Consider the following 71,458-nt stretch of genomic DNA (forward strand, 5'->3'; position numbering starts at 1 on the left):
CCTGCACAGGGTCACATGTTTCCCGGTCAGTCTCCAGCCTCTGCTTCCTTGTATGTCTGTGCTGACAAGGGGAATGTTCTGTCCCCTTTTATCATTTCACTGAGGGCAGGAATGAAAGATCCGTGATGACACTGAATTACTGTTCTTTTGCCTCATTTGATACACTAATGAGTCGACGTTTTCCCAATTTTTCAAAGAAATATAAGTGTCAAGCGTAATTTTCAAGCAGGAGATTTTGACAACTTCAAACGCTTACAGAACTATAAGAAAGAACATGTCAATGAAGGAGCTCACATTTGTCCTTCTCTAAACTTCTCTTCCACCCAAAAGATGGTGAGATCAGGATACTGGGTCTAACTGGAGCCATCTTGGCTATGTGGTGGATGATAGAGAATTGGGTTTAACTGGTACCATCTTGCCTTCATGGTGGAGGAAGGTGAAGTCTCGCCTCCCATGTGATGGATATGCCTGAATTCCTAGGGGCAAGGGCAGAGAACTGGACAATAGGTTACTGGACCGGCCAGTCTTGGGTTATGAACTCTCAGGCTCCCTGTGACCTTGCCCCCTGACCTGACCCTAGTTAGGCCCAGACCAGCTCAGGCCCCATTAGGCCATGCCTCATGTCTCCTGGCCCTCCTCCCTTCACCATGCTACCCCACTTCAGCTCCCTGTTGAAGTTGATCTGGCTTGTTGGCATTGTTTTTCTGCTCTTTCTTTCTTCTTTTACTCTTGTGGCTCTGAAGGGGCTGCAAGTCTTTAGGACAGGAATCCACCTGCAGTTCACCAGCTTTCTAATAAAGACTCCCCATTTGACCTCTCAAAATGTGGCTTCTCTCTTTCTCACAACTGGGTTCCCATACAACAATGGAGGATATCTGTTATAGAAAGGGATGCATAGACAGTGTCTCCCCAAAGGACCAAGAAACAAGAAACCCAACTACCATTTGTGGAAGGCTTCTACCTCCTCTCTTCATGTCACTCAATCATTAGTCCAAGCCTATGACACCTATATTTGTTCACATACCTGAGTCTTAGAGGCCAACAAAAGTGGAAGAGGCAGGGCTTAGACCCATGCCTTCCATAGTAGAAGGAAAAGCATTGATTTCCATCAAGAAAGAGCTTATGCTGGGTCTGGGTAATGCCATCTTGTCCTCACCGCCATCTTGGCATCTTAAAAGATGATGGAAACTTTCTGAGAATTCTAGAGGTGATAAGGTCATTCTTTGAATTGCAGGTGTGTCATGGGTTATGTAGCACCAAGAAAGTTTTGCCCTTGTTTGTCCTTGATTGTTCCCCCTAGATAATTGGCTTTGATTTCCTCTGATTGCTCCCCCTAGATAGCTGGCTTTGCTTCTGTAAAACATGCTTTGCTAGTCCCCATACCATGTGGCATCTGCCTCGATGTGGTTTTTGCCTTTATCAGCTTTGTGCTAGCTACATTCAGGACTGCAAATTTTTGGGGACATCAGACTACAATGTTGGCATTGTAATAAAGACTCCCAATTCGATCTCTCATAGTGTCTTCTCTGTATCCCGCGGATTGAACTTCTATATAATAACACCTGGGGAATGGCCCCTACTCACCTTTCCAGAAAAATCCAGCAGGTATTGACACGCTTAGCCCTTTTATAATGTTTTCAGGCCTATCTTATAACTCAATCTGGACAGTCAAGATGAAAGCATACATGTGTGTTCCTCAATGAACTTTCTTGCCCAATTAAGTAAGTCTTGACTGAGAAATACATCCAGGCCAAAGCACAGCATGGACCTTTTTCTGTATAGAAGTAGTTCGTATTAGAGAGGGGAGAGCATGAAGAACCGCCAAAGTGAGAGATTACTTTACATCCAGATGTGAATCATGCATTACTTGTTACTGAAAGAGGAGGAAGAATAGGAAGCTAAACAATAGCATCTTTGTGGTAAAATTCTGGGGAAATTATCTGTGGCCACAACAGTCTCACAGTAATGGAGTAACCTGGGAGGAGGAAATAATTGAAGACAAAAGGCTTGAATAGCTTGTTGGTCGTCTTGATTCCCATCGTAGGTTTGCATTCTCCCCTTCAGCCATCTCTACATTTTGCAATATCGTAAATAAGTTTTATGTTGACCCAGGACAAGATATCTTATCATGTCAGACACGACGTACCTTCTAGTTGTCCTAGCCAACTAGAATTCTAAAACTCCAGAATTACCAATGTTCAGATAAAGTCTTCAACATCCAACACGAGTCTCAGACAAGGGTTTTTGTCTTGCTTGTTTCTGAGAGGCTGTGCTCAAAGACTCTGGGAAGAAGACCCTGTGCTCTGCACCATCTTGTTTCTGTACCAGAAATACCCACGAAAAGAACCTGAGGGGGGCGGGGGTGGGGATGTATCTATTTTGGCTCACTGTTTCAAATGGTTGGCATGCTCCATTGCTTTTAGGCCTGTGTCACGTCAGAAACGGGATAGCAGTAGGGCATGGTGGAGGAAAGTTTCTCATCCTGTAGTGGCCAGAAGCAGAGACAAGAGAGGGAGGTAAACCCTCACCTACTTCCTTCAGCTAGGCCCCACCTCCTACAACCCTTTCAGCAATTAACTCGTTATTCACACTTCTCTGAAGTTAACATGTCATAATCTAATCACTCCTTGGTAGCACCACCAGCTGAGGGCCAAATACTCACTACAAGGACCTTTTGAGAAGACATTTCATGTCCAAACTGTAACAGACTCAGAAGTTTCAACAGGAAACTTGCTGATGGCTAGGGAGGACTTTTGAGCCAAAATATCACCCACCCTCACTTCTTTCCTTCTTTCTCTCTCTTTGTCTTTACTTTAAGCTCTTTCTTTCCCTACTAGCACATTGTGATACAGCCTTTTTTTTTTTTTGTCATGGGGCTTGAACTCAAGGGCCTGGGCACTGTCCCCTGGGCTTTTTTGTTCAAGACTACAACTCTACCATTTTCAGCCACAGCACCACTTCCAGTTTTCTGGTTGTTAACTGGAGATAAGAGTCTCATGGACTTTCCTGCCCAGAAATGATTGTGAACTGTGATCCTCAGAACTCAGCTTCCTGAGTAGCTAGGATTACAGGCGTGAGCCACCAGTGCCCAGCTCTGTTAAACATTCTTATTCCTCATTCTTCACCAAACTGTCCTCAGAGAGAATATTTGTCAGGAATTCATTCTGTTGCAAAAGTCAGAAGCTCAATCAGAAATGCTCTCGAGAAAATGTATTGGCTCCTATAACTTGGAACTAGATCTTCAAGTATGGTTATATCAAGAGGCTCGCACTATGTGGTTAGACCTTGCTTTTCCTTCATTGTTTTATTATGTTTGCCTCTATCCTGGCTTTATTCTCAACTCAACTCTCTTTTTTGGGGGGGGATGGGAGGGGGATCTGGTCATAGGGCCTGAACTCTGGGCCTGGGCACTGTCCCTCAGCTCTTCAGCTCAAGGCAAGCTCTCTACTACTGAGCCACCTTCCCAGCCCCTCAACTCAACTCTCTTGTTAGTGGGTTTTAGAAGCTCCCATTTAACATAGGGCACTATAACTCAGGAGCTGAAAATGATATCCTTTTTCTTCCAATGCCAGTAACAACCACTGTGCCCAAAATAATCTTTGATTTGCCTACTTTGTGTCCTTTCTTGAACCAATCACTGGCGCCAAAGTTATCAGCTACTTGGCCAGTGTAGTCACAATACAATACTCATCCCTGTGATGGAAAAGTGGAGTCTCTTTAATGAGAGTCTCACCAAAAGCCCAGAAAGAAGGGCAAGCAAAAGAGGAAGAAAGCTCACTCGACAAACATAAAAATCCCTCCGTCTGCTCTCCACCCTACCAGAGTTTTGGGTAAGGGATTTCCATTCCAGAATGGCAGTTCTTAAAGAATGCACTGCCTTCACCACCAGTAATATAAAATTTAATGTACTATTCCAGAAGCATAAATAGAGTTATTTGTAGATTTTTTAACTGGTTTCAGGTAGTAAAAAAAAAAAAATCACACATTACTGATTGCTTTTCCAGATTTCTTCCTCCTTTCTGTGTCTCTAGTGAGGACCACCCATTCCCCCTGCTAACAGCACTGGTAAAATACAAAAAGAGATTAAAGAGGAACGGATGGGGTTCACTCTGATGCTGGGTAAGCCAGGTGTAAAAGGAACCTGGCCTCCAGCCCAGCTCTTGAGCAGGATGGCAAATCTAGGCAGAGGGGAAACACTCCTTGCCAGGATTCCAATTGTCAAGTCACTAGTGTGGCATGCCAGCCTCCAGATGTGGTGAGCTGTGGATATACCAGAGGCTTCCCTCTCCCATCAGAACTTACTGGCCTCTAGCAGACACAATCAAGGCAAGGTCATTTTTTTCATGTGTAATGTTTTTTGTATTCTGAGAAACCCCATGTGCCGTTCCAAAAGTGAAATATAATTGAGCCCTTGTTCATACCTTCAGTTATCTGGTCTCTCACAGTTAGAAGCAAGGTTTTCCAAATAAGTAAGTAGTTGATTCAAGATCCTTCCACTTCTCTTTTCCCTCCTCTCAGAGCCTACCTCCCTCCTCAAGGGCTGCTAGATTTTCCTGGAACTGAGAAAAAAAATCATTTGCCTCATCCTCCTGTTAGCTTTTTTTGTTTTATTCCATCTCAGTTCAGCCCTGTCTTTATATTTCCTACGATTAAACCCTAAAATTCTGTGGGAGCCTCCCTGCCAGTGAGCAGGTATGAGCTGCCCCGCCTTGTGACTCTCTGAGCTAGCGCCTCTCCAGCCTCAGGGAAGCTGCGGAGCGGGAGCAGCTCCACTCGTGGCTCTCCACTGTCTTCAGACAACCTTCCTCCCTCTTCTAGGACAGCTCATGTGTCCAGCAGCCTGCGTGCTCTCCAGCACAGTGGGACATGGCTGCAGTTCCAGCTACTTGGGATTCTGAGACAAGAGAGTCACTTGAGCCTGGGAATCCTGAGGCCAGTCGGGACAGCGTCCTGAAAAACTTGGTCTCAAAAGCAGAAATGCACTGTGCCAAGCACAGGTGGCTCACGCTTTTAATGCTAGTTACTCAGGAGGGTGAAATCTGAAAGAAAAAAAAAAACTCAGTTCAAAGCCAAGCTGGGCAAGAAAGTCAGCAAGATTCTTATTCCCCAATAAGCTGGGCATGGAGCTGTGGCCCATGCAGTATAGCTCTAGTCCTGAGCAAGAAAAACCTCAAGGACAATGCCCAGTGAAAGGCTTCCCTCAAAAAAATCACTCGGACATGTGGTCACATACAAAGGAAAAGGAGTTTTTAATGTCAGTGACCTGACAGGCTACCTGGTGGGCAGAGTGGCGGCTGGGTAGGGATATAAACACAGTTTTATAGGTCTGGGTTCCTTGGAACAGGAGAGCAGGACACTGCATTGTGGAAGGGGTTAATAATTACAGTTGTAGCTGAACAAACAAGGGAGAAGGAAATTGCATTTGGGGGAGAGGCTGCCTTTTGAGATTGCAGCTATCTGCCTCACCTTTTTTTGGGAAAAGCCTGTGTCATCTGATTTCCGGGGAGGCAGTTTTGTTTTTGCCAAAGGTCTAAGGTGGCAGACTGGGTAAGAAGATGGAGAAGGAAAGACTAACACCCAGGCCCTGAGTTCAAGTCCCAAGATCCCCGCCGCCCCCACCCCACCCTGTGTGCATTTGCACGTGCACATGTGCACACGCGCATGCACACACACACACACACACACACAAATACATTTTGTTATATGTCGAGAAAATGGAGAAGTCATATTTTGAGAGGTTGACTCTTGGAGTCTTTATTAAAAGACTGGTGACTGCGTGTCAGGCTCCTGTTTCAAAGACCAGCAACCAGCAAATATACTTAACACTGTTAGGAAACTGAACTGTGAAGGCCAGAGAGGAAATAAAGAATAAAAACAATACCAACAAACCAAATCAGCTCCATAGAAGAGCTGAAGTGGGACTCCATGGTGACTGGAGAAGGAGCCCGGAGCCAGGAGAGAGCAAACAAACACAGAGACATATTGCATCGAGTAATAGCATCTGAGCTGGTCCAGACCTAAACAGGGTCGGGACAGGGGGCAGGGTCACGGGAAACTCCCAGTCCCAACACTGGACTGACAGGTTTTAGTAACCTATGGTCCAAGTCCCCGCTCCTGTCTCCAGGGATTCAGGTACACCTATCACCTAGGATGGCGGGAAGGGGGGTTCCCTTCCCCACTAAAAAGGCAAGGTGCCAGACCTTATATGAACATACTCAGGTACAAGCTTAGGTACCAGAAAAGAAATTTCCATCTAGGGAAGATAGGCCTCAACCTTCCACATAGAGAAATCATAGAAGCTATTCAGAGGCGGGTGGTTCAAGCCATTTAGGGTGGTAATCAAGGCAGACTTAGAGCAGTCTCTTATGCAAAGTTTTTCCTAGGTTATGCCACCTGCATTTCTGAAGCAGAGCCCTCCTAGCTCACCTTGAGCGAGGCATCTGCATTTGATGAATGGCCTCTCTCACCTCTAGGCTTTTCAGCACTGGATAGACAATTCCCTCCACCCAGCAAGAGGTACCAGAATGGCTCTAAGATGTTCACTTAGCCTCAGCCTCCTTTCTTCAACTTCATAGCTATCTATAGGAGGTAGTGATTCTTCCGATAGAAAATCTCATAGAAATGATTCACATTCAGAACATTGGTAATTATGGGAGGAGATTCACAGGAGTTTAGAAAAAGTCCATCCCAACCCATGTGGACAACTTGGGGGGCTCAAGGCCTCCTTGGAGGAAGTAACTACAGGTGTGGCAGGAAGAAGAAGAAAACTACAATTAGAAGTGGAGCCTGAAAGGCCAGGTGCTGTTGGCTCATGCCTGTAATCCTAGCTACTCAATAGGTTGAGATCTGAGGATCACGGTTCAAAGCCAGCCCAGGCAGGAAGGTCCATGAGACCCTTATCTCCAATAAACCACTCAAAAACCAGAAGTGGTGCTGTGTCTCAAGCGGTAGAGCCCTCGCCTTGAGCTGAACAGCACCCAAGCCCAGAGTTCAAGCCCCACAACCGAAAAAAAAAAAAAAAAGTGGAGCCTGAAGATGTCACCGAGTGGCTGCAACTGCCTGGCAACACTTTAGTGGGTAGCATGGCTTTTGGTTGAGCGAAGGAAGTAGTTTCTTCACACAGAATCTAGTCCTGGTGAAGATTCTGTGCGTACTTCTCAGATGACAACAAAGGATCTTACAGAAGCTTGGTCAATTAGGCAGCAACACCACTTGACAGGACACAGTGAAGTTTGGAAAGAAGTTCCACTGTGAGAGACATGCTACCAGACAACCTCACACACTGCAGAGAAAATGTTCATGGAAGGAAGCGTCAGGACAGCTGTCTTCCTTTAAGAAATTGCTGCCCACACCTAAGCTCGAGTACTCCCTGCCCCATCAGTTAGCCATGATCAATTGTGGGAAAAAAAAACATTTCAATACCAAAAACATATGATATGCTAAAAGTTCGTTCAAGTGGTCCTTAGCTTTTTGTTAGCAATAAAGTATTTCTAATTAAGATATAAAATACATTAAGATATAATATTTCACATATAGCATTATGTCTCAAAATTAATATATTATAATATTATATATTATATAATGATTATTAAATATCACATACATTCAGCAAATAATATAATTATTATATTTTAGACATAATGCTATTTTATGATTAATAGAATTAATAGTGTGGGGTAAACATAGCTTTTTGGTTGTTATTTGTTTTGTGTTGATCCTTGGGTTAAGCTCAGGGCCTGGGTGCTGACCTTGAACTTTTTTTTTTTTTTGGTCAGTCATGGGGCCTGAACTCTGGGCCTGGGTGCTGATCTTGAGCATTTTTGTTCAAGGCTAGCACATTATCATTTGAGCCACAACTCCATTTCTGGCTTTTATTTATGTATTTATGTATTTATTTTAATTTTTAGTAGCAAATTGGAGGTAAGAATTTCATGGACTTTCCTGCCTTGCATGGCTTTGAACTGCAATCCTCATATCTCAGCCTCCTGAGTAGCTAGGATTACAGGTATGAGCCACCAGTGCCTGGCTTAAACATAATTTTCATATGCTCTGAGAAATTGAAAACTTCCATGGCTTGCTTGAATGTGCTATTTACTTCACTATAGTGGTCAGAACCAGCAATGACTCTTCTGAGGTATGCCTGTATCTGAGATGCGTCTGGTGCATACATAGTAAGTATTCAGTTTTATTTTTTTCCTCTGTGGTGCTTCTTGCTTCCTTCCAGCCTTCTGAACTCTATGTCCAACCAATAATTTCCAAAGTATGAATGGAAGTAAGAAATCATTTTAATGAGATGCTTCCAGTTTCTCTTTAAGATTATAATTTTTCCCACTCCTTCAAGGTCTTCCTCCCTCCAGGCCTTGTTTTCCTAGCTGGACATGCTTAGAGCTCTGGGCATGTCCTGTCCTCGGCCAAACAGTTTTTGTATAATATAATCCAATAAGATGGTAGGGGAAACGGAGGCAAAGCAGACCCATAGGTAAGTCAGCTTCCCCGGAGCATAGAAGGGAGAAGGGTTCTGAGCAGAGATGGCGTGCTGGACGGCCTCTAGTACGGGGGTCAAGTCTGGGCTGGTCTTCATATGCATGAACTTGAGGAAGTTCCTCTGCCTGAGAATGTAGTCCTGACCATAGTCCTCCTGCACTTCTTGGGGGAGGTTTTCCAGAATGTTCTTCTCCATCTTGTCCCACACATCACTTGTTCCTGTGATATCTGGGATACAAGAGGGAAGGAAGGAAGAAAGAGTTAGATGTTGGAAGGAAGAAAGAGTCAGGTAGGCCTCTGCTGGTAAGGATGGGTGTTTGCCTTCAAAACTATGTACAGGAAACAGCACAAATGACTGGACTTTTGTGAGATGAAAGATAACAAGCAACCAGCAGCCACTGTGCTCAGGAAACAAGCAGGTTTCATTTGCCTGGTCTTGAGTACTGTCCACATGCAGTCATGTGGTATACTCTGCAGCATCAACTTCTTAGCCATCACAGTGTCTTAAGGTCTACTCACGTATGTATTGTGTACTCATTCTCTTTGCTGCATAGCATCCCGTGGCATTAATATGCCAGAGACTATTGATCCAATATATTGGTACTGAGATGAGACTTTTACAAATATGAAGCTCTTATGAATATGCTACAGAGACTTGTGGGGGGGGGGGGGTTGGAAATGGGGCTTGGGGCTTGAATTTAGGGCCTGGGCACTGTCCCTGATCTTTTCTGCTCATAGATTGTATTCTACCATTTAAGCCACAGTTCCACTTCCACCTTTTTAGTGGTTAACTAGAGATAAAAATCTCATGGACTTTCCTGCTCAGTGACTTCAAATTGTACTCTTCAGACTTCAGCTTCCTGATTAGCTAGGATTACAGGCATAAGCCACCAACACCAGGCAGCTACAGATGTTTTAGTGCATGTTTTTTTGATGACTGTTACATATATAATACATAATGTAATATCTGTGATTTTATATATAATACATTCTATGTACATACATACTGTATGCATATACATATACAGCATACACATAATTTATTAACTATAGAAATAAATCTATATTGATAGAGAAAATTGAACATATAACTTAAAGTGTCTCATGTAATTTTAATTTAATATTTAAAATATATTTTAAATGTAATTTAATACCATCTTAATACAGATTAAGTTAATGAACATAAGTTAAATTTTATATAAATCATATATGATTAACTATAAATATCTTTCTATAAGAGCATATAACATAAAATTAAACAATATATATTTAGTTTAAAATATCGAGAAATACTGCTTCACTATCTAGATTAGATTGGATGTCTTTCTACCATTCATACTGTTCAAATGTGTGTGTGTATATATATATATATATATATATATATATATATACACAAAAGTTCAGTTCCTTGTATTTTACCAGGAAGGAACAAATGCAAAAAGAACCCAGATGCTGGTGGCTCACACCTGTAAACTTAGCTACTCAAGAGGCTGAGATCTGAGGATCCTAGTTCCAATCCAGCCCAGGGAGACAAATCTGAGAGACTCTTATCTCAATTAATGAGCAGAAACCTGGAAGTAGAGATGTGGCTCAAGTGGTAGAGCACCAGCCTTAAGTGAAAAAGCTAAAGGAAAACATCCAGGCCCTCAGTTCAAGCTCCAGTACTGGCACACACAAAAAAAAAATCAATCAATTAATGTTTAAAATTTTAAAAAGGAATATACATATATATATATATATATAGTTTTCAAAAAATGCTTTTATTTCTTGGTAATAGAACACAGACCTCACTTACTCCTAGTTAATGGCTATACTTTTAAGCCATAGAGCATCAATGGCTATAGATCTAAGCCAGAGGCAATAGAAAAGTTTAATGGACAGCTTTTCCAAACCTTGCTAGCTTTCACCACAGTAAGCGATCCTGCACTGAATAGACCTGCACAATCTACCTGTTTGCGCTTGGTCCTTATTTCTGTAAGCAACATTCGCCAAAGTGCAGCCACCCAGTCAAGAAGCACATACATTTTCCATTTCAGCAGCTACAGCAGGTCACTTTCCAATAAGATCACAGCCACCCACACTCTGTCCTGCCCAGTACAAGACTGCTGAGTCCTCTGCAGGGGGAGCCTTTGTGTGCTAGCTTGGCTGACTCAGAATACTAGGGTTGAGAGGGGACAGGGCTGACCTATAAGATCCTGAACTCCAATTATGGAAATGTAAAAGAGCTTTCAATAGCCCCACTGCTGCACTTAGAGAAACAATTACCCTAACAATTACTTAGTTGGTTCTGAGTCTTAAACATAGCCTTTGCCTGTGTGAACTTCTATCCCTCTCCCGAGTCCCTGCCTTCCAAGCTAAGGGATTCCTTTCCCTCTCTACTTCCTGGACTTTTTGACAACTACTTAAATATCTTACAGCCCTAGAAGCTTACTTTATGGGGCAGAAAGCTGTTCAATATCTGTCAACCACCATCTGTCACTTGGGGCATGTACAACCTGCGCATCCCCTGCCACTTGAGGGGACAATAAATGTGTTAATATGACCCAGATCCAAACCCCATCTCTGCTTCACCTTAGCACTATGGCAAGAAAGCTCCTTAAAACTTCACCATGTTCAGCTTTCTCACTGTATGAGGGGGAGACTGAGGTCTATAGCACAGGTGAGGAGAATTAAGTGAGACAAAGCAGGGGAGATTATATCTGCTAAGCATGCAATGTGTGTGCTATTTTTATTGTGGGGCACTGTTTGAATGTCCCAGAATCTCTTTGTCTGTCACCCCATGGATGACTTTTCTTGCCTCTACCTTTAGTTAAATACAAACATGAGGTGTGTTGCTCCATGCTTGGGTCTCCCATTCTCTACTTTCTGGTCTCTTGCTTCCTAGGAGTTCATCAACCAACTGTGAATACGGTGCCCCTGGCAGGATTGAAGGAAGCCAGGCACCATACATGGGGATCTGGCGTCAAGCCCTCTTGCAACTCTAAATCATTCCCTGAAGGTCCAGAGAGCCATTGCTTTAAAATAGAATCATCCCAAGAAGAAGGTTTTTCTGTCTCCCAGCCTCTGTGGGAGGGTGAGACCCTAACTTCTTCCCATTCATGCTAACCAACCCTTTGCTCTCTGACTTGTCTGGCTCTGTTGAACCCCACTCAAGTCACCTCTGTACCAATCAGAGTGGAATCCGGCTCTGGATGGCTACTACTGTGTTCACTCCTTTAGTGTCTTGCTATGTTCCTCTTGGACAACACGGAAGGGTTCAACTCATGCTCTCTCTTAGACCAAGAAGGCTTTGGGGGTTCCTTCCCAGATGAACTTTGAGGGGCTTTTAGGCTAGGACACCTACTTGTTCGGAAGCCTCCAGGTTGGATAATGATGACTTTTACTCCCCACTTGGAAAGTTCTTGTCTCAGAATAGATGAAAACATAGTCAGGGCAGCCTTCGTTGAATTGTAGGCCGCCATCTTCATCAGTGGGACTGATCCTATGGGAACATGGGAGAGAAAAAGAATCATAGGTGGTATTTTCATCCACCTGTAATCAGGAGAGCAGATATTCTTACCCCTGTCTATGTGGCTTTGTTGGCCTCCATCTTTCTTAGCAACTCCATTGTAGCTGCCATAATCAATAGCCCAGTAGAAAGCTCACTCCCCCCACAACTTCTAAATGGAATGTGACTTAGGTGGTAGGATCACCAGCCTCAACCACTTGTCTTTCCAGGGTAACCAACCTTCATTCTGAGGATTCTGATCATGTATCTTTTGAGGAATCCACTACTCAATCCACCACAGAAATAGTGAATAAACTCAGCTAATACCTACCTGTTGCAATGAGGAAGAGTACGCACATGGGGACCAACTCGGAAAGGTATGAGAAAGATCCCAGTCATCTGACAGATAGCCATTGTCTCACCTTCATCACATTTAACTTAGGGAGTCTGGAATTTGAAAATCTGGTTTGTCATTAGATCCATTGTAAGGAAAGAGGTCTAAAAGATAGCACCAAAGGAATCCAGAAAGTGGGAAGTGATTTGTTTGGAATAAGCGTTCATGAAGATGTAATCAGGATGAGATGATCTTAGTGGAGCATCCTAGCCCAGAGCCAGGGGCTCACACCTGCCATCCTAGCTACTCAGGAGGCTTAGATCTGAGGATCCTGGTTCAAAGCCAACCTGGGCAGGAAAGTCTGTGAGACTCTAATCTCCAGTGAACCACCAGAAACCTGAAATGGAGCACTAGCCTTGAGCAAAAAAGTTCAAGGACAGTGCCCAAGCCCTGAGTTCAAGCCCCAAGACTGACCCCCAAAAAAACCCAAGAGCATCCTAGAGGATGGATTCTAACTCCCAGGATGATCTACAACCACTATGGAAAGCAAATGTCAAGGACAAGTTTTCTGCCAGAGACTTCAGAAAGAAAGCAGCTTTGCTAATACCTTGAGTCAGATTTCTGGCCTTCCTAACTAAAGAAACAAATTTCCATTGGACCCAAAATAGTATAGCTCCATATCTTGCCAAAACTTTCCCTGGTCAACGAAGCATTTACTGGGTGAATGGACAGATGTACAGCTATATAATGGAACACAACTCAGCCATCAAAAGGATTGAATTTGTTGTATATAGCCACATAGATGTCTAAAAGTAATTACTGTTGAAGTAGAAAAGCAAACAAAAATGAATAGTTATTCTATGCCATGCTTATATTTAGGTAAAATTCTATAATAAGCAAACTAATCCCTAGTGAGAGAAACATATCAAAGGTAAGCTGTAATGTGGGAGAACTATTACCTGAATAGCATTCCTCAAAAATCCATACGTGGATAGCCCACCCCTCCATGTGATGGTATTTAGAAATGGGGCCTTCAGGACACAAATAAGTAGTAAAGATGGAGCCCTCCAGACAGATTAGAGTCTTTTTAAGAAGAGACACCAGACGGCTTCCTCCCTCCCTCCACCATGTAAGGACAGAGAAAAGAGGGGCCATATGCAAGGCAGAGCCTGGCCAGGCTAGCACCCTGACCTCTGACTTCCAGTCTCCAGAACTCTTAGAACATAAGTTTCCAGTGTTTAAGCCATTCAGTCTGTGGCGTTTTGTTATAACAACTTGAGACGAATCTACCCAGTCACCAACAGGACATGTTTTAACCAACCATCTGCAGAACTACACGCTCACTCCACCGCTCCTGGACCTAGACAGTAACCTTCTTATTCTGACTTAATGTAGGTACCATGAATACACCCTTCCCCTGCAAGCTTTTCTGCCTCTGTGAACCTCTCCATGGCTTTGTTCTCTACCTGGCCGGCGACAAATCCAGCATTCACTTTTTTTTGGGTGGGGGTAGGGGGGAGGTGGTTCGATCATGGGGCCTGAACTCTGGGCCTGGGCACTGTCCCTCAGCTCTTCAGCTCAAGGCTAGCGCTCTACCACTTGAGACACAGCGCCACTTCCGGCTTTTTTTTTTTTTTTGCTTATGTGGTGCTGAGGAATCAAACCAAGGGCCTCATGCATGCAAGGCAAGCACTCTACCACTGAGCCATCTTCCCAGCCCCTCCAGCATTCACTTTGTGGATCACTTGTCTTTTCCCCCAATGTCTTCATGTCCTCTGAGATGACACAAGTTGTCGGCCATAATTATCAACACCAGAAAATAAGGTCTAGTTATGCAGAAATTACACAGCAGAGGGCAGAAGATTGCAGCCTTTCAGCAAAGGAGGTACCAAGGCCCCATGCCTACTGCAGCTTTGTCTGTAGCTACTAGCTTTGCTCTCAGCCAGCTTCTGCCTACACCAAACTCAGCTGGAGTCAAAATTCACTCCTTTATTCCACTTTCCATGCTAATAAATACAAATCAACCCATGACTCCAGGAAAGACAGGTTTCCATTAGCAGAAGCTTGAAAGAATACCTGATGGCTTCCTTGTAACCTGACAATCTCACAGACTGTGACAAGCTTTTTGTTTATTAGACTCAAAGCATATTACATGTATGTATAGTTATATTACAATGAAACCTTTTTATACAATTAATATACAACAATAAAGGTTTTGTGTGCGGGTCCTAGGACTTGGATTCAGTGCCTAGGTACAATACCTTTATTTTTTTTCCCCTCAAAACTGGCACTTTACCAGTTAAGCCACAGCTCCCCCTTCTGGCTTTTTGCTGGTCAAGTAGAGATAAAAGTCTCATGGACTTTCCCAACTGGGGCTGGCTTTGAGCCACAATCCCCAGCTCTCAGCTTCCTGAGTAGTTAGATTACAGATGTGAGCCATCGGTACTCAACTTAAAGAAACAACATAAGAATAAATTAAGCTTTAAGATGAAATTTTTAAAAAAAGCAAAGCCTGGGACCTTGTTACCAAAGTATGGTACAACAGCCACCCACCAAAGGAATCACCCCTCCCCAAAATGTGGAGGGCAGAGACTGAGAATTGCTAATCTCAGTACCTTTGCACTTAATGCATGCTGTCCTGATTTTTACCCTATCTCCTGCCGTTTGACGTGTCAAAAGGCAAGATTCAAATCGCAATCAACTCCAAGTCCCTGAGGCTTGAGTCATTTCAGAAGGGTTTATTCTCAACTGTTCACATACAAGCACTAGGCATGACTATATATTCGCAATTTACTAGGTGATTTCCTAAGAGAAAAACTGGCCAGAAAAAGTTCTCAGATCTCACAAACAAGAGGATTTTCCACCTGCCCTTTGTGCAAAGAGTTGCCCCTAAATTCTTTAGATCTGTAGTTAAATATTTATGGAACTAGCTTGCTGGAAGTGTCTATAAAGCGCTAACCTGTGTGTGGGAGAGGAGACATGGTAAATTTAGTAGTTTAGGAGACACATCTCACAGAGTGCACATGGAAAAATCTACAGGGAATATTCCATCGTCATTATCTGCCCCCTGCACAAGAGCAACAATGCTGAGAACTTCATATAGATTATTTCACTTGCTCCTCAGGACCTCTCTGTGTGGTCAGCGCCATTACTTCACCCACTTATGGGGAGAAAATGCAGGCTTAGAGTAGCCACTTAAGCCCTAGCCAAGTTGCTAGTTGGACTGTCCCCCATCTAGCAAGTAGGGTGCTCCAACATACTGACTCCCAGAGGAAGTGATTATGAGCTATTCTTGAACCAGGACCCTGGGATAGAAGGAGAGACCCAGGGAGTAGCAAGGAGCTGCAGGAAGGAAAAGATGAAGAGAATGAGTGACAAAGAGAGAAACAGAAGTTAGAGACGTTGATGGCTTCAGTCTGCTTGTGAGAATTCCAGACAGGAAGTGAATACAGACTATAATAATAATCCTCTCCTTACAGTGTGTATTTGCTCACTTTTGTTTGGCTTACTGAGCACCTGAGAGAAGGAAAATGAGAGATGAACCTTCTGGATTTAGCAGAAAAGGAAAGGGAGAAAGACAGTCAAGACTTGGGAACAAGAAAAGGCAGAGAAATGAAGGTAACCTCCAAGATGAGGGGCTAGAAGCTAAAGATGTTTCCAAGCAGAGACGTAACCAAATGGGATGTGCATTACAATATGTTTTGTGGTATGAAATTTAGCCTTCCTCTCAATCTATCCTTGAGGTCTAATAAAAGCTATTTTCTGAATTGCTTTGCCTTTGGGAGATGTAACAAAATGCTAACTGTTAACTCACTATGGTGTAAATTAGAATGAGGAGAAAATGTCCATGGAGACCTGGTTATGTGAAAGTGGGAGGAGCAGAATTGATTGATTGATTAATGGTTATTGAACTTGGAACTTGCTAAATAGGTGCTCTGCCCCCCAGCCTTTCTCTCTCTCTTTTTTCTTTTTCTATGTCTTTTTCTTTTTGCTTTAGTTATTTTTTTTGTCCAGAACAATCTTCAGTCTGCAATCCTCCTATTTCTTCTAAGTAGCTGGGGTTACAGGAATATACCATCAGGCTGAACTGGAACAGACTTTAAATTTGGGGAAAAGGAAAGCATTTAGAATAGACAATTAGAAGCATTGGATATGATGTAAATTACAGATAAATATTGGCCTAAAGAGAGCCAGACTGAGATGACAAAAGGAGCGTTTATTGTTGTTTTAAGAACCCAAGTCTTGTTAAGAATGTTGTTAGACACATTTATAAGATGATTTCTTTGTTGCTTTGTATATCCCTCCCCCACAGTATAACCCCTGCTTTCACTGTATTTGATGTTGTTATAATTTGTGGAGGGGAAGGGGAAAAACAAATCGTTTAAATAGGGATACAGGTGGACCCATTGCAACAAAGAGATGTACAAGTCGTTATGTCGAAAACAAACTTTACAACTTTGGTGGGAGGGGTGAGGGGTGGGAGGAGGATGGGATGGGAAGGGATGGGAAGGGGAAACAAAGGAGGAGGCTGCAATGCTTGATAAGAAATGCACTCATTATCTTGCCCATGTAATTGTAAAAATAATAAAAAAAAAACAATAAAACAAAAACAATTAAAAAATTTTAAAAAAAAAGAATGTTGTTAGACTAAATTAGACTTTGCCAGAAAACCATGCAGACATCCAGGTACAGAGAAAGGTTTATTGCCAGTAAAGAGGCCAGAAGACCCCTTCTCACAGGAGAGAAGGGAAAAGAAGTGCTGGCTATTGTCTGCGGTGATCTATATAACCTGGGAAGGTTAGGAAGGGCAGAAGGGGAGATGGAGATGGAGACCCCCGTATAGACGTGTGAACCAGGGGCTTCATCATGGCGGATGAGGATTTATGGCTGCTGCCCAAGTTGTAGATAAGGGTCCTGCAGCTGCCCTGGCCTGGAGGTCACTTTAAGGGGCTCTTACCACCTCTTAGGGTGGTAGCTGCCCCCCGAGGAGCGCCATCCCAAGGTAAAGGGGATTGGTGGCTGATTATTTACTTCCTTTGTTACAGGGTCCTGGTGTTGTCTAGGAAGGTAGGAAGGTAGCGTGCCAAGCTGTGGAGAGGGGAAGGAGCATGGTAAGCTGTGGGAAGGGAGCTCATTGGGCTAACCAACATCTAAGTTAAAGTTAAAACTACCAAGAAGCTGAGTGAGCTTTGATTGACCAATAAAGGAGAAGTACTCCTTATTTGAAAAGAAACTGAAGTGGGCCTAAACTATCCAGGTCAAACTACTTATAGTACCTCCTTATTGATGTCATAAAAAAAATTGCCAACAACTTAGAAAAGTAACCTTATTATCTTTTCCTGCTAGAGGTCAGTAAGTCCCCATGTACTATCCTTAAGATGTCAGCAAGACAGGTTCTTCCTGAAGGCTCTACGGAAAAATTATTTCCCTCCACTTTTCCCTCTGCTAGAAGCTGTCTGCATGCCATGGCTCGTGGCCACTTCATCCATTTTCAAAGCCAAGCTGGGTAGAATGTGCTGATTACTGTCTGACTCTGACTTTCCTGCTTCCTATGAGGACCTTTGTGACTATGTCAGATTCATCTACATAATCCAGGCTAGTATCTCCATCTCAAAACCCCTCATCTCTATGTAGTATCATGACATAATTTCAGGTATTTGAAAATTCCAGGGATTCAGATGAGAACGCACTTGGAGGGATTTTTCTCTGCCTAACAGACCAGCTACCCATGTAACAGCAGCCTGCAATTGTCTCTATGGGGTTATTTGTGGCTCTGCAGGCTCAAATAATCCAAACAGGGTTAATCATTCCAGCTCATTAGGTGACAGAGAGACCAGATTCAAGCTAATCTGATGGGCCAGGGCAGCAGGGCTCCTTTCAGAGAACAGATATTCATTATCCTGAGTCTCCCTCCATGTTCCCTGCTTCAAACCCAGAAAAAATAGCAGCAGTGAACTCTCGGATCATGTTTCCTCCCAAGCCACTAGCACATCAACCCCAGAACTGTTTGTTCCCCAGAGCTCAAGAAGATATCCAATGCACGGGCATTGTTTACTTGAATTGTTGTCTGACTATTTGTTCTTTTGAAGTAGGGCAACGTAAGTCAGCAAATATTACATCCTGACCTGTGGTACTGAGGTTGCCTATCACAGGGAACGATCCTCCAGGTAACACAACTGAGAAGGACTCATGGGGTTTCCGCAGTGTAAACAGAGGGTGATATTTGCCTGCCTTGCTTAGGGTAAAGAGCAAAGAGCAGGGTTCAGAGAGCTTTGAAAACATGCATTTAGACAGCAGATAAGAGTTTATGTATGAAAAGATTTGTAAGGGCCATAGAGGAGACGCAAGCCAAGAGTGACCCAGCCCTGCCTTTGCATGCCTAGCTTTCCTGTCCAGCCCACCAAGAACGTAAGCACCTAATCTTGTGACTGTCACCCCATGACTCACCAACCAACCATGTGCGACAATGGTGACTCACCTCCCATACTGCTGATAGCCACCAGCCTGCCCTTGGATTTCCTAAGCAGAGGCAAAAATGTCTTCGTGACTTCCACAGATCCAAAGAAGTTCACAGCCATGCATCTTTTGTAATCGTTCATGGGAATGAGCTCGCCGTCTATAGGGAAGCCGATGATTCCAGCATTGTTGATGACAGCCCACAGCCCTAGGGACCAAAAGGAACAGCTCTCAGCCCTCACCTCCATCAGGGAAGTAGGGTCTTTGTGGTCTGTGGGAAAGGATGGTGCAGCACATAGAAGGTAGTAAGAAGTCTGTGTCTGGCATTGAAGTTTCAAATGCTTCCTCCTGTTTTCTCACAAAAGAGTGTGTAAGGACCTTACCCCCATGTTTACAATAATGTGGAATGATCTGGGTCCTCCTTTATCCATAAACTAGAAAAAAGTCCTATTCCTTCTGCTTCACCTAGGTCACTGATCTCTACTCTAGGTCAACCCCCACCAGCCCCCAGTCCCCAAGAACAAGAGCCTCTGGTGGAAACTGTACAGCTTGAGAACATCCTGGGGGTTATCAGAAAAAAAGGTCACCTGATCAATATTTAGCTTTGCAAACTCTGTGAGCTCATAGCATGAGCCAGGACAGCCAGTGAACAGGGCGGGGGAGGGGGGGGCTTCTGGGGAAATCCTGCTTACGTTGGCATTTAAGTGCTATGCAGATTTCACCTGTCAGAACTATTCCTCTTCTGGTTTCTTTTGAACTGTTCAAAAGTGTAAAAAAAGAAAAAACCATTCATGCTCACAGACCACAAGAAAACAGGTGACAGACCCCGATCACATACTTTTCATGTCTTGATATGTGGAACTCTTTTCTTCTCGATTGTTATTCAATATGCAATATGTGGTTGTGAAATATTGCATTCCACTGTACTGTGGAGCAGAACTTATTGCCACTGTGCAATTGTGCTTTGTACAGGCTCACCTGCGAGAGGATTCTTAGCTTGCCAATAAGTCCATTGTACCTATAGGGCTAGATAAAATAGTTTAATAATAATTAATATTGGTTAATAAAAAATATGTGAATAGTATGCTGTGTGGGAGCACAGGCCAGTGGCTGGCCCTGGTACAGGAGCTGTGATTTGTTGGTTTACCTATGGATAAAGGATAAAGAAAGAGGCCTATCCTGGAACTACAGAGAATGATCAGTGAGCTAGGAGGAGAAAACAGGAAATCTGGAGATCCCAAAGCCAACGAGTAGAGTGTGAGTTTACCATGGAAAGGTGAAGTCTTAGTCTTCGGGTGAATGCTGACAACTTTGCCAGGCCAGTTAGGAAGGCATGGCTAGAGCCAGCATCTATTTGACTTATAAAGAGGTAAGACACCGAGGCTGACATGGTCTCAGAAAGCATGGCCACTAGGGAAGGGAAAGAGAAAGGACGGTGGGTAATGGAGGCCCATAATTATAAACCTATTTCATTCCTAATCTGGGAAGGTCTAATGTGTGTGGGTATTGCTGGAGGAAGCCAGCAAGGATGAGATTCATGGGAGAATAATTCATGGGGATGACACCCAGAGAATGGGGCAGGGCACTCTGCAAGGTTCAGAAGCACAGAGCCGCTTTTGTCTGCAGAGCGCTTGCCTGTGCTTGGGGCTCAGCTCTGGTAGCTGCTGGTGCATGGAGACAGGATGGCCGCCAGAGAGCCCAGACTTAGAGTCCAGCACTGGTAAACAGGGAGAAAGGCTCTCGAGGGCACAGGTAACCAAGGCAGTACCTTTGTCCTGAATCTTTTCCACGACTTTGCTGTAAGCATCTTTTATCTGCTCTGGCTTGGTGATGTCCATCTGCAGCACAGAGAGACGCGAAGAGCAGGATTTTTGCAATTCTTTGGCTCCGGCACTCTTCTTATCCAGAACTCCAGCGAATACTGTGAAGCCCAGCTTGTCCAGATGCTTGGCCAAACCATGGCCAAACCCCGTGTCAGAGCCTGCAAAAGGCCAAGAGAAGCCGAGACTGACAACTTTCTCTATGTAAAGAAAGGCGAATGGGATAGAATTGGGTGGGTGATGAGGGTGGTCAGAAGGCATGAGTGAGAAGAGCAGAGCCGAGGGAGATTGCTGATCCAATCCAAGGGTGGGTGGCACCTAGAGAGCGTAGAGAAAAACCATCAACACCACAGCGTAACATTTTCCACCTATGCTCTATGAAACTACTTGTTTGTCTTATACAATTTGTTTTTCTAATAGCCATGCTGAAGCTGGGTAGTGGTTGCTCATGCTTATAATCCTAGCTTCTCAGGAGGCTGAGGTCTGAGGCTCGCAGTTCAAAGGCAGCCTGGGCAGGCAACACCAGTGAGATTTTTCTCTTCAATTAACCATCCAAAAAAGCTGCAAGTGTGGCTCAAGTGGCTGAGTACCAGCCTTGAGTGAAAAAGGTAAGGCCCTTAGTTCAAGCCTCAAGACTGGCGGAAGAAAGAAAGAAAGAAAGAAAGAAAGAAAGAAAGAAAGAAAGAAAGAAAGAAAGAAAGAAAGAAAGAAAGAAAGAAAGAAAGAAAGAAAGAAAGAAAGAAAGAAAGAAAGAAAGGAAGGAAAGAGAGAGAGAGGGAGGGAGGGAGGGAGGGAGGGAGGGAGGAAGGAAGGAAGGAAGGAAGGAAGGAAGGAAGGAAGGAAGGAAGGAAGGAAGGAAGGAAGGAAGGAAGGGAGAGAGAGAGAGAGAAAGAGGGAGGGAGGGAGGGAGAGAGGGAAGGAAGGAAGGAAGACAGGCAGGCAGAGGGAAGAGGGAGGAGGAAAGAAGGAGGAAGGGAGGAGGGAGGGAGAAAGAAAGAGAAAAGAAGGAAGGGAGAAAATAAAAGAAATTAACCAAATGTCCATCAACTGCAGATTATATATACAAAATGTGTTCTAGCCATACAAGATGAATTACTGATCAATAAAGATAAATGAAATAGTGATACTAACAACATGAATGAACCTTCAAAACATGGCGTTATGTGCAGAAAGCCAGGGTGGCAGATAAAGGAACAAGAGCAAGGAAGCAATGTTTCGATCATAACTATAGAACGACCTCACAGACGTTTTGAAAAGCAGCACTTTGAACAGTTTTGTGAAATCTTGGATCTTCCCATCTTAGGAAAGTTCTTGGGAATAGCCCGGCACAATGGAGGCAAGAGAAGGAAACTGAGCAGAGACCACATGAACTCTACAGAAGCCTTGTGATCTTAGAAAGGAGTAAAAGTTAAGAAATCCTCCCACCTTGTCTTGTCTTGTCTTGTAGGTAATGATTTGATGCAAGGAATCCCTGTCCCCATAGGATTTAGATGAGACTCACAGATAGATGCCTTGGGTCCCACCTTACAAGAAGGCTGGACCCAGCGTGTCCAAACCCTTCCTTTACTCTTTACAAATGACTAGTTGAACTTCTTTGTCCTTCTGGTCAATTTCAATAAACATATTTTATTATCCTAACTTTGGTAAGGATTCCCTCCTCCCACCAGATCCTGGCTAGCACACCATCCATATTAAGAAGGTTGTTTTGGAACTGGCAGTGAATTTATAAAGCCAAAGCTTACAAGAAACCATCTGCTTTGTGTTCAATGGTGAGAGGCCTGCGCTTGAGCCTGATTCTGTGTTCCTGCCTGGCCAGCCTGCCTCTCTGCTCAGACTCCAGGTCTGTGGAATGGGCTTATGGAATGGGTTAGTGTCTGTGTGGTGCTTAGTGGAGCTGTTTCAATGCTGACTTGAGGGCTCTTTCTATAACTGACACTATGTGTAGCATAACAATAGACAAAGAGTTTGCCCCTAATGCCAGGCTGCTGGGCATCTTGGTTAAGAATGGGGCTGTTGTGGTTCAGTGGTAGAGTGTTTTCCTAGCATGCATAAAGCCCTGGGTTTGATTCCTCAGTATGGCGAAAAAAGCCGGAAGTGGTGCTGTGACTCAAATGGAAGAGTGCTAGCCTTGAGCAAAAAGGATAGTGCCCAGGCTCTGAGTTCAAGTCCCAGTACTGACAAAAACAAAAAGAATCAGGCTGCTTGCCTGCCTTTTGGCTGCTTACAAGCTCAGGAAAAGCATGCAGAACTGGCTGCAGCCGCCACTTCCTCGTGTGAAAAGTTTAGAGTTCGTTTGTTTTTAGCCTGGTACTTTCTGGGCAGGCACTGTATCACTTGAGCATGTCTTTAGCCCAGAAGTCGGGTTCGGATCCTACTCTCCTCTTATGCTGCTGGGGCCGTTGCCAAGACAGAGTGTTTCACACGAGGCCCTGCAGGTAGTAAGTGACTGCGACAGAGTGCTGGCGCTAACGCTGACACCGACTTGCAAAGATGAGCAGTCGTCCTGGCACTGGCCTCTGTGCAGGGTCAGGGGCCTGGAGAAAGCACAAGGCTTGGGAGCCAACCCCTGTTGGCGTCAGAGAACCTTTGTGTACTCCAGGAACCTAGAGAAAAGGCTGGGGCCTCTTAAGAGGCCAGAGGAGTTCATAGGCATCACTATCAGTGGACGAGCCTCAAATGTGTAAGCACATGATGTCAGCCAGACTCCCTACCCAGCCACTGAAGGGTAGGGAGAGGTGCAGGTAATTTTATTCTATTCAGGTTGCAGGGGAGGAAATGGAGGCACAGAAGGTTCAGTCCCACAGCCAGGGCATTACAGAGTCATCTTGACCTAGACATGGATGTGGTACAAATAGCTGGAGTACAGCCAGGTACCAGGGGTCCACGTCTGTAATCCTAGCTACTCAGGAGGCTGAGATCTGAGGATCTTAGTTTGAAACCAGCTCAGCCAGGAAAGTCTGAGACTCTTATCTCCAATTAACCACCAAACAACCTGGAAGTGTGGCTCAAGTGGTAGAGTGCCAGACTTGAGTGAAAAGCAAAGGGACAGGATCCAGGGCTTGAATTCAAGCCCCGGTACTGGCACTGAAATTGGCAATGAATTTATAAGGTAATACATATATATATATATACATAGATACACACACACACACACACACACACACATATATGAGATGAAATACTACTTTTGAGAACAAGGCCCAGGTACCATGTGTTAAATGAACAGGCATTTAGGAGGGCTCAGGAATATGAGTGCCTTTAGAACAGGGAAGGGCGTTAGAAGATTTAGAGTGCTCCAGATTTAGTGTACAACTGGCTAACAGTGGTTCATGCTGTAATGCTAGCTACTTGGGAGGTTGAGAGCAGAAGGATTACGATTCAAGTCCAGCCCCAGGCAAAAAAGTTCACGAGACTCCATCTCCAACATAACAAGCAAAGCATGGCTCAAGTGGTAAAGCACCAGCCAAGCAGGCTCAGGTCTGTGAGTTCAAACTCCAGTACCAAAACGGACGTTTCACCCGAGGCCAATATCCATGTAGATATAACTGATAGGGATTATATAGAAATGATAGGGATAAAGACAAATGATTTAGACATAGATACATCCCAACATACGCTTGTGGAACTAAATGCCTATCCCAACAGACGTTGGGTAAATACCGAGTTGCTTTAAGCAATGCCCTTTAAGATCATTCTGCTTCTACTGGCCAAGAAACCCACCCATGTAGAGCGAGCACGGGTACTAGTATCCCATTTGTGCAAGTTTGCAGTGAATCTGAAATCGCACTTAATTGTACAAATACAAGTGCAGTCCTGACTGATATGTGAAGTGGAAAGGGAAACTACCATAAATTTTTAAGAGTTAAGAATGATATAGTTTCAGAGTGTATTTATGCTACTGCCACATAGGGACTTTTAAATAATTTAACAAGTTAAATTATTTAACTGCTGAGCAGAAGCATTCCCCATGATTTGTTGGGGCAAGTCTTTAATTAGGCAGGTTGTGAATAATGCAAATTTGGGTGTGCTTTTTTAATTTTTTTGGACCAGGTCTCTTGAATGAAATGCACTCAGCCTGTAGACGTGTGGCTGGGCTGTGGAGGGTACGTGCTGGTAGAAACAAATAGAGTCCCTTGCAAGAAGAAAGAATAATATAAAAACCTGAGTAGCTTCTAGTCATGAAAAAGAAAAATCATACAGGTAATCAAACACTGTCAACACCAGATAGGTGCTCCAGAAGTCATAAGCAGGAACATAATTATCAGAGAGCTTAGGAGGGTATTTCAGACAGAGCAGAATAAATAAAGAAGAGATTAAATAGAGGTAAAGCCGAAGAGTTGGTGCAAGGCCAGTTCACATATGGCTTTCAAGTCATGACATGTCACCAGGAAGTTCTGAACAAAGATTTTTAAAGGGATCATCTGGGCAGCAAATCATAACTTGAGTAATAAAAACTATACTAAAGGCCACCATTTCCTGAGCACTTGTGATATATGAGACATTATCCTCAATGCCTTGTCTAGGATACCTCAGGATTTCTTTCACTGTTGGCCTATGCGTTGCTAAAGTTGCCTCTTCACCAGAATGCAAGTTAGTGAGGGCAAGAATCTTGCTTTAGCTCCTGAATCCTTAGCCCACAGCACAATGCCTGCCATCTACTGGGACAGCCCTGCATTTTGTTGTTGAATGAAGCTCTACGGGTCAGTCCCTACTCCAGACAAGAGAAGTGAGTGAGTCTCATTGTCTGTTGCCCAAACTACCAGTCTGAACAAATCTGTGCTTCATGGCCCATCCCCAGGAGAAGAATTTCCACCTATGGGGACAACGCTCAGAAAGAATAATAGTCTACATGAAGCATTTAAGGACTTGTTGTACACGTTGCCAATCTTCACTCTTGTTTTTAAGTTTCAAGGTTAACTTGATTCTGAGATTAACCTTGAAAAGGTGCTTCTCAAGAGCCTGCTGGGAAGTGTCTCACTTCGCTTAATCGCATTCCATTCCCCACTTCTTTTTTTAGAATTTTTATTGTAATTATAAAGGTGATGAACAGAGGTGTTACCGTCTCCTAAGTCACGTACTGAGTACATTTCATGGTGGACAATGACACCTTTTCTTCCACTCTCTCCAGCTTTTCCCTCCAATCCCTGCTATAGGGTCTAGTGAGTACCACTGCTGCATTTGTTCACCCTTTATCTCTACATTTCTGTGCGCCTCCTTCCCCCCAACCCCATACAACCAAAGATGAACAAACAAGACCAAAAATTCTTATTTCCATTTCCTGGAATCCATTCTCCATTTACATCCCCTGGAGGTTAAGCTCCTTCCATTCAAGCTCCTTCTTGTGTTACTTCTGCACAGAGTTCTTTCTGAGCTGAAAAAGGGGAGGGTACACACACACACACACACACACACACACACACACACTAGGTATATGTACACCTAGTAACCTAGTATTATATTAGCTCCCAGCAACCTGAGACAAAGCTTTCTTCCCAAGGGCTGCTGCACACCAAGTCAAGCTTCCTCTGTGCACGGTCTCACGGTTTGTTTACAACACCTTTAGACCCTAGCCATAGCCACTCATTAGTCATTCAGCTTCTCTCTTCCCCATGGAGCTCCAGGCTGAGGGTAAAAATAACTACTAAGATGGACCAACTTCCCGACCTCAGGGGGTTTACTACCAGTGGGAGCTCCCAGTCCAGTCCTCGCCTACCGATGTTCCCAAATCAAGCTAAATTCATCATGGGTTATGTTGGTATTTCTTGTCTTGATTTTCCATCTCTGTTCTTCATTGAGGGAAAATTGGTAACACTTCACTTATTTCCTCTTTTCTCTAGAGTGCACCTTAGTCTGTTTGGTACATGAGCCTCCTCCAGACCTTCCCGGCTTCAAATACTATGGAGTTTGGTGTTTTTTCTTTGCATTTCAGGTCACTTATCCTTGAACTCAGAGCCTAGGCACTATCCCTAAGCACTTTTGCTCAAGGCAAGTGCTCTACCACTTTGAGCCATGTTTTTTTGAGTAGTTGGAGATAAGAGTCTCACGAGGACTTTTCAGCACAGGTTGACTTCAAACCATGATCCTCAGATTCACTCTAATGAGTAGCTAGGATTACAGGCATGAGCTAGCCGTGCCCGGCTCTGAGAAACCATTTTTAATCAATGAGTTGTGATTAGTCTCAGTACCAATGGAATGCTGAGACCTAGAAATCATGACCATGACCCTGCAAACCAAGCATGAGCAAAATATTTACGTGACCAGGAAATAGCAGTAGAATGAACACTTTCTCCTAGTGTAGTAGACTTGTTGTTTCTGCTGCTGTGTTATTGTTATAAAGAAAATGCAAAGCCCAGAGCTGGTGGCTCATGCCTATAATCCCAGCTACTCAGGAGACTGAGATCTAAAGATCAAAGTAGAAAAACCAACTCTGGGCAGGAAAGTCTCTGAACTTCTATCTCCAATTAACCACCAAAAAGCCAGAAATGCATCTGTAGCTTAAGTGGTAGAGCATTAACCTTCAGCACAAAAGCTCAGGGACAGTGCCCAGGCTCTGAGTTCAAGTTCACCCACACACATACAAATGCAATTAGAATGTTTAATAATGAATGTGGGAGGGATCGAGAGTGGATACCTGCAGGCAGGTTGTCAGGATCTGTTTCCAAGCCCTACAGGGAGAAGAAAAGGAAGAATCCAGAAAGACTGCACTGTAATCTTCGGGGGAGGAAAGTAGGCCTCTTGAAGGCACAAAGGTGACTAAACACGATGACATCAGCTCCTCTGAGTTTCCCTGAAGGGTGAGGAAAGATGTATTACCTGTAGTAGGTAAGGTGCGTACAGGAGTTTTTTCCAGAGCAGCACCTTCTCTACCCAAAGGAGGCATGGGGATTTTATTTGGGAAACCCATGCATAGTTATATAAGAAAGCACCGACATAAATATTGAGGGTCAAGCACATTCCTAAGCATATTTAATTTAAGGATATCATTTGAGAAAATACAGGACAGCAGACACAGGGGCAAGCTTAGACTGAGATGGAGAAGTGTGTGTTGGAAAGGTTAGACTGGCAGCTGGGAATAGTCCAAGCATGCTTAGCTTATATTATAAAGATGGGACATAGGAACGCCTCTAAACAAGCTCAGCTTTCTTCAAACACGTTTAGTTGGGTCTTTTGGTCCTTCTGACTCTTTGCTCTTTGCTCTTAATTGATGAGTCTACGAGTCATACTTTGATGCAGACCTGCAAGATGGACATATCTTCCAATATCCCACAACCAGAAGAAAGATTTCTTCCAATCTCTCCAACTTCCTCTGAGACTTCTCGATGGTTTTTCTACCTAGATATCCTTTCAAGATGGAGACTTTGGCCAGGTACCAGTGGCTGATGCCTGTTATCCTAACAACTCAGGAGGCTGAGCTCTGAGGATCATGGTTCAAAACCAGCCTGGGCAGGAAAGTCCAGGAGACTCTTATCTCCAATGAACTGCCAGAAAACTGGAAGTGGCACTGTGGCTCAAGTGGTAGAGTGTTCATCTTAAGCTGAAGAGCTCAAGGACAGCACCCAGACCCAGAGTTCAAGCCCCACGACTGACTGACAACAACAACAACAAAAAAAAAAGAAGAGCAAAGGGGACCCTAGCCTCCCTGGTCCCATAATCCACCACGGAAGGGCGTGTCGTGGCCTCTTTCCCCAAGGAAAACTGCCCTTGGAGAATTGCTTTATTTGACTTCATGCTATCATATAGTTGAATTATAACTAAACTTGACCCCTGGTCATACTACAGCAAGATCATTTCCTGCAATTTTTTAATGATGTGCTTGGCACTTTCCACTTGAGAATACAATGTGCACCTGTCCTTGGCAGTGACGGAGCCCAGCAGGAGATGAGTGCCAGGAGCCAAGAGCCCACTGGAAGAGCAGCCAAAACCACCCTGGGTCTGGGAGCCGGCAGGAGAGGCTACACAGCAAGTGAAACCCTCCGCGGTTCGTACTGCCACTCGGCATATTGTGGAGTAGAAGCTCTATAAGGTTCCCTCCGCTCTCCCAGGCCACATGGCTCCCGGGCAGCAGGACCGTGACGCTGGAATGCGGTGCCTCCCAACTTCATCTCCTCTCTGCCCAGCTAGTTCCCCACTCTCACCTGGGCAGCCGGCCGCTGCCTGCTGGCCTTCAGGCGTGCACAGCTATAATTATTGAGCACCACCTGGCTCTGAGTATCACCGCCAGCCAGCACAATGACATGGTACTATTGTTCTATTGAATGGCACTATTGTATGCCAGAACTGAGTGAAATAGCCAAGGTAATGAAATCAGAGGAGGGGGTGGTGATAAAAGCCCTGACATTCACCAGATAATTGCATAGGTCATTTCAAGGGGGTGGAGGGGGAGTTCTATGGCTGTAACAAGCAGGATCTGGGGATTGAGAAAACTCGCCGGAGACTTAAACACGTGACGATCAAAGCACTACTTAAGTAGTTTTCACTCACACGTGATGGTGTGGGTGGGGGGAACCTTTGACATTTTTTTGGAGACCTTCCTATCATCCTAACTGGGGAATGATGTCCTCCTGGCATTCTAGAATAGAGGTGAAGGTGACTGCTAAGCACCCTACAATGCCCAGAATACCTTCAACAGTGGAGAATTTCCCAATCCAAATGGCAATAGCACCCAGAGTGAGAAACTCTGATGTAGGTGAAAATTTGAAGGTGAAAAGGTCAGCCCTATGAAAGGATGGGGGCGGGGCATGTTCCAGGTGAAAGAAACAGCCGAGGTCCAGATCTTGCAGGGCCTTCTGGTCTCCAGCAGAAGTTTGGATTTCTATTCTCAAGAGTGAAATGCTCTGAAGGGTCTTAGACACTTGAAGGGACGTAGACACTCAGCATGCTCCCTAGAGAATGGGTTAAATAGCTAAAAGTAGAATCCCAGAGGCCAGCTTGGGGAAGAAGCAAAGGCAAATTTGGCTAGATGAGAGGCAGGAGACAGAGAAAGCAGAAGATGTATTCAGATGCGTTCTGAAAGTAACAGATGAATAGGAAACCGAGACTAAAGGTAATTCTTGGGATTCTAGTCTCTGTCTAGAAGTAAATGGTACAGCCTACCAAGATGGAAGACCCAGAGGGGAAATGGCCCCAACTCAAGAGCTCAGCCCTCTAAGTCAGACCTGCATGCCTAGCACACCATTGCGATTGCAGACACACAGCACTGGAGAAAACAATTGCTTATACAAAGTTTGGAGCAGTGGTTTTATTTGCAGTGTAGGCCTGCATGTTAGCTTCACCTGTATGAGGGCTTTCCAAAGAAACACCAGGTACACGCCTTACATCAAACGAGCAAGTCTGAGCTCTAGCACGGGGTGCCCAGGCCTCTGTGGTAGGTTGAATGAGACTTGAGGAACTACCTCCAAGTGGAGAAAATCCCTGGACACACAGTGTCCACAACCAAGCTTCACCTTCCCGCTTTACCCAATGAGCTCTCTCTATTCTGTGTCTGTGGGAAATTCTATCTCCATTGCTTCAGTGGTTGACTGAATTCTCTGTCAAAACATGAATGGCTCCCAGTCTAGGGAGTTCATGGGATAAGTCCAAGTGCCTCAACTCTGAGCCACTGGCCATTAAAGTCAGGAAATTCTTAAGGTAGGGACTGCCATGTACATGTTCAGAGGTTTAGGCAACAACCTAGCCTCATCAGTAGGTGTAGCCACCCCAACGATGACAACTTAAATTATCTCCAGACATTGCCAGACATTCTCTTAGGAGGACTTATCGCCAGTGAAGAACCATTGTCAAGGGCAAAGATGGCACTAGACCAACCCTTATTCATAGGGAATGTTGATAAAGGTCATGAAAGGGACACAGCTGGCCAGATCTAATTGAACTTGGCAGGGCCTTCAAGATAAGAGTTCAATGTGCAATTACCTCTTCAAGCCACTGATAAGCAAACTGCCTTTCTGTTTTTATTATTTTATTGCTATTGTGGTGAGGGGTTACAGTTACATGAGTCAGAGTACATGTGAGCCATGTCTCCCTCCCCTCCCTCCCCCTCTCTCAGTTTTTCCCTCCCATCCCCTCCCAATGCCTTTGTCCCCTACACCAACTAGAGCAAGAGATGAGATTCTCGTGGCTTCTAGTTTTGCTCTACTTCATTAATTAGCATAATCATTTTCTCACAGTCAACCCCTGCTTTTAATGTCTAAGCCACGCCCAAATTTCTCCCCTCCCCAAAACGGCTTCTTTTGATCTTACTGTTGCCTAGAGATAACTTCCCAGCTTGCTCCTTCCTTTCCGCATAGCATTCTCGAAACTTCAGAGTGTCCTGATAACGTCGCTGACTATGACTTTGCCTTGATGTTCCATCCCATACCCTTCCCTAAAGCACTTCTCTCTGATCAGCACCCCATGGAATGGAATCCACCCATCTCCCCTCATTCCACTCAATCTCTTCTCCAAGTCAGGGGTTGTTTATAAGGCTCTTCCGTGAAACCCTGTACCACCTTCCACCTCCCGACACAGGCCACAGCCCACTTCCTCACCCTGATCTCTGCCTACACTCTCCTCTCAGATGCCTTCTCAACTTCCAGAGCTTTGTCCTCCCTGCCTATGTGGACAAATTGCCTATTTTTCTCTCTAGTCTTAAGCTCTTTCTTGAACGTTAGCCTCTCTTCACTTTACCTGGGCATCTGGATCCAAGGCTGGCCTGTTGGATTCAACACTTCTCAAGCAAAATCTGACTTCTCAAAGTCAGATCCTTCTCAATTTCTTAAGAACTACTGTTTCTCTTAGTAGTAATAGCCATTTTCACATCCTAGGATTCATTCTCCATAGCCTTCGCTACTTTTTTTATTTTGATTGAACTCAGAATCCTGAACATGCTAAGCAAATACATTACCACTTAATTTATGTCTCCAGCTTGTTAATATTATATTATTATTGTTATTATTTATTTTTCTTCTTTACCATCACCATCATTATTATTTTGAGAAACTAAATCGATTCAGGTTGAATTCTAACTCTCAATCCTCCTGTTTTTGTCTCCTAAGTAGCTGGGATTATAAACATGGACCTCTGCACCGAGACAGTATTCCTCGCTTGAAACAGCTGCTGCACACAGGGAGCCCGTGTGGACACCAAGCTTTATACTGGGGACACCCAGCCCCCACTAGCTTCGCAAGCTAGACAGTCAAAATGAGGGGCTCACACGGACGCTGGTAAGAGTTCTGCTCAGGAGGCCCTGGGTGCAGCAGGCTCTGCAGCAAACCAGCAGTTGGGTGCGGTGAGCTGTTCATTGCTGGGTCATTGGTGGAGTCAGGGGAAAAGAAGACAGACATTGCAGCACGAAGACCCTCCCATCACACTCAAATGATCAGAAGTTCATGTGAATCATCCATCAAGACTCTCTTCTAAGTGGTGATTTGCATTTCCAATTCATGACCTGCGCCCAGTCTCCCATGCTCCTCCCTCCTCTCGCTTCTCCCCACTTCTCCCCTCTCAGATCTTGCATTTCCTTGTCATATCCTTGTTTCTTATCTATCTCCCACACTGCATTCTACGTCTATTAGAGGTAATGGACACATGCTATTTGTCTCTGTTTCCAACAGCTGGCACAGAGTGCCCGATCAATATCGGTGAAATCATGAATCTTCTTTCCACACTATCAACTACAGTTCTTTTTTTTTAACCCTTCTGGGCAAGAGCTACCTTCCCCAAATTTCACCACAACCTTATGCCAGGTTCTGAATAATAAGGTAGAGATGCCTGTATGTTATTTGATTCCCTAGCACTATAAGAAATTAAACCATCAACAGCATGGCCTGCCCTCCTCCAACCCTGTAGGGTAAGAGGGGCTCAGGAAGAAAGAAAACATCTGAACAGGCTGGGAATATGGCTCCGTGGTAGAGTGCTTGCCTAGCATGCATGAAGCCCTGGGTTTGATTCCTCAGTACCACATACACAGAAAGAGCTGGAAGTAGCCCTGTGGCTTAAGTGGTAGAGTGTTAGTCTTGAGCAAAAAGAAGCTCAGGGACATTGCCCAGGCCCTGAGTTCAAGCCCCAGGACTGGCAAAAAGGAAAAGAAAACCTCTGAACATTTTACCTAAAGCAAAGGTTCCAAATCCAGTGCCTCCTGGATTGTCTCTCTAGCAGAAAAACTGCAATGACAACTCACAATAAAGGATCAGGACTGAGAAGACACAGGGAGGAAAAATGCAAGCCGCGAGGACAGTCACATGGAGCACTCTTGGGGAAAGAGCCGAGGACAGATACAACATAGAGCCAAAGACATGGACTCCGGACAATGCCTGCCCAGAGATAGGAAAACCCAGAGACGGCAGCTAAGGCCTGGAGTTGCAGGTGACCATCACAAAAAGACAGCAGAGACAAGGATTAAGTAAGTGGGCAGCTGGACAATTTGTTGTATCCAATTACTGGGGGGGGGGGGTGTAGGACATTTCACCAACATCATTCATACATTCATAATTCACTCATTCTCATTGTATTGGGTATAACCTGCTTCAACCTAAGAAAAATGCCAAGCTCACAGAAGTGACCTTGCCTCTGCCCTCAGGCTGCTCATAACACAGCTGGGCAAGTTTCCATTCCAATCAAACGGTGCACCTACAACTCCCAATAAAATCACCATTCACACTTACAGAACTGCCTAGGTTCAACAATACCCTTTCATGCTTTCTTGTGGAGAGTTAAGAGAAAGCATAAGCTTCATGATTAAAAAAAAAAAGGAGTATGTGTTTATTAAAAACAAAATCTGATAAGACTGAGGTGTGGCTAGTATGTTCAAGGCTTGGGATTCAATACCCCAGCACTATCAAACAAACAAACAAACAAAAACCCTGACAGACTGGGTTACAGGCGTGGAAGAAGGGAGAGGGGAGGAGAGAGGAGGGGGCAGGGAGGGGGCGGCCCTGACTCAATGTCACAGCCATCCCACCCCCCCCTTGCAGTATCGAGGACTCTGCTCAGTCATTTTTACTTCCGTATTTCCAACTACAAATGACAGTCTACTTGAATCACCTTCCGTGGCTTTCGAATGCAATTCTGAGGTCAAATCTAGCGTATGGCATCTCTCAAATCATCAACCTCTTCACGAGGCCCTATTCCTGGCCATGATGCCCTCCTTTCATTGCTCCTAGTATGCCTCCCTTATATCCAGCCACTTGCCCAAGGCTGCACCAGACAGATGCCCAGTACATCCTTGCCGACTGAGTAGAGACATGTTATCTTGGGAGACTTTGTGGTCCAGTACTGACTGCAGCTACAACGTTGCTGCTGCTGATGGTTAGAAGGACGGCTTCGGGTGTCAGGGGCATCTCATCTCTGCTACCTAGTAGGTCACATCCATCAGTTCACAAAATGGGAAACTATCAAGGTTGTGAGAACCACATGTGAAATGCATGGAAAGGGGTTGGTGTTTCTCAATGAGAGACCCTGACTTGGTCACCAGCCACACACACACACACACACACACACACACACACACACACACACACACACATGCTAAGCACAGAGAGGTTATTTCTCTTAGTCTACTGTCAATGTCAATTCATTTACTACTCTAATGTTGTAGGCAAAGGAGTTCAAATCTCAAGATGATGCCAGAGGCATCCCAACTCCTAGACCTTGAAAGGACTATGGAATGATTCTCAGGAGTCGCTATCCTCCTTTTACTCCTCATTGAGAGCATAATAAATAAAAGACCTTTACTTAAAGCGTTTTCCATTTCTGCCTGGTGTGGTGGCTCACGCCTGTCATCCTAGATACTCAGGAGGCTGAGATCTGAGGATCATAGTTCAAAGCCAGCCCAGGCAGGAAAGTCCATGCAACTCTTATCTCCAATAAACCACTCCAAAAACCAGAAGTGGTGCTGTGGCTCAAGTAGAGCACATGCCTTGAGCTGAAGAGCTGAAGGGCAGTGCCCAGGCCCAGAGTTCAAGCCCCATGACCAACAACAACAACAAAAAACACTTTGCTTTTCTGTATCAGTTGTATCTTGATGTGAAATTTTCCATTAAAAAGTCCCTGATGTCATGAGCTAGGTGTGGCATGGTAGATGCTTAACTGAAAAGCCTGGAATGCCTTCCTCTTATTTTTTTTTTCTAGAAAACTAATTTTTAAGGAGACCCTTCTCCCAGCACCCCCACTTTGGCTGGAAAGCAGTGAAAGAGTCTCTCCCTCACCCCCAGTGCCTCCTGCGCCCCCCCCCCACAATGCACACACGGCCTGAGTCAGGAGTGTCCTCCCCGCTGAATTTTGAAGTTTCCAGCTTTGTGGCCAACAAATCAGCAGTTATCACACCACAGTTGAGAAAGCCCCGGAGGGCCAGAGTGAGTGGAAAAGTACAGTGGGCTGCGCCCCTCCCAAAATGTTTAGAGGGGGGCGAGAAGGACGGATCCTATGTAATCTCAGATAAAGGAGGTCCAGCCCCAGTGAACATGAGTCCTAGGAAAGCAATAGGAGAGCTTCTGATTCGACCACTTGCTCCTATTGCTTCTAGAAGGTAAGTGGCACATACTGCATCCCCAGTTAGTGTTTACTGCCAATGCCACCTCCAGTGTACAGAGGAGAAAACAAACCTAAAGGCTCCAAGCTTGGAAGTGGCTCTGTGGCTCAAGTGGTAGAGCGCTCGCCTTGAGCTGAAGAGCTGAGGGACAGCGCCCAGGCCCAGAGTTCAAGCCCCACGACCGACAAAAAAAAAAAAAAAAAAAAAAAGCTCCAAGCTGAGTACCAACGACCTGAGTACGGCTAGCGTTAGGTACACAGAGATGGTTCCTGGATCCCTCGACCATCTTTTCTGTGCATTGACCCTTGGAGATCCACCCACTTAATCTCTGAAACCACCACCAGTGATCCCAGAGGGAGGCTGAAGTGTTTATGGAGGCTGAGGGTCCTCTCCTCCCTCCCACCACCAGGGGGCATAGAAAGGGGATGAGGCTGACCTTAACTAATGATTGACAGCTGTGATGCCCTTAACTGATGATTGATGATTGACAGATGCAATGTCCTCAAGATTATACCCCTTACCTCCCAATCAGGGCCACCTCATCTGCCCAGGTGACCCCCCAAAGACTTCCCTGCGGTCCTTACTTGGCCTCCCCGTTCCCTGTCCATTTGGCTGGGAAACCCTCCTAATACATCTCTGTCACCCCAGTCTTGATCTCATTCAGCCTCGGGGGACCCCACACACACCCTAGGCAGGGAACATTTGAGATCCAAACCCACACCTGCCAGACTATCAAGGCTTTTCTCTTGGTATTAAGCTTGAAATGTTTTGTGCGATCATGCCAATTAATTTCGCAGTCTTTTTTTTTTTTTTTTTTTAATGTATCAAACAGCCACTTTAGCCTCCAGAACCTTGGAGACAAACACATGTTCAAACACTCTGCACATGAATACTATAATTATATTGTCTTGGAGGCAAACGAGCTTTGAACACCTTCGCAAAATGAAAAAAAGACTCAAAGGACAAAAGTTGAGTTGGTTTTGTTTTTTTTTACTTATATTTATAAATTGTCCTTCACCTGAGTCCATGGTTAAATAGAAACTAAAACCAACTCAATCCATTAAATTTTAACTCTCTTTTAAGTGTGTGTATGATATAAATTATACAATGACATTGCAGAAAATAGAAATCAAGGGGCAGAAAAACATCCACGTATTCTGCTTCAATTATTCACAAGCTACTTCCTTTATAAACAATTTCCTTCCTTTTGTTTATCTGTTTCCAAACTCTTCCCTTAACCTCCTAGCAATTTGCACAATGGGTATGAGTGTTCCCTGGTCCTGGGGCTTGAACTCACAGCTCGGGCGCTGTCCCTGAGCTTTTTTGCTCAAGGCTAGCACTCTACCACTTGAACTACAGCTTCACTTCTGGCTATCTGGTGGTTAATTGGACATGAGAGTCACACAGACTTTCCAGCCCAGCCTGGCTTTGAATCATGATCCTCAGATCTTAGTCTCCTGAGTAGCTGGGGATTACAGGCATGAACTACCAGCACTTGGCAAGACTCACTTTTTATATGCACGTTCATGTTTATTTGCCTACCCTTGCCCTACCAAAATGTGTACCAATGTATGTAGCACATGCCAAAAGGAAAGGAAGCTTTCCAAATTCCAAGTGGTTTCTTCTCTTTTCTGCTTGTTTCTTGTTTTAAACAAGTTTCTAGTCTCATTGAAGGAGTTTATTCACAAAGGTCTGGAAACTTCAGGAGAACATTGAGCCTTGTTTTCCAGGGTGAAGATGACAGCAAAACCTAGGGGTAACATTCCAGTCACCCTCAACTATTTGTACTTCTTGTCTTCATTCTCAGTGCTTTTAATTGCTAAGCATTTCATTTCAGGATTAGTCACAGGGCTTGAGTTGCCTAACTAAGTCGGTTATCTTAGATTTTAGACACAGTCAAAAGTCACAAAGACTGCGTGGGTTCTCTGAGCTGGATGTATATTTTATAAGTCTAAATACATCGTTCCAGCTTCAAGCACAGAGGGTGAAAAGCACTGAGGAGATAAACAAGCAAGTGTGGATTCCTGCAAACCCCAAGGTTTGCCTGAGTTTATCCTGGGATTAAGTATGCTCATTAATTAGCTATAGAAGTGCTGAGCCCTGGAATTGGTTTTCTAAGAGTAACCAGACCTCCGGGAGACCCCGAGTCTCCATCATGGCATGGCTAATTTTCTTTTTGGAGAAATGCTGAATTGTTCTGTTTTCTTCCATGCTACTGAAAAAGTACAAAAACTGAGTCTGACCTAGAAAGACTCTGAAATTCTTGTGTGGTGCTTGCTACCGGCCACACACATCCATTATATCTGCACTCCAGATGCTCTGGGAGGTCATCAGGATTGTAGGGACCCCGTAAAAGACCCAGCCAAGCTCCCAGAAGCAAGAATCCAGGTGCATGAAACCAGCTATTCATGCAGATAAATGTCCCAGGGATTGAATTGTCTACTTTTTTTTTTTTTTAATTTAAAGGAGCTCATCATCTGCAGCTTTTCAAAACTCCAGCAAGCACCAACTTGTATTTCATTTCATGAAAGAATTTTGTTATTGGATTAGAGCAAAAAGGTCAAAAACATACAAAAATCATCTTTCTCTGTGAATTGTCACGATTCCTGATTTTCTTCCAACCACACCTAATGCCTCCTTCATTCCCCAAGGTCACGGTCAAAAGCGGGAAAACCTCCCAGCAAAAGATTCTGCTGAAGTCTGAAATTCATCATCTCACCAGACCATTCTGGGTTATGACAACTCTGTGTAATTCTCATTAAAGCCCTCTCCAAGTTCAAACTCCTCAACTAAACAAACCTGTTTTACAACTCAAAGGAATTTAATTTGGCTTCACACTTTCCGTGGAATGAAACACAAAAGAAGGGAGAAAAAAAAATTGGCAGCTCAGCTAATGAGCAACTCAATTGCTGGCCACGCTGACAACTTGATCTAATTAAGAGTAATATGTCAGGACAACACTTGGACAGAAAAGGTTCCGACAGGGCACAGGCTCCTTGTGGCCAGCAGGCAAAGGCTGCCGCACAGATGAGACCCAGAGACCCAGAGAGGCACAGAGAGACTGGGTCCTGCGAGCTTTCTTTTAGACCTACAGGAGATGGCCAGATTGAGAATCCGATCAGACATTGAATCTCACATCAAAGCTGCACTTAAACCTAAAGACATGGGTGGAGTGCTCCCAGGTGTAATAAAACACGTGCTATTCATATTTATTCCTAAGAAATTGGCAGCTTACCTTATACTTTGCCTCTTACCCAGACAGTCCTCTCCCTCCACCCAAAAATAAAAATAAAAAGATCACATCAAGGCAATACCCTAAGAAATGCTGTGGCTACATGCTTTCATTTTCTCCATGCTAACTTTTTTTTTTTTTTTTATGTTCAAGGCGAACCTGACAGAGTCGTGCTGAAGCAAAGAGAAGAGCAAATCCCGTCCTGTGGGCTCGCTGTAGCCCTGTCTGCTTACCTGTCACCAGCACGGCCTTTCCATCCGCGGGTAGCAGCTCTTCGTCAGCTGTGCAGGTGTGCAGAAGAAAGCAGGACAAGGAGAAGAGGATCAAACTCCAGAAGAAGGGGAGGCTGAGCAGGCAAGCCCCTCCCCAGACGCCGGCCAGGCACAGCATCCAGCTCTGCAAAGGCCTTGAACACTTGCATTTGCAAAGCACTAAGCAACCCAGCACTGCGGTGCCAGACAGACAGAGACACACAGCTTCAGAGGAAAGCATGCTCATTCTCCACGACTTGTGTACACTCTCTTGCTCGGGGAATGGAGTGGGCAAAGGCTAGTTGGAGGCAGCGGTGTTTGTATGAATGGAGAGGTGGGAGGGGAGGGAACAAAAGCGGCGCTGACACCCTTTGAATGAGCATGGATTAAGGATAATCGCACAGACACCTATTCCCAGTGGGTGATTTAAACAGTGCACACTGCAATATAAACACCAGCGCACTTCCTAGTTGCTCATTCCTCCTCCCACCACCCTGCACACACAGCACGCACTGGGACTCGCCCACAAGTCCAGCTTGCATGTGTGCGTGTTTTCATCACTCATGAGTTGGATAAATGACAGAAAGGAAATTGTAAGAGGACAGTCTTTGCCTTTGGACCCCCTTCAGAGTGTCTGCCTGTTTCCTGATATGTGTGTGAGAGAGACAGTGTGTGTGCGTGCGTGCATGTGTGTGTGTGTGTGGAGAGAGAGGGAGGGAGGGAGGGAGGAAGAGGGTAAATCTGGGCTATCGGTCTAGAATCTACCTACCTAGATCCCCAATCTGGCCGGTGTCCACAGATTGCTGACATCTGCACTCACCGCTCCCGCTCCCCCACCAGACAGGCTAAATTTCTGGGCTTAAGAAGGATCCTGAACCAAGAGAAAGACAATCCTTAGCCACTGGCCCACGCCTGTTATTCTAGCTGCCCAGGAGGTTGAGATCACAGTTCAAAGCCAGCCCATGCAGGGAAGTCCATGGGACTCTTAATCTCCAATTAACCAGCAAAAAGCCAGAATTGAAGATATAGCCCAAGTGGCAGAGTGCTAGCCTTGAGCAAAAAGGCTAAAGGACAGAGTATAGGCACTGAATTTTTTTTTTAACTAAAAGGACGCTGATCTTCCCAGAAGGGAGACAGCCCGGGAGGAGCTGGCAACTATGACATCAGAGCTCTGACTGGCTGACGCCCGCACTTTCTTGAGACGGGAGCTGTGTTCCACTTCTCACTGCTCTCTCTCCATCAAGCTCCGCGTCCAGCTCAGCAGTCCCCCTGCTCAGCCTCTATGAATACCAATTCCTTAAGAGATACAGAAATAAAAGAAACAGTGCATGGGAGAGGAAACCAGAGTTTCACCCAAGGGATGAAAAGACTCACTCCACATTGCACGCCAGTGGGACCAGTCTTTTATTTTGGTGGAGGGCAGCACTGAAGGTTAAACGCGGGGCCTCATCCTTGCTGGGCAGGACCTCTGCTGCTTGAGCCACACTAGTTAGAGGCAGAAAGGGAGGGAAAGAAACCAACCCTGGCAGCCTTTGAATTGAGTGCAGGCCGCCGGGTGCGGCTGGTGATGATAGACACCAGCTCTCGGCCATTGGCTGAGATGCAGTTTCAAAACTTCTTTTTGCCTGGGCTGATCTCCCAACCTCTGCTGCCCAAAAAAGCTGGGATTGCAGGCTAGAGCCACCACACCCAGATTCTGGGATTTACTACCTTAACTACTCTAGTGGCTGCTTAATGTAAACCATGTAAACATAGTCTATTGCATGCTAGCCCTTCCCTACTTTTTTTAAAAATCTCATTTGCACCTTTAGAAATCCTGTGGAGTAGCAATTATCACATAGGAAAACTCCAGCCAGGATCAGCAAAGTTGCACTGACCTATTCATCGCCGGGAATCCAACTCCACCAGAGACCTGCCCTGCTTAGAAGCCATCTTAGCCAGGCACCCATTACAGACATGTCTTTAATCTTAGCTCCTCTGGTAGCTGAGATCTAAGGACCTCCAATTCGAAGCCAGCCCAGGCAGACAAGTCCATGAGACTCTTATCTCCAATTAACCAGCAAAAAAAAAAAAAAAAAAAAAAAGCTAGAAGTGGAGGTATGTCTCAAATGGTAGAATGCCACCTTTGAGTAACAAAGTTAAGGGGTAGTGCCTATGGCCCGAGTCCAAGCCCCAGAACTGGCACACACAAAGAGAGAGAGAGAGACAGGAAGGAAGGAAGGAAGGAAAAAGAAAGGAAGAAAGAAGGGAGGGAGGAAGGGAAGAAGGAAAGAAGGATGGAAGGAAGGAAGGAAGGAAGGAAGGAAGGAAGGAAGGAAGGAAAAAGAAAGGAAGAAAGAAGGGAGGGAGGGAGGGGGGAAGAAGGAAGAAAGGAAGGAAGGAAGGAAAGAAAAGAAAAAGAAAGAAAGGAAGGAAGGAAGGAAGAAAGAAAGAAAGAAAGAAAGGAAGGGAGGGAGGAAGGGAGGGAGGAAGGGAGGGATTGAAGGAAGGAGGAAGCAATATGTGGATCAGCAGCTCCAAAAGCTTAGCAGATCAGCCACTGCCTGCTGCCATCTTCCTGAGAAGAATCCAGAATGCCAATGAAGGCCAGATGTTGGCAAAGCCAAAAGCTCCCTTTGCATGAAGATTCCCATGTAGAAATCCAGTGCTAGCACCACCAGTTGCTTTAAGAGTTGGTCTTGCCTGAATAACTTCACTTCTCTTGATGTGTTTTCTTTTTAGGTATTTAGTGTCTTTTTTAAGCCAGATATGGATGGCTCACACCTAGAATCCTAGCTACTCAGGAAACTGAGCTCTGGAAGATTGCAGTTGAAGGCTAGGCAGAGCAGAAAAATTCACTGGTTTTCATCTTCAAAACAACCAGCAGACAAGCAGGGCTAGAGGCATGGCTCAAGTGGTAAAGCCACTCCTGCCTAAAGTTCAAACACCAGGGTTGCCAAAACAATAAAAGCAGTGTACTCTGTCTAGGACACCAGAAAAGCTGCTGACTTGTGGTTTTGTTTCTGCTTTAAAAAAAAAAAATTAAGAGGAGCACCAGTGGTTCGTGCCTATAATTCTAACAACTCAGGAAGCTGAGATCTGAAGATCAAGGTTTGAAGCCAGCCAGGGTAGAAAAGTTCAAGAGACTCTTATCTCCATTAAGCACCAAAAGGCCAGAAGTGGAGCTGTGACTCAAGTGATAGAGTTTTAGCCTTGAGCAAAACTCAGGGACGGCACCCAGGCCGTGAGTTCAAGCCCCAGGACACACACACACATGAGTGAGTCGGATAGAACAAATATCCCATGGCATATGGACCTCTCTCAACGTCCACGTCAGTACAGGCTGAGGGGCAGGACCACACCGGAGAGCATGGCAGGCGTGGGTAAGAGGGCTGGGACAGGCATCAGGAAAGTTGCTTCTGGCTCAGCAACCTTCTGACTCTGGTCCAACTTCGTAGTTGGAACAGGACCCTCCTAGACTGGGGCTAGCTCAAGACCCGAGCAAGACTGGGTTGAAGCAGCAACTTGTGATGACCCAGCACTGTGGGAGGGGTAGGGTGGGGGAGAATTCGCACAAGGGACTCTCGTGGGGTGACAGCAGGTTAGACCTGCCCCTCCAGCCTCATCCTCCTCTGAGGTATGGAGATGGGGCTGGCCCCAGACCAGGAAGCTTAGGGGTGGAAGCCTCAAACTTTCCCTCTGTCTCCACTGACCAGCCTCAGTCCTTCCTGCTGGCCAGCCATGCACACAGCCACCGGAGGGGTGGGGGCAGGGGGACCTCTTGCCAATCTTGTGGCTCCATCCGCAGTGACCGCTGCGGCCACCCCCAGTGGATAAAGGGCGTCCCTTGCAGGGATGGTTTAGAAGCAGTTAGTTTGTTGTGGGTCTTTGAAGGGGAGTGGAGAGATGGCTTCCACATCGGGGATCCAGATGTGGGCTTCCTGACAAGTGCGTGCTCACCTGAGACCAGGCGAGTCTTCTGTTGGAGGTAACTCGCGAAGCTGCTTCCCAGCTCGGGGGCCTTGCCCCTGGCTCTCAGGGCTCCCAAGCTGAAGGCTCCCAAGCAAGGTCAAAGTCCAGACAGAAGGGTAGACAATAGGAAGGACTTGGTCTTTCCAGTCTCACACGTGTTCAACCGAGTTAGAAGCCTGCTTCTACTGCTTAATCGCCATGAGGCAGTGGCAAGTTACCTGCCTATCCTGAGCCTTAGTTTCCCCCACAGTAAAGAGGGGGGTGGGGGGGGTGTACCCTGGCCCGTGGGTTGTTCGCATGGTGCCTGGCGCTGAGAGGGAAGGGAAGCAGGCCTCGTTGCTGGGGCTCTCGCTGCCTCTGAGTCCTTTTCCCCTGGGCGGCGGGCAGGGCCCCACCAGACTCCTTCCCCTTGGTTTATTCTCCACTTAGCTCTTCCCCCAAGGCTTCCTCCAGCCTTCAGGTGTGAGCTTTAAATGTCATCGCCTTACCCCCCAACCCTGAATATCTTCAGCCACCACACCTAGTGCATTCCTTCATTGTCCTCAGCTCCGTTCACGGATAGAAGTTGTTCTGTTGGAGAACACTTTGTGTCTCCTACTAGACTGTGGAACAGAGGGGCGAATTTCATATCCATTTGCTGTCATCATGGTTGTCCATTTTCTTTCCCTGTTGGCCCCAGACCTTTCCTAACACTCTGAATTCATACTTGGCCAGTGGATTCAGGAAGGAGCGTGTGGCTAAGCAGTGTCTTGTGCCTAGCTCTGCGCCAGACATGGAGAGATTCCATAGGGATGAAGATGGGTCTAGTTTCTGATCTGCTGAGGCGACCACCCAGGAAAAGCAAGGCTATTTTGCCAAGTGAGGAGCACCTAGAATTACAGACTGTCCAGGCAAGGAGATCTTCCACCTCTTCTGAGATCCAAATTCCTCCTATAGGAAGCCTACTTCTGAACGAGGGCTTCCTTCCAGCGACTGATGGAATCATATCTTCTTCTTCTGTGCTAGAGCGGTGGTTGAGAACAGCCTTGCTGGGGTAGGCCTCCGTGTCTGGTGAGCTTTCTCTCAGCCACTCCAGAGGAAAGGGACAATTGGCTCCATTGGAAGTGGGTCAGTGTTATGCCATGTCCTTCTGCCAGGACAGGTGCCTTTCAAAGATTCCTTCTAAAGCCAAGATGTTTTACCAAAAGAGACTTTCCAGTCATTAAAAAAAAGACTCTTCCAAAGAACTTTCTTAGAATCTTGCCAAAGAAGGAATGTCCCCCCTACAACCTGGGGGTTGTCTGGGACTCATCCCCAGGAGTCATCATGACTATTGCCAGAGGGCCTCTGAGAACGGGCCTGTCGCTGGCCCTGACACCTGGCTTTTTGGTCAGCAAAGCTCAGCATTGTCTTCCCCAAGAACGTGGCCTTGGCATTGGTCTTGCTTTCCCAGTTGGAACCACACAGAACATGTCAGCCCCTCCTGCTCTCAGATACATGAGGAATGCTCTCTAATCTGGCCTTCTTTCTCTTGGACATCACTGGCACACAACGGAATGTTTGATCTGGTGCTAAGTTCCTGAATCAGTGACACATTTGGGAGTTAAAACATTACTGAAATCATGCTCTGGTAATAACTGCAAATATTATGTTGAGTGTAACATAGTGACAGAATGATTCAGCAAACGAAGAATTGCCAGGCATGGACGTTCTGATGATCCAAAGTCCAAGGGATGGACAGGTTAGCACAGGTCATGTCATGATTTCAGGAAAGCTGAGGCAGATCGCTTTTTCCTAGGATTGCATGTTATGCTTTTTGAACATTAGAGTGATAATTAATATTTTAAGCATTCAGTGGTAAGGATACAAATATGTATTTTATAACTTTTTTTCTTACAGTGAGGGGCAAAAAAGGAGACGGCAATTCGAATTTGGAGTTAAATCAAGTTTTGTTATTGAAATATTGTGTCAAGCACTGGTGGCTTATGCCAGGAAGAGAAGGGGAGGGGGGGAAGGGGAGGGAAGGGGGACAGTAGGGGAGGGAAGAGGAGGGGAGGGATGAGTGTGTGTATGTGTAAGGATGAGTGTGTGTATGTGTAGGTGTGTGTGTATACACACAAATGTGTAGGTGTCTGTATTTTGTGTACATTTGCACATAAGTGTAGATGTGTATCTATAGGTGTCTGTGGGGTATGAGTAGGGGTAAGGGAGATTATCTCTAGGTACACATGAGTATGCATGCATGTGTATATACATGTAGGCATAGATGTGTAAGGTGTGTATATGTGTGTCTCTGGGTACGTACATGTGTATATGCATATACAGGTAGGGGTAGGCATCGTCCTGTATCTGTGTACAGGGGTGTGTGTGCTGTGTTCATACACACACATGTGGAGTCAATCAGTGGGTCTGTCTCCAGCAAGACCTCCTCTTGCTCACAAGCGGTGGCTGGAGGGGGTCGCGCAGGGCTGGTGTCAGGTCCATTGCTTTGCAACCTTGGAATTTCTCCCTCGTGTTCATGAAGCGTTAGGGGCACCCAAGTATTTAGTATGTGGTCCAGCCCAGGCTTCTCATTGGATAATGTTTAACTTCAGGAACTTTACCCTTCCAGATAAGCCAGGAGCCCATGCAAGACTGTCCTGACTTGTTCCCTCATTGCCTGGCCAGTGACTTTTCCATCTGTGTAGATAATCCACCAGTCAGCCTGGCTTTATGAACTACCTGTGTCCATAAATCCATGAAGTACGCAAAAGGTGGGGGGGGGGGGGTTACAAGGCAATCCGCTGGTGTTAAATTGGCTTCTGGTCCATTGCCTCGCTCATCAAATATTTATTAAGAGCTCGTTACAGGCCAGTAATTCCACGATCACTGGCCTTGCTTTGCTCAAGCGTGTGAGAGGGAGGGTGCATGTTCTTGTATACATTGTTCTTTGCCTCTCGTACCCTGTGAATCAGAACGAAGGTATTTTTTAAGCCAGTTTGAAGGACCTCTGAGCTCTATATTGACTCATCCTCTTAGAGACTGACAGGGCTCTCTATTTAATAGAGTCCTACTTCTCATGAATACACTACAAGAATCACATGCATAAAAATCTTTCCATGTCTCCATCTACATCATTCTCTCCTCCCCCACCCCGCCTCTCAGTTTTCCTGCATTTCACATGTGCTGTCTCCAATTCCTTTCCTCCTCAACTGAAAGGCAATGTAGAGAGGATGGGGATGGCATAGGCATCCTTCTAGCTCCTTCCTGTGGCAGAAGAGAGGCCTTGCAGCTCCCTCTGTGTTGGTCAACCAAGGCAGAGCAAGCATTTTCCTAGAGGATGGTGACAGCATGGCCTCTAGAAGTCAGTCCAGGGATGATGTCCACTTCCTCTGTCGCAGAGAGATGACGAACATCAGTACAGATAACATCAGAGCTCAGAAATCCCCTCTTCTTTTAGGCAAGAAAATAACTTCCAGAGGATGAAATCCAGGTGGGAGAGAGTGCTGGGCAGTGACTGTCGCTGCCCTGACACCTTGGGCTGGCAATCAAAGCTGACACATCTACACCATTCACCAAATTTCAGTTTGGAATACTAGCAAAGCAGAGCTCTGAGAGCTTCCCCTGACACATCACAGTGGGTTTGGTTCGTCCTGGGTTATAATTCTAACTCTGTGACTTAATTGACAGTGTGACCTTCCTTCTTCTAGGCCTGCTCATCGATCATCAAACTAATAGTACGTAACTCTCAGATTTTGTCTGATTGTCTGGGTGAATGGCCCAATACCTCACCATTTTCGATGGGAGCAGAGTCTCTGGGGGGGTCTAATATGCACTCCTGCACTGCACTCCTTTCTAGTTTTCTCCCCCTCCTCCTTGGGCCTTACAAATAGAGAGATGATCATTTTCAGCAAGGAATTACAACTTCAGCATTGTTTTGCTCCCACAGTCATGGCTCGAGGCCAAAGGTTCTCAGAGGGAAACACACTTGCATCTGTATCTCCAGAAGGGAAATTAAACCTGGGATGAGACTATTAGAAAAGAGACATTTCAAAATCAGGGTGTACAGCTGAATATCAAAAGTAAATGACACCATAAGCCAGATGTTCCAAGAACTTCCTTTCCATTTTTTTTAGCCTGAAGGAAAAGTTTTAGTTCATAAAGGAAACAATGAATAGAAAATGCTATCACAAAATAGCAATACATGGCTCATGGTTATTTAAAATGAGCCCATTTGAAAATAATCAAAGATGTGCATAATGATTTATAAAGAGGGTTATTCATTTTGGTGATATTTATCTTATGTAAAGTGTAAAAACATCCCAAAAATGTTTATTAGAAAGGATGTGTTGTATAAATTATGATACTTTCCTTTGATGGACTGCTAGATGGCCTTCAAAAATTGTGTTGTTGTAGACTATTTAATGGCATGGGAAAATGTTCACAATATTTTTAAGCCAGAAAAGTAGGATACAACGTAGTATCATCATATTTTATGTTGTTATGAGCCAGATACCACCTAGAACCAACTAAACTTTGAGATCTAGGCAAGATTAGTTGGCATTCCCCATCTCAGGGCTTTCTCCAAAGTCCCAAACAGCTGTCTTCCCAGCATTTATCTGTCTCTTGGCAACAGCTCCTTTCTCTACCATTCTGACATCAGTGTGAGACGCAGCCTCCCTCACCTGTTTGTCATTCAAGCCTGGCTTGTCACTCCAAGGAGGTAATAAGACAGCAGCGTTCATCAAACTTGCCCAGCGTACCAATTAAATTGGCCTGGGTTGTGCAGGGCTAATGGCCATAGCAACTGGGGACCCCCAGTGTCTCTAGGTCCTCAGTGTCACCAAAGACCTCATTCTCTCTTGGTCCAAATCATTCTCCTCTGTGCCCAACCCCATAGGAATGCTCCCAACAGGCCACCTCACACCTCTTTGGGCTCTACCACTCCATCTCTTCTGCTAAACTCTTTGGTCCTCTTGGACTCCATTTAGATGCCATCTCCAAGAGTTAGCCTACTACTGTCCCCCCACAATTCCCACCAAGGTGGAAGAATCAATGTTTCAATTCTCAGTCCCCACACTGAGGTTCTCTCATTAGAAACACGCTCTATGTACAGTACTGCAGTTCCAGAAACACAAGGTGAAAACAATTCATTTGGGTCATTTGCTATACTTTCTGGCTCCTGGTCTCAATATAGTAGGATGGGGTGCAGGAAATTCATGTGTAAGACACACCCTAAGTGATTGTTGCAAGTGGTATCATGAATAAAACATCTTGAGAAATGTTATTGCTATGCAACTGCTTATTTACTGAGCACTGACTTCTGAACTCTGAAGACATACAATATCACACATCATCATCTTCATCATCTTCTATAGTGCCAAGATGGTGGCCTGGCCCAAACAGGCAGCTTATTGAATATATGAATAGGTGAATTAACTAATGAGCTAATACTCCGATTTTAGTCACCTCCTCTGTTGGAGTCTGCATGAACTCTGGTCAACTAAGCCATTATGTGCCATGGTTGGGGATTATCTGTACTCGTGTAATGAGGTTGCTCAGTTTTACTCTCCATGAATCAGAAGTTTTGTGTATCTCTGCTTGACAGCATAAAATGTAAATCATCCTGGTGCTACAAGACCTTTTGTTAATTGGCAAGAACTCTCAGGATCTCGAGTCCCTTGGGTGCAATATGGGGTTGAAAATTCTACCTCCAAACAGCCTGACATACCCTATCGACTTAGTCATGGGCCGCAGCTTACGGAGCTACCTTCCTTAATTCAACAACAAGAGCAATGAACCAGCCAGACATGGGGGAGAAGGGAATATGGTCTGAGACTTCTATGGAATCCAGATGAATTTATAAAACCTCGATATGGGTGCCATGCAACTAAGTCTTGGCATTTGCAGAGTAAGGGACATTCTAGAAGGCCAGTCCTGAGTGATAACTCAGCTCCTCCCTGCCCTACTCTCCACCGGCCATGGTACCCTTGTGCTCTCCAGCTGCCCCACCAGCCGCACTGCTGCTACACAGGAAGACTTTTCAATGGTGTTTTCCCTGTTCCCTTCTACATTCACAGGGCCCCACGGTCCAGCTTACCCCTTGAGTCCTTATTGCCTCCTGTGCATCCTTTCTTTTCCTACTCTCTTCCCCTAGCTCTCGGCTTCATCTTGTCCCATAGGATGAGGGAGAATGGTGCAGGCACGACAAGTCTCTGGAGCCTGGAAATGGAAGAAGGAAAGGAAGAAGGCAGCGCTGTGGTCCATGCTCTGGACGGGTTTTCTAAGAAGGGCTAAACCCTATGTAGACTGCCAAGAAGAACTTGGTACCACTCTGGGATGCCATTCTAGTTAATATAGAGGTCATGGAAGGAAGAGTGAATTTGAGAGATTTTTGCAGAGCAAAATTAAATAATCTGAGAATTAAAGGGAGAACAGGGTGTCAAAATGGCACAGCCAATGCCAAGTGCTGATGGGGGGAATGCCCCATGTGTGGGCATGAGGTGGAAATCAAGCGGACCATCTCCAAGTACGCGTTCCACAGACGCGCTCACGTACATCTGGCAATCCCCAGCCTAGGGTCACAGTTGACAGAATCCAAGGGAATCGAACGGTTCTTTGAAGGAAAGGGTGCAGATATAGGAGAGGAGAGGGGGGGAAAAGGGATAAGGATTGGGGCTAGGGTGACTCAGTGGTAGAGTGCTTGCCTTGCATGCATGAGGCCCTGGGTTCAATTTCTCAACACCACATAAGCAGAAAAGGCCAGAAGTGACACTGTGGCTCAAGTGGTAGAGCGCTAGCCTACCACTGAAGAGCTGAGGGACAGCATCCAGGCCCAGAGTTCAGGCCCCACGACCGACCAAGAAAAAAAAAAAGGGTAAGGATTGATTCTTGGGTTTTAACAGACTAAGAACCGGCAAAAGAGACAATGCAAGGGAATGGGTAAGAAGAGAGAGAAGATGAGGCAAAGGAGGAAGAGAAGCAGATGACAGAACAGCGTTAAGAGGCAGATTGTGGTTAAAGAAAAAGGATTCCACAGGCAGACTGGTTCCCCGTCCCATCAGTGACCTAGAAACCCAAATACGGGACAGAGGGAAGTTTCTCTACCACACAGAAAATCTAAGCAAATGGTAGGTTTTCATTTGTCTCCCATAACCGAATCCTTAATGAAACATCTGCTCTGGAAACACAGCAAGTTCACATAACGAGGCCTCAGTGCTCACGTGCACTTCTGCAGATACATCTGAATAGTATTCATACTGTTTCCCAAGACTTATCACCTGAACACGCCTTCTGAGCACGGAGGAAGAAACGAGAGGAATTTCATCTCTGCACTACATACTGCCTATTAATATTCTATTGCACTAGCCATGAGCTCCAAGGAAGCAAAAACATTTGGGTAGGCTGCAGGTTAGGTAAACACCCACTAAACACTGATGCATGCATAATTCGAATGACTAAAACAATCCTGGCATAAAATTATCCTCGCAATATGAAGAGCTGCAAAATGAAGTAATTTGATCATGAAAATTAATACCAGTCTACTCTCAATTTTCAATGCGGCTAATTGGAAAGCAGTTATTATTCAAAGCTCGGATTGCCTCCTGCTCTGTACTTTTTCTCCCTCCTTTCTCTGAGAATAAGGACAGTGAGTGGAGATAGCCCGGGAAGATAACCCAGCTTGGTTTTCTTTCCTTTTCTTTTCTTTTTTGCATCAATATATTTTTTTAATTGTGAAAATACGGTACAGAGGGGTTACAATTACATGAGCAAGATAATGAGTACATTTCTTATCAAGCATTGTAGCCTCCTCCTTTGTTTCCCCTTCCCATCCCTTCCCATCCTCCCCCCACCCCCACCCCCCAGCTTGTTTTTCTAAGGTGATGGCTCCTACATTCTTCCCAAGTGACACACTACCACACGTGACACACTTCCATGGATGTGTCCGGGGGATGGGTCATCCTCTCCTCTCCCCATCACAACTTTCCAGTTAGACTGAGAAACTCATTCTTGTAGGCATGACCTTTGGGGACAGCTTTATTGAAATCGAATCCGTACACTATGCAAGTCGTCCTCTCAAAATATTCGCGCCAGTGCTGCCATGTTCAGAGCTGTGCCATCCACACTGCATTCATCACACACACCCAAAGAAACCCCATGTCCGTTAGCAAGGGCTCCCGACGGTCCCTCTCCACGCCTGCTCCAGCCACCACCAATCTGATTTCTATTGCAATGGATTTGCTTGCAGTGGACATTTCCTGTCAATGAGCTCATGCGCTTTGTGGCCTTTGTGTCTGGCTTCTGTAGTCGATTAATAAATCGTGGGTTTTTATGGTTCATCCATATGACAAACACTGCTATTTCATTACTATTTTATGGCTGAATCATATTCCATTGTATGGATCTATTTCTTCACCAGTCAGTAGACCTTTGGCTTGTTCTCCCTTTGGAACTGTTGCCAATAATGCTCCTATGGGTGTTCCTTGCAAACGTTATGAATGTGAAATTGCACCTGGTCTGCAAGATGTGCCACTCACACTGCACCGGTGTGTCCCGCGGGGCCCAGACCCCATCTCACAGCCTGCTTCAGGATTCCAGTGTCCGGGGACCAGATGCCAACCACACACACACACACACACACACACACACACACACACACACACACACACTGCTGATTCCAAAGTCTGTGCTTAGAATTTTTTTTTTTTTTAGTTACTCCACATTTAGAGGCTAAAATGGTAGTCATTTGTTACTTCAAATGAATTACTATACTGTAAGTAGCCTGATAGTAGATTTCCAATGCAGCCTGGCCATCATTAATAAATAGATTCTTTGCAGCTCAAAGAATCTTCTGACTTTGGATACATTCTTCTTTTTGGAACATGCTGCTTTACTATTTGTATGAGTGTAAAGATCAAACTGAGCTAGGAAGGAAGGAAGGAAAAAAGGAAGGAGGGAAGGAGGGAGGAAGGGAAGAAGGCAGGAAGTGAGGTTGGGGGTAAAAAGTAGAGGAGGGGAAGGAAGAAGAGAGGAGAAGAGAGGAGGAGGAGAAGGAGGAAGAGGAGGAAGAGGAAGCGGAGGAGGAGGAGGGGAGGGAAAGAAGGGAAAGGAAGGAACTCTTTTATTTCTTAGATCCTTTGGACAGTTTTTTCTACTAGTTCAGGAAAAAAAGTCTTAAGGTAGAACCCGATTGGATAGTAATGGCCATGTGACCATCTCTTAGTCAATCATTAGAGCTAGAAGATAAGATGGCTTTTGTGGTCAGGACACTCAGAATGAGATTTTGTTTATTTGTTCGATTTTTTTTCTTTCTGTGATCTTGGGAATCAGAGCCTTGCACACACTAGGCAAGTGTTCTACCACTGAACTACAACCTTAGCCCTAACATAGAGTTTTAATAACACTGTTTAGACTCTTAATTTAATCAGTACTAAGAAAGACATAGGTACTAATAATGAGACATTTCAAAAAAATTGAGGAAAAGAAACAACCACTGACCCAAATAGGATGCTTGATAATTCTTAATAAGTGCTGTAAATGCTTCTAAAAGAACATTAGGATGCTTAATTGCTAAATAAATGAAATATAAACATTCATTATGTTGCTTAGAGAGTTCTTTAATACATAATGGAAAAAACATTTTATCAAATGCACTGTAAGTAATAAATGCTTGTTTCCTTTTCCAAAACAAATCAATTCTTGAAATCATTAACCACCATTTAAATGTAGCTTGAAATTTTCTATTTATTCCTCCTTCTTAATTGTTTTTATCCGGGAGGCAGAGCAGCAGAGAGCAAATGGTGATGAGGGATTTGCAGGCAGAAGTCTGGCGTTCAACCTGAGCCCTGTTCTTTTTTAGTTCTGTGGTGTTTGCCAAGCACCTTACCCTTACTTGGTGTCCAAGAGTCATGGGAGATGGTCGAAAATTCCTGCTTTCCTCAGAAATCTGAGGTACTTCTACTGGATCATTACACGCCCAGGAAAATGCATCTAGGCCTTTATGTGTGTAGGAATTATGTGTGGATTGTGTTAAACGTACAGATGTGGTCAATTTACTGGATAGGTCTAATCTCAGTCAGATTTTGATGTCAGTGGTCCACGTTTTGGGCTAGGACTGCTTTTTGGAATGTCTCCCAAGTTCACGAGTGCTTTAGAAACCATCCTGGTTTGTAGCAGTGATGCACTAATGGCTGCTCTCGCACCCCTTGTGGAGCTGATGATGATAGAGGTGACTTTGGATCCAAGGTGATCCAAAACAACATCTCACCTGCTGGGAGCATGGCTCAGGTGGTAGAGTACTAGCCTAGCAAATATGAGGCCCTGAGTTCAAACCTCAGTACTGTCACACACACACACACACACACACACACACACACACACACACGAGGGTGTGTGTGTGTGTGTGTGTGTGTGTACACATCAACCTGCAGTTTTGAACAGGGACCATTTATTCACATGCTTGATCATACAGCAATTTGAACACATCTATTTCTATGCCAGACACTTCATTACAGTGGAGACACTATCAAACAGAAAGAGGCTCTCCTCTCGTAGAGATTTGATTCAGGGAATGTAATAAGGCAAGCTAATTTCAGACAGGCTAACTGCCGGGAATGAATGGATGGAAGAGTTTCAAGACTTCTAATAGGAGTTGGAAGGGTCTTCAAATAAGCTCTTCCCTGCTGAAGAGACCACAGGGGTTGAAGATGATGCTTAGAAAGTAAGAGAGCCTGGGTCTTTGAGTTAGTGTGTAGAGCAGAGCTCTGCCTCCTTCCTGTAGGCTGAATTACACTGTAATGAAAGTAGGAAATTTACTTTAGTGGCTGAAAAATCACTGAGATTGCAGGGCTATTGTAAAAAGCTAGCAATGCTCAGTGTACATTTTGGAGATTCTAAAAATTATCAGTTTAAGTTAATGCTGGCTGGACATTCTTTTTCTACTCAAAACCCTGGTGTTGATGAGAATTTGCTGAATTAATAAGCGTGAAAGTGCTTCATAACGTGTTTAAAAGTGTGATGCACCTATGAAGAAGTCTGACCATGAATTAATCTTCCTGAAATGTACCCTCTGCCTGGATTTACTATTGAGGAAAAATCCGAACAAAATAAACACTGATGTATAAATTCCTACTGTGATCAATTTTGTTCTCTGGTCATTTCTCTCTCTGATTTCTTGTTTAGACTATTTTTTAATCAACTCACTAAATTGCAGTGGAAACTGAGGAAGCAATTATAAAAGTTTGCAATTTTCCTTGAAGACATGTGTTTCCATTTGGAATGAGTCCTCAGTGGCAGAAGAATAGGAACATTTAAATTAACCACATCTCATGCTTATCAGCACACACGCCATCCAGCTATTTCTCAGAGGATCCTGGAATCGTCAAGGGAAATCTGTCTCGACACATATCCACAGCGGGCTGCTGGTCTCAGAAGTGTAGAGCTGGCCTTCCAGCCCCTGGGGGCCTTCCTCTTCTCTTCTACGTTTTATGTATCATGAGCAGCCACCGCAAATCTGTCCATTAGCAGAACTTGCCCCGTTCTCTCTCAGGCAGGAAAACCAGGGTCCTCTCCGAGACAGGTCAATGCCAGGGACTTGGCTATCCTCACCTAGCAGTCATTCATGTTTGTCTCACACAGTTTGAGTTCTTAGTGAAAGAAGAGACTATCATAATTCATATGAGCCGCTTTGAACCTCAGTTCTGTTGGCATGAATAGCACATAAAGCCAAAACCTCCCTTCCAGTTACCAAATGGGGTCTTTCCTTGCCAAGGGTCCATTCTAAGGCATGTGTGCATCTAGGTATGTGCACACAAGTGTCCAGCTTTTCATGGAGCTTTCCTTAAGGAGAAGGATGAAAAGAATGAGTCTATCCTGGAGACCTTTGAATGAGATTGTCAGCCTTTCTTTCTTTTTTGGTCAGTCATGGGGCTTGAACTCTGGGCCTGGGCTCTGTCCCTCAGCTCTGCTGCTCAAGGCTAGCCCTCTACCACTTCAGCCACAGCGTCACTTCCGGTTTTCTGGTGGTTTATTGGAGATAGGAGTCGCAAGGGGACTTTCTTGCCCGGGCTGGCTTTGAACTGTGATCCTCAGATCTCAGCCTCCTGAGTAGCTAGGATTACAGGCGTGAGCCACCAGCGCCCAGCTTTCTTTCTATGCAGCTTTTAAGTCCTTGGTCCCTTCACCAACTGTCTGTTCAGTGACCAGAATACATGGAGTCAGGAATCAGAGTGGTAGGAAAATTTGGTCACACAGATACAGAAACTCAGATACTAGATTAAAAAAAAAAAAAAAGATACGTAGAGTGAAAACTCAGTCATCTGAGGACCCTCATGCATCACCCATCCACCCATCCACTCATCCATCCTTCCATTCCCCATCTACCACCCAGTCATCTGCCCATCCATCCAACCATCTGTCCGTCCGTCCATGCAAGCCACAGGTGGGACTGAGCACTCTCTTACATCAGTCTCAGTGTGCTCAGTTACACCAAGGGGGGGGAGGGGCAGACGTGTGGACAGAGGCAGCGAAGGTGACCCTGAAAGGGCTCCTGCCCGTGGGGGAGCGGGGGAGGAGGGCGGAAGATTCTAGAGCCTGATGCCCAAGCAGAGATGAAGGTGAAGCAGCCGCCTATGCACCATAGAGATGCCAGAACTCCCAGCTTCCTAGAGAGGCCGGGGGGGGGGGGGGGGAGTGGCACCCGGCGGAGCCGGTCCGACGGCTGCGGCTCCGGAGCGGGGCAGTGGGTACTGAGGAAGGACCTGGCCGGGCCGCGAGCGCGCGTGGCTTCCTGTCGCTGTGAGTGCACTGGGCCTGGGAGGGCTGTGGCCGGGAGGGCGCAGGGGAAGGACTGAGGATGACAGGTCACCGTGCCCAGCAGGGACTGGAGCGGGGCGCGCCTGGCTGGGGACCGCGCCCCTGCCCCTGCGCCCGGGGTGGGGGGGCGCCTGGCTGGGGACCGCGCCCCTGCCCCTGCGCCCGGGGTGGGGGGGGCGCCTGGCTGGGGACCGCGCCCCTGCCCCTGCGCCCGGGCGCAGCTCAGCCCGGCTCTAGACGGCGCCCGGGGTGGGGGGGCGCCTGGCTGGGGACCGCGCCTCTGCCCCTGCGCCCGGGGTGGGGGGGAGCGGGGCGCGCCTGGCTGGGGACCGCGCCCCTGCCCCTGCGCCCGGGGTGGGGGCGCGCCTGGCTGGGGACCGCGCCCCTCCCCCTGCGCCCGGGGTGGGGGGGGCGCCTGGCTGGGGACCGCGCCCCTGCCCCTGCGCCCGGGCGCAGCTCAGCCCGGCTCTAGAGGGCGCCCGGGGTGGGGGCGCGCCTGGCTGGGGACCGCGCCTCTGCCCCTGCGCCCGGGGTGGGGGGGGCGCCTGGCTGGGGACCGCGCCCCTGTCCCTGCGCCCGGGCGCAGCTCAGCCCGGCTCTAGACGGCGCGGGGGTAGGGGGGCGCCTGGCTGGGGACCGCGCCTCTGCCCCTGCGCCCGGCGGGGGGGGGGGGGGGGGGGGGGGGGGGAGCGGGGCGCGCCTGGCTGGGGACCGCGCCTCTGCCCCTGTGCCCGGGCGCAGCTCAGCCGACTCTAGACGACAAGGCGAGGCGCCTTTCCACACTCCTCTTGCTTTCTATTTAAGGGTCTTTTTTTTTTTTTTTTTTTTGTCGGTCGTGGGGCCTGAACTCTGGGTCTGGGCGCTGTCCCTCAGCTCTGCTGCTCAAGGTGAGCACTCTACCACTTGAGCCACAGCACCACTTACAGCTTTTTCTGTTTATGTGGTGCTGAGGAATCGAACCCAGGGCCTCATGCATGCAAGGCAAGCGCTCTACCACTGAGCTACCTTCTATTTAAGGGTCTTTTACTGCCAACAAACCCGAGCCGAGCTTCCCACAGCCCTGCCTAGCCAGGCGTGTGCTCTCACAGCCTTCTTTTTCCAGGGCATTTTGGAGAAAAGGTTGTCTTCCCTCTGCGACAGTGCTTGGGACACTCGTTTGGAGAAGTCATGTGAAGTTCCCATTGAGCATGAACTCATGATGGTAAAATGGTCATCATTGGGATTAAGTTGAAAAATAAAGACCTAGCGGCTGAGTCCTTGGAATCAGGGGCCAGGAATGACATTCGTTGTGAAAATCTGATGATAAACCATCCAAGGGCTTAGGACTCTGTGCCTTCCCCGCTGGAGGCTGGGGAGGCGGTGGAAGGAGGAAGACGACTCAGCTCTGAGTTCTAGATCCAGCTCAGCCACTGAAGACCTCTGTGATTGGCAAGCCAGGTTCTTAGTGTCTGAGCCGTTGTCTTTATCTCTAGGAAGCTAACCATTCTAGAAACTGTCTCAATTGTCCCACGGTGTAAACAAGAAACCTCTTAAGCACCTCACCCACAATCGCCTCCATTGCTGTTATTTTGATTTTAGGGAGGAAGAGGCAGGATCAGAGGGATTTTGTAAGTTGCCCTAGGTCACACCAGAAACTGGTACAAGATCCAAGTCTGTGACCTAGGATTTTTATTTATTTTTTGGGGTCAGTCATGGGGCTTGAACTTTAGACCTGGGCACGGTGCCTGAGCTCTTCAGCTCAAGGCAAGCGCTCTAACTGCTTCAGCCACAGCTCTACTTCCAGTTTTCTGGTGTTTAATTGGAGATAAGAGTCTCATAGACTTTCCTGCCCAGGCTGGCTTTGAACTGTGATCCTCAGATCTCAACATCTTTAGCAGCTAGGGTTACAGGCGTGAGCCACCAGCGCCTAGCTAGTTGTTTTGTTTTGTTTGTTTTTTAATTTCAAATCTGAGTACATACTGTGAAAAGATCAGGTGCAAGCAATTAGTAGATAAATAGATTAAGGGAGATGAAAATTAGGCAACCACTTGGAAAAAATCCATATGTACTCTTTCTCTTTCTGGCTTATCATTCATGTCTTCTATGTTTGCTGAGATTTTTGTTTTAATGTGATTGTTGCTGTCGGAGACCAGGCTCTTTAATGGCTGATTGTTTTTAAAGGTTTTACCAACCTTCTTTCATGGCTGTTTGTCTTGCTAAATTAAAGTTTTCCTTAGCTTTCTCTTCTGACTTTCCCGGTGAAGTCAGTTACGCCAGTTCTTACCTCTGGTCATACTTGGAAGGTAATGGGGAAGAGCATCAGTAGGACTGGTAAGTTTTGATTGCCTCTTATTGCACATTCCTGGCTCAGCTAATGCATACACAGTCCTAACTAATCTTTGGTCTTGTGGAATAAATAATCTAAAAGATAAACAACAAAAGATATCAAAATGAACTTAAAAAAGAAGAAAAATGGAGAAGAATTAGAAATATTTGTTATTTTTTTTCTTTTTTTTAAGTCATGGGGCTTGAACTCTGGGCCTGGGCACTATCCCTCAGCTCTTTGGCTCAAGGTAAACAATCTACCACTTGAGCCACAGCGCCACTTCTTGTTTTCTGGTGGTTAGTTGGAGATGAGAGTCTCACGGACTTTCCTGCCTGGGCTGGCTTTGAACTGCGATCCTCAGATCTCAGCCTCCTGAGTAGCTAGGATTACAGGCATAAGCTACCAGCATCCAGCTTATTGTATTTCTTTACCTGGACTCTTGGCGCACCGCAGTGAGTTGTTCTTCATAAACATCCCTGTAAGCACGGTGGTCTGCAGCCCTCCATGCTGTTTTGCTCAGTTCCCTTTGTGTCCTCACTCCAGAAGCCACTGAACCCTGTCTCCAGATGTCATACCTACTGAATTCTTCACCAATGATCTGATTAACCTCCCAGTCCATCTGTGCACCCTCTAACCCAGCGCCTTTGCAAAGTCTAATCCTAGCTTTTGGAAACGTAACAGAATAACAAATCCCCAGACCTTAGTGCCTGAAAGAAAGGAGACCAGAGAAGCGGGGTCTATGGAGTGCCTATCCATCATCTTCGTAAGTCTGCCAGCTATTTGTTGGCTTGCTGCTGTAGGCTCACAACTTAGAAAAGTGAGTTCTAAAGAAGTGAACTATCAGCCAGGCACTAGTGGCTCACGCCTGAAATCCCAGCTACTCAGGAGGTTGAGATCTGAGGATCACAGTTCTAAGCCAGCCCAGGCAGGAAAGTCTGTGAGACTTTTATCTCCAGTTAAACACCAGAAAATCGGAAGTGGCGCTGTGGCTCAAGTGGTAAAACACCAGCCTTGAGCCAAAAAAAAAGCTTAGGGACAGCATCCAGACCCCAAGTTCAAGCCCCACAACACACACACACACACACACACACACAGAAGTTAAAAGTGTTGGCCAAAAACCCACAGTAATATCCTGTATTTGAAAGTATGGCGTGATGGGCTGGGAAGGTGGCTCAGTGGTAGAGCGCTTGCCTTGCATGCCTGAGGCCCTGGGTTCGATTCCTCAGCACCACATAAGAAAAAAGAAAAAAGCCGGAAGTGGCGCTGTGGCTCAAGTGGTAGAGCGCTAGCCTTGAGCTGAAGAGCTGAGGGACAGCGCCCAGGCCCAGAGTTCAGGACCCACAACCGGAACCCCCCCCCCCAAAAAAAAAAAAAAAGAAAATACGGCGTGAGCAGTAGAGAGGGTTAATCCAACTAAAATCTAACTAAGGTGCATATAGGAAATACCATGATGAAACCCCTCTGTACAACTAATATGGGCTTTAAAAAAAAAAGTGACAGAAAAGTAAGAGAGGCTCCATGGGGCAGGGGAGTGTGAACAGAAAGAGCAAAGTACCTTATGTATGAACATAGAACAAGGAAACCTGTTGAAATGGTTTTAAGAAGGGCATGGATGAGGGAGAGGATGAAGGGTGAGGGTGATAGTGTACATTCTGTGCATGGATGGGAATATAATATAATATATTATGTAATATATAATGTATCATACAGTATATATTATATAATGTATAATATACATTATATAATATATATGCAATTTGTGCATGCTTTATTTCAAAAAAGACAAGAAAAGAATAAAATACCCCCTGGTTTCCAGGTGCCCGCAAACACATGATTTTATTGACCCTTCTTGTTGATCTTGTCAAGCAAGTAAGTATTCTAACCCTCATATAACATATGAGGACATTTGAAGGTCAAAGGGTGATCAAGGAGCTAATGTCACACTGCTCTGACTAGAACCCAGGTCTGAGCATGTGTGCTATTAGAGAATATTGAATTCTTGCTCTCTTCCAGTCTTGTTTATTTTTTTGTTCAGTGTTGGGGACTGAACCCAAGGACTTGTGCATGCCAGGCAAGCATTCCATCTTCGCGGTACATCTTCGGCCCTCTTTTCATTCTTGGGATGAGCACATTTGCATTTAGATGATAATATTGCTGCATTTTTTTATTTTTTCTTCAAGGTCCAGTTACTCCTTGTCTATGGCATGGATTCCCCAAGATTTCCCAAGGAAACTGTCCTCATTACTGGAGGAAGTGGCTACTTTGGTTTCCGGTCTGTACCTCCACAAAAATAAGCCCCTGGGATTCTTTACTAGTTTGGCAAAAGGGTACCTTCCAGTTTTGACAGTTGTGCAGTGTGATTTTACTGGCTTGTATGTTGTTAAACCAAAAATAAACAGTGTTGTCCATGACCCTGATGCTGAAATTGAGAAGCACAGAAACATTTTGCTTTAAGAAAAATTCCTGATAAACACTTGTAAGTGGGGGGGGGGGGGGGTGATTATTCATGCATCCAAAGATCATTTACAAATAAGAACTATTCATTCACAAGTGATTTCATGTCTACTTAAGTAGAAGAGAGTGTTCTTGTTTCTCAAATTGGAATAGATAATGCTGGTAGCAATGGATATGTACAGATGGAGGATTCAGGATGAGTCAAGGAGGCTTGGATCTGCCCCAGTTATTTTTCCCGCTTTTCCTGGTACCGCCCAAGAGTGACATAATGGCACGTTCCATCTTTCTCATTTCAGCCTCGGCTGTGCGCTGCACCAAAAGGGAGTCCGTGTGATTCTGTTTGACATCTGCAACCCTGCGCAAGCCATTCCGGAAGGGATCAAGTTCGTCCAGGGAGACATCCGGCGCTTCTGCGAGGTGGAGGCCGCCTTCCAGGATGCCGAGGTGGCCTGCGTGTTCCATGTGGCCTCCTATGGGATGTCCGGGCGGGAGCAGCTCAAGCCAAAGCTCATCAAGGAGGTAAACGTGGACGGCACAGACAATATCATCCAGGCCTGCCAGCAGAGAGGGGTGCCCAGGCTCGTGTACACCAGCACCTTCAACGTCATCTTCGGAGGCCAGGTCATCAAGAACGGGGATGAGTCTCTGCCTTACCTGCCTCTGCACCTGTACCCAGACCACTACTCTCGGACCAAGACGATGGCTGAGAAGAACGTGCTGGAGGCCAATGGCTCAGCCCTGGAACAAGGCAAGGGCATCTTAAGAACTTGTGCCCTGAGGCCAGCCGGCATCTACGGGCCGGGGGAACAAAGGCACTTTCCCCGGATAGTGAGCTACCTGGAGAAGGGCCTGTTCAAGTTCGTGTTTGGTGACCCTGAGAGCCTGGTTGAGTTCATCCACGTGGACAACTTGGTACACGCTCACATTCTGGCCGCCGCGGCTCTGAAAGCTGACAAAGGCTATGTGGCCTCTGGGCAGCCCTACTTCGTCTCCGATGGCAAGCCGGTGAACAACTTTGAGTTCTTCCGGCCCCTGGTTGAGGGCCTGGGCTACACGTTCCCATCCATCCGCCTCCCGCTGGCCCTCATCTTTTACTTCGCTATCCTGACAGAGTTAACCCACTTCATTCTGGGCAGACTGTACAACTTCCAGCCCTTCCTCACTCGCACTGAGGTTTATAAAACAGGTGTCACGCACTACTTCAGCTTAGAAAAAGCCAAGAGAGAGCTAGGCTATGAGGCTCAGCCATATGATCTGCAGGAAATGGTAGAATGGTTCAGAGCCCACGGCCACGGCAAGAACTCTGAGCATGAAGGCCTGCGGTACCTTCTTTGGGATGGGCTGCTGGTCCTCCTCTTGGTCATGTCGCTTCTCACCTGGCTGTCTTCTGCGGGTCTGTCAGTGTGAAGGCCAACTTAGGAACAGAAATGGATCACACTCACTCCAGTTTAACAGCCCTAAGTAACCACTTAAGAATAGATTCTTCTGAGGGCATAACAAAGCTCATGGGAGCTTGTTGAATAATAGGGGAAAGACAGAGCATTAGAAAGGGTTGCTTTGATTAAAGGACAGCAGTATGAAATACGCGTGGAACGATAAACCTCCTTGAACAATTGAATGGCAGAGCTAAGCACCGGTGGCTCACACCTCTAATCCACCTACTCAGGAGGCTGAGATCTGAGGATCTGTACAATTTGAAGCCTGCCTGGGCAGATAATTCTCAAGACTCTTATGTCAAAGTAGTCAGCAAAAAGCTGGAAGTAGAAGCATAGCTCAAGTGGTAGAGGGCAAAAGTGTGAGGCCCTGAGTTCATGCCCCAAAACTGGTGCTCACATGCGTGTACGTGCACACATGCGCACACACACACACACGACAGGAATAATATACATGCTATTTAGAGATGGTTCCTAGTGGGAGAATAAAGTGGGTGAGGTGCTTTATATACATACCTTAAAACAGCAATGAAACCTGCTGAAATGGTTTAAAGAAGGAGGGCAGATTAGTAAGAATAAAAAATGTCACTCGCAGGGAAATGAATGGAATTAGAACCAATTGTGTTAAGTGAGGTAAGCCAAGATCAGAGACAAACGGCCCATATTCTCCCTGATATACGACAGTCAGATCCAAAACACGCTGAGATATCACAAGTTACAGAGGATTCTAGAAGCTTACATACAGTGAGACCAGAAGAGGATAGTCTTAGGAGAGAATCACAAAGGTGCGATACCCAGGCGCCCTTCATATGTGTAGAAAATAATACACATACCGAAACAAATTCCAAGATATGGACACAAAGGACTTTTAGTTTTTTTTTTCCTGATGATTCTGTATTCTTTACCTTCTATACAGTGTATACACGTGCATATCTGTGGGAGGGTAGGGAGAGGACAACGAATCTGAGGGAAAAGGGGTGCAAAGTTCCGCAGTGGGGTACGCTGGACACGGGCGGAAGCTATGCCACTCACGGGTGGAGATGGGAGGGGGAGCAGGAGAGAATGAGGCGCAGGTGACACCCTGCGAAAGACATGCACTTGTTACCTGACGTGCAAATGGAAGCCTGCTGTGTGTCACCTTTAAAACAACAATGAAGCAGATTGGGAAGAGGAAATAAAGATGGCAGATGAGGGAGAGGGATGGGGATGCGTTTGACTGATGCGTGTCTGGAAACAGGTTGCAATGAACCCCTCGTGCAACAAATACCTGCTTCTAAATAAAAATTAAACATAAAAAACAGTTTCATTGGTCTGAAGGGATGGCTCAAGTGGTAAGCCCTCAATTCTAACCCAGTACCAACAAGAGAGCGAGAAAAACGACATAGGTTCTTTCTCTCCTTTTCTTTCTTTCCTCCTAAACGCCTCCCTGTTGAGAGAAAAGAAGAGACAAAGGAAAGTTCCAGACTTCACGTCGGTGTCCTCGTGTCTTCCATGGTAGAAAGTCATTCTGGAGCTCTGAAGGGGCCTAGTTCTTTTGTATAAATATCTCAGAAACCGGTACAAAAATCGGACTGAGACTCAGAGTGACCAGGAAATGGCCACCACAGACAGGCTTGAAGATACAGAAACCACTACGCCAGCCCGTGCCGCGCCCGGCCTGTCAATCACAGCACTCGCTGGCCCGGTGCATGTTTGGGGAACGAGCTTTATCCCCTGTGTGCTACTTAAGCAAACACACCTTACCCTGCCTCACGGGGTTCTTTTGGTAACTAAATTAGGCAAGACGCCTAAAAGCCTGCTGAACACACATGTCACCATTGTCAGTGCTGTCTTTCTGCATTTCTCTTGGAGGGCTCTCCTGCTCAGTTCTCCCCTGAGAGGGGCTGCTAGTATTGAAACTTTGGGGAATGTGTCCACGCCCCATGTCTCTGGTGTTTGCTCAGTGGTAGAAAACACTCAATCTGATGATTAAGGAAAGTAGTGACCCAAGCAGTGATTTTTTTTTTTTTTTAACATTTAAAAATGTCACAGAGCTCGTAATACAGTGACTTGCTTACCGGGGGGGAATTTGGGCTCTGAAGAGCACTTACAATGAGTCACAATGGCAGGCTTGTCCAGCCACCCCTGAGGACAGCTCGGGGGGACGTTCATTCAAGTGACACAGTTGCCTAGAAACCAGCGTGGCAAGAAGACAGGGTCTTTGTCATGCCACTGGCAGGATTTCATGCACAGGAAGGACGGTACAGAAACAAGACAGGATAGAGGGCTGTGGCAGTGATTGCTATTGGAGAATGCAAACAGATGAACAGAACCTGTTGCCCGCTGCCCAGATGTCTTGGAATGCAGCTCTGAACTTGGTGTCAGAAAACCTATAGCACAAATGCTTTGTGTGGCTTTAGCCAAGTACCCAGAGGCTCTCTAGAACCTGACTTCCTCATCTGGGAGAGATGCCTGTAGACTCACCTCACTCTGGTGTTGTGTCAAGCATAAAACAAGATATGTTAAAAAAAAAAAAAAAAAAGTACTCAGGCTGGGAAGGTGGCTTAGTGGTAGAGTGCTTGCTTAGCATGCGTGAAGCCCTGGGTTCGATTCCTCAGTACCCCCATATACCGAAAAAGCTGAAAGTGGCACTGTGGCTCAAGTGATAGAGTGCTCGCCTTGAGCTGAAGAGCTGAGGAACAGCACCCAAGCCCAGAGTTCAAGCCCCACGACCAACAGAAAAAAAAAAGCTCAGGGGCAATGTGCAAAGTTCAAGCCCCAGGACTGACAAAAAAAAAAGTACTTTTAATATATAAACTGCAAAAGAAATATGAGGTAGTGGCGATAGTGGTGTTGATATTTTTTATTTTGACTTCTGAGTTACCGCACATTTGCCTGGATTTTCTTTCAGAGTGAAGTTCATTTGAATTGTGTTTATACAGTGTGTATGTTTGTGTATGCATGTATGTATGTATGTATTTGGGCTCAACAGCTCTTTAAATAGTCTAGTTCAAACGCTTGCTCTACAAGAAAATTGGCCAAGTGATTTCTTTCCCAGACATAGCCACCACATTGGGGCAGGAGCCATGTCTATTTGTCTACTTTTATTTCTAGGGAGCACAGATCCATTTCTTTGTGTGGCCAAAAAGGCTTAGTGGATTCATCTCTCCACCAGGTGGTCTGACAGCCAATTTCCTAATTATTCCTTCCCATAAGTCCAAGACCTCTCAATTTCACCTAATAAAAACACTCACAGTCCAGGTTAAAAATGCAACTCCAAGTGCTATCACACAAAACAGAACGGGAAGCTCTGGACATGAAACAACCAGGAAACTGAGGACATTTGGGAAGCAGCAGGGACCAACCAAAACCAATGCTTTCAGAATGCTTTCTACTATGTGTACTTCACTATTAAAGAAAAGAAAAGAAAAAAAAAGAAAAAGGGGAAAAGGAAATACGCAATCCCTAAACTCTTCTTCCCCTGGCAGCTCTGACTCAGAAACCCTGTGCTGGATGGGAATCTACACAGGTGTGTTTTATCTTCCAATAGCAAGGCAGAAAATGTAGCCAGACACCAAACACGTGCTCCTTTGCAAGTACTGAGAGGCTCCTGTATTCTCCATGCTTGTTTTCTTCCAGTGTCTGGCTACCGCACATGCTCAGTACATTGCTGAGTGTGAGACCTAGAAGAGGAGGTGCGTTCAAGGGCCTTAGATCCCAGCGACCTGCCGCCTCCTCTGCGCACAGGCTGCTTGCACCATGTTGCCTGCAAACATGCCACATTCCACGGTTGACTTCTGACTTCTCTGGCCATCTTACAGACTCCTTGCCTTGGCCTAAAGGCTTCTTCTGCAAATCCATCTTGTTGGGCCTTGTGACCTCATCTTAGAACAAGCAGCTGTGCACTAATTAACATCTAACCGACATGGCTTCAACTATGGTGTCTCTAGGCTGTGCAGATTCATACAACATCACCTGCTATATTTTAGAGCCCATAGATGCCAGGAAAAAAATAACTTTGTCCTGGGCTCCAAATACTTCACAGCTAAGACCAATCTAACCTCCCAAAGAGAAATTACATCCAGCAAGATCTGGGAAAAGGATCATTGAAGGATCTGTTTGTGGAAATTGACATGTTAGATCTGTGTGGAAATTGACATGTTGGATATTTTTTCAACAAAGCTGGTGGAAACATGCCAGTGACAAAAACATTTTCCATTACTAATACATTGGGTTTTAATACTGACAAATAGTCTAGGTATCATTTTCTTCCATTTTTCAATGAGACCTTGTGATAGGTCTAAAAGTAAAATACATTTTACATATATCCATACATACATGCACGTATGCATGAAGGCACATATGTGCTTGTTTCTTGTATATGTATATGTCTCATATATGTATACACATATATGTATATGTATTTACGTGCACATATGTACATGTATATGGATATATGTTATCTAGTTTGTTCTGTATATTTTATATTTATATATTAAGTATTTTATATATTTGTATATCGTATATATTTATAAATATTTTTGTATGCTATATATTACATGCACTATATTATACACATATATATATGTGTGTGTGTATATGTGTGTTATAAATAGTCAGAGAAGGAGTCTTCCTGTGCTCCTTACATTCCCTAGGAACCAGTGCACTGAGTAGCTAGCCTGGGACATTTTGAAATACTTTCCAGCTTTTGCATGATTTTTTTTCTTATGTAATGCTGAGGAATTGAACCCAGGGCTTCATGCATGAGAGGCAAGCACTCTACCACTGAGCCAACTCCCCAGCCCTGCTTTCCAGCTTTTAAAAAGAATTGTTCACTGTGTTGCTGGGGCAAATCCAGCAAACCCCACTGTGTTATCAACATGGAGGATTTTCCTCAACGTGGGAATAATGATAGGTATTAACCTGTCACCTCGGTTAACTAAGTGACTCAAGTGAACATTCTTAGTCATTAATCGCTGCTGCTTGTTGAGCACTTACTCTGTGTGACAGCCTGTCTATGTCTTGGGCCCATTTAGGGCTTTAAATGAGCATATGTTTTGGACAAATGTTGTTTTCCCTCTAGGATTTTCTGACATCAACTTGTACATGAGGGTTAGGATGTAACAACTGGGAGATATTGGGGATCTGGAGCCACTGGGCAGGAAAGCAGACAGTTTCTAATGTACATTTCACATTTTTCTGTCTGTTTACGTCCATAGCTTGCAAGTTCTGTTTTTGCCTATACAATTGGCTCATGTCCTCCCACTCACATTTCAATGTGTCCCTGATATCCAATGTGATGGTATAAGACAGGAGAGACTCTGAGAACTGATTGCGTTTCGATGAGGCCATGCAGTGTCTTCACCCTGATGATCAGCTTGGTGCCTTTACAGGAAAAGACTGGAGAGCTTGCTCCTCCAGCTCATCCTGTGAAGACACAGCAAGAAGGTAATCCTTTGCAAGCCATGAGGAGGGACACCACCAGATTCTCAACAATTTGGTTCCCTTGAGCATGGAAATCTAGCCGCCAGCTTAAAGTCACACACACACACACACACACACACACACAGAAGCAGATATGTTTTTATCTCCTGTTTACCAAGTACACAACTGAGCCTTGGGGAGGTGAGTGCCTTGCTCCGTGTTACCCCACTAGCCGGGCGCTGGTGTTCACACTCATAATCCTAGCTACTCAGGAGGCTGACATCTGAGGCTCCCAGTTCAAAGCCAGCCCAGGAAGGAAAGTCCATGAGGCTCCTATCTACAATTAACCAGCAAAAAGCCAGACGTGGAGCAGAGGCAAATAGCTCAGGGGCAGTACTCAGGCCTTGAGTTCAAGCTCCAGTACTATAGTTTGTGGGCATGCACACACACACACACACACACACATACCCTACAAAGTAACCGGTACTTAGATGCAAGCCAAGCGTACTTGAATACAGAGCTCAAACCCTTTAGTCATGTTTAAGAGGGCGTTATGACCTCAGCACGATGCACATAAACTGCACTGGCAATTAAACTATTTTTGGTTGTTGCAAAAGATAGTAACTGTAAAAAGGAACTCATATGGCAGCCACAATCAAAGCATGATTTTACCATGTGGGTCCCTAGGGCAGGGCATTCAATAGGGCAAAGGACTTAGTAGAGCCCCAATTAATCGGCCAGACAGCATCCTCCCAAGAGGACCGTCTTCTGCACCCAACCACATACTGACACACTGCGCATGTCTAAACTGGTATCTTGAGAGCAAAGCTTGTCTTTCACTGTTGATTGGCATTAACTTTCGGCAGACCTACAGAACTCTGGACACAGAGCACAGACCTAAGAAAAAAAAAACGCACATAATAAAAACACAAACTTCAGCTTGGCAAGCTGTTAAATCTCCCACAGAAAGGTGAACTCTTTGCCAAGCCCTTCGGAATGAAAGTTGTCTCCAAGCCCTGAGAATGACCTTCGGCCTTTGTCCCCATGGACAATCGTGCTGTGAGCTTGTCCTTCCTTGGGCCTGCCTAGGATCCATCTCTAATTAGCAATAGGACTTTGAGTAAAGAAGTCTCTCATTGGAAAGCAGACAAGAGACATCCTTGCTCGGGCCCTGGGGGTGGGTACTCGCACATCTTAAATGGCATGAAGACCCTTTGCTATCCAAGGCGCAACACACGTGGACACTTCATTAAGAAGGCTCTGCTGGGGAAAGCAGGAAGGTTTGCAGGGAGAGCTGGCAGGACAGGAAGAGATGCGAGATGTCAGCTGATTTTGAGACAGCAAGCAGAATGTTTGGGAAGCAATCCGTGATGTGGGATGGAGTTTGAATGAGAAGAATTGAATTACAGACCACGATCTTGCTAATAAAAAATGTCCCGTTGATTCCTGGCTGTATAACAGGTGCTGGTTTATTTACTTTGGCTTTAAATAAGTCAATGATATTTGGGGTTCTAAACTAAAACAAAGACAAGTTCTTTGAAACTGCAAAGATCTTGCGAGGGGGAAAATTGCAATCTATGCCTTTCTGCTTTTATATACTTAGAGTATATTAGTTGTATAAATGTGTTTCTTGATGGTGTTTGTCTACACATGTACATAACGTACTTTTATCATAGTTACCTCCTTTAAACTTTTAACAGGCTTCATTATTCTATTTTCTTTTCTTTGTGTGTGTGTTGGTCCTGGGGCTTGAACTCAGGGCCTGGCCACTGTCCCTGAGCCTCATTATTCTAGTTTCATATATATAAAGCATTTTGGTTATATTCACCCATTCAATCTTGAACCCTACTGGCTCCCACACCCCTAAAGTCCCCATTTTACACTTCTGTCCTTCACTTCCTGAGGTCTAAATTCAAGAGAGAGAAAGAGAGAGAGAGAGAACATGTCTTTCTCAGTCTGGCTTATTTTACTTAACATGCTCTCCATTTCTATCCATTCTCCTACAAACCACATAATTGCATTCATTCTTCAGGACTAAATAATACTCCATTGTGTATATATGTCACAATTGCTTTATCCATTCATTGATTGATGAGCCCCTAGGCTGCCCTACATTCTGACTGTTAGGAATATTGCTCCTATAAACACATGTGCACAGACCTCCCCTCTACAAGGATTTGTTACTTTAGACAAATGCCCAGGTAGGAATAACAGCATCCAATGGTAGTTCGTGTCAGACTAGTGTGCAGAGTTCAGGCCTCTTTTCTATCTGGGACATATGCTTTTGACAGATAGACTGCCTGTGTCTATGCAGGGCATTTTGGGGTGGGGGATTCTATCACCTCCACCCCCTTGCCAGGAGCCTCTCCCACCCCGAGCTGTGGAGCAGGGTGGTGGCAGGTGACACGTTTTGTTTTTCTATGACACTGTTGTCCAGCTCTCTGAATTTTGCAAGGTTCCCGTCTTTCTGTTGTGTTCCAGTATCAGTCCCCATCATCTCCCCTGCGTGCAGCCGCGCACGCACCGTTCGGTTGTTTTTGAGGAAGAGCGTGCCAGTGCTAGAGCTCCCGTGGGGCCATCTTGCTTCTCTCCCCACCTGGGGCTCGTGCGTGGGGGTGAGGGAAGGGTCAGAATTCAAGTCCACTGGCAATCCCGACGTGAATTTGTTCAATAACCACACCGACAACAAAGCTAGCGATCAAGTCCCAAGTTAAGGCTGGCCTGCCGACTCTCCACAGGCCAGTCTGTGTACAGACAGGAACCCTTTGAGTCCCTCCAGCAGCAACCGGAGCAGAGGCCCCCGGAGGTCAGGGGCTCTGGGCGGCCCTGGCTGTGTCTGCCTGCTTTGGAATTTGTCTTGGAACCAGTTGCGACATTTTGTTGGCCCGTTAATGAGTTCGATGGAATTCTCCACACGTTCCTGTTGTAGTGTGGAGTTACAGCTGTAACCATTGTTTTTTAATGATCACTTATCAGCTCTCGTTTCCTCTCAGCTTTTCCTGACTCCTTGTGTACCTTGTAAGTCAGAGGTGTGTCCTGCGCGGCCCTGTCTGAGGGCTGCGGTGACTCATGGGTTTCGAGGTGAACACCGGCTCAGGGCCTGGCTTTCTAGGAACCCTCGGCAAAGGCAGCGAGTGGCAGGCGGTGTGACCCGTCACTGTCCTGAGAAGTACAGTCCCTAGCAACAGCATGCTTCTCCCAGCCCAAACATCCTTCCAAATGGTGATGGACTGATTAATTTTATAACTATGGGTTTCTATGTAGGAAATTCGTTGAAACAAAAAAAAAGTGGAGAAAAGAAATATAGGTCCCATGGTTTCCCTTATTTGCAATAATTCGTATATGTCTAGGACAAGCAGAAGGTCAAAAGCTATGTACCCATAACCACACAAGATGATGCTGAGCGAAATGAACCCCACGATAGGGACACAAAAGGTTTTATCTTTGTTGATGTTGTTTTTTTTTGTTTCTTTTTGCATGTTCTTCCCTCATGGTATAACTCATTTTCACTGTATTTGATTCCTGTGCCCTGCATCCTATATATATATATATATATATATATATATATATATATATATATTTCTAATGTGGGGAGAGGAAGGGAAATAACAAAATGCTGAAATAAGGATACAGGTTGAACCATTGTAACAGTGAGATGTGCAAGACAGAATGCTGAAAATGAACTTTACAGATTCAGGTGGCGGGGGGAATTGCGGAGGTGAGGAGGGAAGGGACAGTAAGGGCAAAACAAAGGAGGGGTAACAATGCTCGATAGGAAATGGACTCATTGCCTTACTGACGTCACTGTAACCCCTCTGTACAGTATCTTTACAATAAAAAATATACACAAAAAAGTGGAGATCTGTAAGCATGATATACAGAGACACCCATCTCATGGCTGAATTACTTCTTTGTTTCATCTAGGATCTTAAAATGCAAACATCAAGTGTTTTTTTTTTTTTTAATTCTGGGCAGAATACTGGCTGCTCATACAGAGCACTCATTATATTTTTAAGTGTTATACAACTATTTAATTTTCTATGTACACACAAACACTATTTATATAAATTAAGCTTTAATAACTAAACAGGAGTTTACAAATACGGTTTTTCAAGGTCTACAGCCAATAAGAAATATGGAGATTTCAAATGTGGCTCTTCGGAAGGACTATTTGAAAATTACCAACCCGGGTCAAAGGGTTGGGGATGGATCCTTGTCTAGGGTGCACAAGGCCCTCATTGTGATCCCAGCACTGCAAGTTGACAAGCAACAGGAAGATGAAGAGAAACCTAGGACAAATCACTGCATCATTCTTAAAAGCCAAATTCGTGATTCTCTTATTTCTGAATCTAATTATGGATTCAAATAGGGCTTTTAAGGTTGCCTTCAAAAAGCTAAATGTCACATAAGCTAAAGGTGAAGTTATATTTCTTTAAGGTGAAAAGGACTGAGACTCCTTGTAGCCATTCTGGCTTTCAAATAATTCTTCCTTTGGTGACCCCTAGATCCGTGATCTTAAACAATTACATTAAGATACCTCTTTATGTGAAAACTGTGTAGCCCTGTGTACATCT

General features: G+C 45.5%; 2 protein-coding genes across 2 annotated transcripts; one reads left to right on the plus strand and one right to left on the minus strand.

The window, feature by feature from the left end:
• Positions 1 to 8,335: 8,335 nt before the first annotated feature.
• Positions 8,336 to 38,814, minus strand: Hsd17b2 (hydroxysteroid 17-beta dehydrogenase 2). The gene is made up of 5 exons (XM_042671451.1): positions 38,550 to 38,814; positions 20,530 to 20,742; positions 18,784 to 18,969; positions 11,828 to 11,965; positions 8,336 to 8,712 (listed from the first exon to the last, which is right to left on the minus strand). The coding sequence occupies exons 1-5, from the start codon at positions 38,812 to 38,814 to the stop codon at positions 8,369 to 8,371; spliced, it is 1,146 nt and encodes a 381-aa protein (XP_042527385.1). The 3' UTR covers positions 8,336 to 8,368.
• A 16,421-nt stretch (positions 38,815 to 55,235) lies between these two features.
• Sdr42e1 (short chain dehydrogenase/reductase family 42E, member 1) lies at positions 55,236 to 62,724 on the plus strand. Its single transcript, XM_042671453.1, has 3 exons — positions 55,236 to 55,271; positions 59,775 to 59,866; positions 60,345 to 62,724. Exons 2-3 carry the CDS (start codon positions 59,799 to 59,801, stop codon positions 61,453 to 61,455), a joined length of 1,179 nt encoding a protein of 392 aa, XP_042527387.1. The 5' UTR covers positions 55,236 to 55,271; positions 59,775 to 59,798; the 3' UTR covers positions 61,456 to 62,724.
• Positions 62,725 to 71,458: the final 8,734 nt, after the last annotated feature.

The sequence above is a fragment of the Dipodomys spectabilis genome, unplaced genomic scaffold (genome assembly GCF_019054845.1).
Source record: "Dipodomys spectabilis isolate Male_0828 unplaced genomic scaffold, ASM1905484v1 ptg000628l, whole genome shotgun sequence".
Classification (NCBI taxonomy): Eukaryota; Metazoa; Chordata; class Mammalia; order Rodentia; family Heteromyidae; genus Dipodomys; species Dipodomys spectabilis.

What these genes read in the sequence shown, in the direction of transcription:
- Hsd17b2 (XM_042671451.1), bottom strand. Translation starts at nt 38,814, where the DNA reads ATGAGCATGCTTTCCTCTGAAGCTGTGTGTCTCTGTCTGTCTGGCACC. An exon ending in AAAGGCCGTGCTGGTGACAG is followed by an intron (nt 20,743 to 38,549) that starts GTAAGCAGACAG and finishes GGCCTTTTGCAG; the next exon opens with GCTCTGACACGGGGTTTGGC. An exon ending in GGAAAAGATTCAGGACAAAG is followed by an intron (nt 18,970 to 20,529) that starts GTACTGCCTTGG and finishes TTTGGTCCCTAG; the next exon opens with GGCTGTGGGCTGTCATCAAC.
- Sdr42e1 (XM_042671453.1), top strand. Translation starts at nt 59,799, where the DNA reads ATGGATTCCCCAAGATTTCCCAAGGAAACTGTCCTCATTACTGGAGGA. An exon ending in AGTGGCTACTTTGGTTTCCG is followed by an intron (nt 59,867 to 60,344) that starts GTCTGTACCTCC and finishes TTCTCATTTCAG; the next exon opens with CCTCGGCTGTGCGCTGCACC.